The sequence below is a fragment of the Juglans regia genome, chromosome 14, assembly GCF_001411555.2.
Source record: "Juglans regia cultivar Chandler chromosome 14, Walnut 2.0, whole genome shotgun sequence".
Taxonomy (NCBI): domain Eukaryota; kingdom Viridiplantae; phylum Streptophyta; class Magnoliopsida; order Fagales; family Juglandaceae; genus Juglans; species Juglans regia.
In genome coordinates, this window is record NC_049914.1 from 5,776,598 (window position 1) to 5,837,545 (window position 60,948).

General features: G+C 36.9%; 5 protein-coding genes across 8 annotated transcripts in view; 3 read left to right on the forward strand and 2 right to left on the reverse strand.

The window, feature by feature from the left end:
• The window catches only part of LOC108996972 (B3 domain-containing transcription repressor VAL1), a 7,786-nt gene extending 1,941 nt beyond the window's left edge, over window positions 1-5,845 (forward strand). For all 4 annotated transcript variants that reach the window (XM_018973037.2, XM_035685396.1, XM_035685397.1 and 1 more), the window contains 9 exons: window positions 531-1,135; window positions 1,241-1,337; window positions 1,414-1,588; window positions 2,472-2,548; window positions 2,672-3,097; window positions 3,233-3,282; window positions 4,175-4,288; window positions 4,400-4,467; window positions 4,885-5,845. In XM_018973037.2, the coding sequence (XP_018828582.1) occupies window positions 531-1,135; window positions 1,241-1,337; window positions 1,414-1,588; window positions 2,472-2,548; window positions 2,672-3,097; window positions 3,233-3,282; window positions 4,175-4,288; window positions 4,400-4,467; window positions 4,885-5,591 (2,319 nt within the window). In that variant the 3' untranslated portion in view covers window positions 5,592-5,845. The remainder of the gene's footprint in view (window positions 1-530; window positions 1,136-1,240; window positions 1,338-1,413; window positions 1,589-2,471; window positions 2,549-2,671; window positions 3,098-3,232; window positions 3,283-4,174; window positions 4,289-4,399; window positions 4,468-4,884) is intronic.
• A 10,441-nt stretch (window positions 5,846-16,286) lies between these two features.
• On the forward strand, window positions 16,287-20,097 carry LOC108996864 (transcription factor RF2b-like). The gene is made up of 4 exons (XM_018972902.2): window positions 16,287-16,964; window positions 18,801-18,933; window positions 19,148-19,232; window positions 19,367-20,097. The coding sequence occupies exons 1-4, from the start codon at window positions 16,366-16,368 to the stop codon at window positions 19,729-19,731; spliced, it is 1,182 nt and encodes a 393-aa protein (XP_018828447.1). The 5' UTR covers window positions 16,287-16,365; the 3' UTR covers window positions 19,732-20,097.
• Window positions 20,098-21,218: 1,121 nt separating this feature from the next.
• Window positions 21,219-22,003, reverse strand: LOC108996957 (non-specific lipid-transfer protein 1-like). Its single transcript, XM_018973020.2, has 2 exons — window positions 21,572-22,003; window positions 21,219-21,472 (listed from the first exon to the last, which is right to left on the reverse strand). The coding sequence occupies exons 1-2, from the start codon at window positions 21,916-21,918 to the stop codon at window positions 21,463-21,465; spliced, it is 357 nt and encodes a 118-aa protein (XP_018828565.1). The 5' UTR covers window positions 21,919-22,003; the 3' UTR covers window positions 21,219-21,462.
• Window positions 22,004-22,746: 743 nt separating this feature from the next.
• LOC108996956 lies at window positions 22,747-27,980 on the reverse strand. The gene is made up of 5 exons (XM_018973018.2): window positions 26,556-27,980; window positions 24,224-24,678; window positions 23,442-23,629; window positions 23,244-23,310; window positions 22,747-23,138 (listed from the first exon to the last, which is right to left on the reverse strand). The coding sequence occupies exons 1-5, from the start codon at window positions 27,823-27,825 to the stop codon at window positions 23,097-23,099; spliced, it is 2,022 nt and encodes a 673-aa protein (XP_018828563.1). The 5' UTR covers window positions 27,826-27,980; the 3' UTR covers window positions 22,747-23,096.
• Window positions 27,981-34,653: 6,673 nt separating this feature from the next.
• LOC108996935 (nardilysin-like) lies at window positions 34,654-58,508 on the forward strand. The gene is made up of 19 exons (XM_018972982.1): window positions 34,654-35,245; window positions 35,764-35,839; window positions 36,517-36,563; window positions 37,077-37,189; window positions 48,199-48,272; window positions 48,417-48,512; window positions 48,649-48,768; window positions 49,835-50,068; window positions 51,476-51,624; window positions 51,907-52,063; window positions 52,227-52,376; window positions 52,648-53,027; window positions 53,920-54,069; window positions 54,192-54,374; window positions 54,577-54,780; window positions 54,903-55,009; window positions 55,570-55,723; window positions 56,925-57,046; window positions 57,905-58,508. The coding sequence occupies exons 1-19, from the start codon at window positions 34,682-34,684 to the stop codon at window positions 58,146-58,148; spliced, it is 3,324 nt and encodes a 1,107-aa protein (XP_018828527.1). The 5' UTR covers window positions 34,654-34,681; the 3' UTR covers window positions 58,149-58,508.
• The last annotated feature ends 2,440 nt before the right edge of the window (window positions 58,509-60,948 follow it).

A 60,948-nucleotide genomic window follows, 5' to 3' on the forward strand; every position in this document is an offset into this window, starting at 1 on the left:
GTTGCATTTTATCTCAATTACTGATGGTCTTGCTTTTGGCTTTTGTTGTGTCGATATGGCTATAGCTGCAAATATGATGATTTTTGTATATATAGTAGTACTGGTAATTATTGCTCTTTCTTTAGAATTCATTCAAATTGACAGCGGGTTAAATATTTGATTGGCATACTATTCTTCTTTCTTGCCTCCATCTCTCTTCACCTTCCCCTTTGTAGAAATGTAAGAGGAACTGTTGCTCATCAGTCATTCATGTTTAGGGTCATGGATGTGGTTAAAATGGTCATGGGAAGGACCTTTTTCTCCCTTTTGAATTTATTTCAAACTTGATGTTTTGCTAATTGTCTGACTTGCTTACATGTTGCTGATAGCCTGATAATATCATTTGTTGAGGATGCTAACCAGCCATGCCATTTGACTCACATTTTGTCATGTATAGGGTGTAAAAGGCATTTCAGAGTGCTAATAGACTAGTTGGTTATAAGACTGTCAGACTATAACTTTTACAGAGTTTGATTGTTGTTTTTATGCAGATCTGGAGGGGTGACCTTTCTAATGGATTTGGTTTATTAGCGGTAAATAATGCTGGCGATTCACTCTCCAGTCCTTTTGAGAAAAGATTGGTCAGTGACGATGAGGGAAGACTTATGCAGTTGTGCAAAATCATGGAAGCTGATGAACCAAACCTCTTGCCTCAATCTGAGAGAGGTGAAGTAAATGCATCTCAAGTTGACCTAGGCTTTTCGAATGTGACTCAGCCATCCATTGGATCAGACCCATTTACCAAACCAGACAATAGTAGACAAATATTGGAGGGCAAAGATATGCATGAGTCACTAGCTAAGCCATCTTTGAATATGACCTTGGGAACTCCAAATTTTGTGCTTCCCTTTTCTGGTGGAGTTGTAGATGGAAGGGAACAGAGCAAAACACCTTCTCCCATCCAAAAAGGGCAAAGATCTCGCCCAATACTGCCCAAACCCACAAAAACTAGCCTCACTGTAAGTTCAGAGACAAATAAAAGCGTGGCACAGATGCGAATCGCTAGGCCTCCTGCTGAAGGACGGGGAAAAAACCAGTTACTTCCCCGTTACTGGCCAAGAATTACTGACCAAGAGCTGGAGCAATTATCCGGAGAGTATCCATGATCTTTTCATCCTTTTCTCTCTGTTTATGATATGTATTTTATTGTTTAGCCATTGATTCAAGTGTAGTGTTTCCCTTAAACTTATTATTTTTTAAGTTTGAATTCCACTATTGTGCCATTGTTCGAGAAAGTGCTCAGTGCCAGTGATGCTGGTCGGATTGGTCGTTTGGTTCTCCCAAAAGCATGTGCTGAAGTAAGTTTAGAAGTTCGCTTCCTTTACTTCTCCTTTCTTTTTCCTGGCCATGTATATAAACTGAAAGTCAACGCAGGCGTATTTTCCTCCTATTTCTCAATCAGAAGGCCTGCCTTTAAGGATTCAAGATGTGAAGGGGAATGAGTGGACATTTCAGTTCAGATTCTGGCCCAATAACAACAGCAGGATGTATGTTTTAGAGGGTGTTACCCCTTGCATACAGTCTATGCAATTACGAGCGGGTGACACGGGTATGCTTCAAAATATTCTGGCAGAGAGGACTATGTTTAGTCAATGGATTTTCTATATATCTCATGTGATTATTTTATTCTTTCTGATTGTACACTAAGCTAATTGTGAGACGCTTGTACATCATTGTATTGGGATTCACTTTTGAACTTGGTTGGCATGAAGAGGAAAGTTTTTCAGCCACACCAAATTTTTTTTCATAAAAATTAATTTTTTCAATCCTTACTTGCATAGATGGCTGAAAGAAAGCACTTAAGGAACTAATTTGCTGTAGTGAGACATCCCAAAATTCAAGAAATAGTTATTTTTTCTTTTCTTTTTTTTTTTTTTGTGGGGTGGTGACAGTGGGATGGGGGAGCCATCCTAGAAATTTTGAACTGTTGACCTTTTTCTAAGGCAGGGAATGATTTAAAATTTTATGAAGGGCTATGGCCAGCTTAACCTATCTTTGTCCTTGGTAATTACTTGTTTTGTGGAAGGATGTGTAGTGTAGATTTTTTTCATAGTTGTACGTTTAAATTCCTTGGCAATGTAATTTAACCATATCTACTATGTAGCCTTCTTTCACTGGTACATGGCGTTCTGCAATAGGATATGGTTCACGAGATATACAAATTGGTTTAGGCACAAGTTTGTTTTAACATTCATGTTTAAATTTTCGTCTCAGCAATCAAGAGGTGTATTTGTCGAAGTTCTTATTTTAGTTCCATCTCAACCTGACATTTTTTGGCCTATCTTAGGGAACTTTGAGAAACTGGTTCATTTTATTTAAATTTGTAAACTTTAGTCTATTGTAAAATAGAAAAGTATGTGTTATAGTTTGTTTCATTATTCTACTTAAAAAAAAAACAGTTTGTTTCACTATTTTTCTCCATTTCTGCACAGTAACATTTAGTCGGATTGATCCTGGAGGCAAACTTGTCATGGGGTTTCGAAAGGCATCCAACACTGCAGATTCACAGGTCTAGCTTTGTAGCCGTATTATACTTCCCCAACTACATCCTCTTACTTTCAGATAACATCTTAATTCTTTAATGCATCTTGGAAACTGACATATTATCTATACGTGATTATTAAATTGACAGGATGCCCAGATGTCTGCCCTTCCTAATGGCACGCCTTCTAGGGAAACTTCCTTTGCTGGTGTTATTGAGAGTCTGCCTTCAGGAAGTGGCTACTCTGGGCTTTTTCAAACAATGAAAGGAAGCAAGGAACCTCACTTAAATGCTCTCTGTGAAAATTTGCATTTAGGGGAGGGAGATATCGGGTTGAATAAATGTGATAACCATGGAGACAGGATAAATGAAGATTCACCACAGCAACCAATGCACATTCGAGAGAAGAAGAGGACTCGAAATATTGGCTTTAAAAGTAAAAGGCTGTTAATGCATAGTGAAGAGGCTCTGGAGCTAAGACTTACATGGGAAGAAGCACAAGACTTGCTTCGTCCACCGTCATGTGTGAAGCCAAGCATTGTTACAATTGAGGACCATGAGTTTGAAGAATATGATGTAAGTATATTGTGATCAGTCCTGTCGTTTGCTTATTGTTATGAGGTAGGTGAACTTATGAATGCTCAAATGGGTTTTATCATGGAATCTCTAGGTAATTGGTGTGATTATTGATTTGTTGTTCATGTAATTCAGGAACCACCGGTTTTTGGAAAGAGGACTATATTCACCGCCCTTCCTTCTAGGTAAGGATGTATGCAATATTAGTTAACAGTGCTCTATAGGTAAAATTAACACAGTTCTGAGTGGATCTTCGTAGTATTTTACTTGATATTCATTGCCTTCTATTTCAAGCTTGCTGGTAGTGCTTTATTCAATTTGTTAGAAATGTTGTTTGAACATTTGTTGTTCACTCTCCATACCACATTGTATGTCCACATCTCTATTTTGGGAAGTCCCAAAATATTTACTCGGGAAAGTCAATGGACATAATTTAATTAATTTTCTAATATGCCAATTTGTCTTCTTTGTTTTTTTAAAAAAAAAAAGAAAAGAAGAAGAAGTAAATACCAACTTCTATTTGCTTTATGTGAGTTTGGATTGGGAAGGATAGTTTTAGGGCCATTTTAAAATTTGAATGTAAAAGGTGTAACACGACGCAGTGGAAACTTTCTTTGCAGATTTTTGCCTTTTCCATTTTGGAATCCTCTCATTAATAAACTTCTACTTTACTGAGAAAACAAAAAAAACAAATAGGATTTCCAGCGGATGTGTGTCCATTGCTGGTTGAAAACTATTTCCAAACACACTCTTTGGCCTGGGTTTGGCCCAGGCTTTCGAGAATTTCGGAAAGGACTCCCTACAGCAGGGCAAATATGATTCGGCCTTCTCTCTCTCATATGTATACTTATATTTTGTGACGTTTCTTTAATTTTTTTTCCATTTCTAGTTGATTTGGAGCTCATGAGCACATGAAGAATAATATAGATCCTATAGGGGGCATGATATTCTGGACTTGAAGACCCAACCCCAATTCCTTTTCAGATCACTGTGTGCATGTTGAGAAACATGTGCACTTGATCTAGTAATGAATCATGATTTTGTTTTTCTTGCACTGAATATAAGACTTTCATCCAGGGGACCAGTGCAATGGGCTCAGTGTGACAATTGCTCCAAATGGCGAAGGTTGCCAGTGGATGTTCTTCTCCCTCCAAAGTGGACGTGTTCAGAAAATGTTTGGGATTCAAACAGGTCTAACGTTATTCCGTGATTCTGCTCCTCTTTTGAAGACCTTACTTGGATGAAAGTTGCTTCCTGTATAATTTATAGTTTATACCCTTAACGTTTGGAATGTGCTCACAGGTGCTTCTGCTCTGTTCCAGAGGAGATCAGTCTGAAGCAATTAGCTAATCTTCTGAGAGTAAGGAAAGGTATGACCCCCGGCCTCTATTTATCTTTTAATAATATAAGTTCTGTGGTCCACTACGTTTTGAGAATACATACATTTATTTTAAAAACTTGGTGAATGCATGTACAGTGTTTGGATGATTTTATCTGTGTCTTGGCTGTATATGGAGGCATGAAAAGGACCTGAACTTGTCTATGGGTTTTAGCTTATCTGTTTGTGCGCATATTATGACAATGATAAACAGATGGGCGGTATTCTTGTATGTTATACTGTGCAAACATAAGTTTGTTGCAAGTGATGAAGTCAGTCGTATGATGGATCCATGAAATAGTCATGGTGCCACTTTTTATACTGTTATTCAAAGTTTACAATCTTTATCCATAATAGAGTTCCAAAATGCTTCCTGAATCTATCAGCCCTATAAATATATCTTCCTCAGATTTCAAGAAGCGAAGAAGTGCAGAAAGCCATATGTCAGTCCAAGAACGTGAGCCAGCTTCTGGCTTGGATGCCTTGGCCTGTGCTGCAGTTCTGGGAGATAATGTGGGTGATTCGGGTGAACCCTCAGTTGGAGCCACCACCAAACATCCTCGACATCGCCCTGGCTGCACTTGTATTGTGTGCATCCAGCCCCCAAGTGGGAAGGGGAAGCACAAGCCCACATGTACTTGCAATGTGTGCATGACCGTAAAGCGCAGGTTTAAAACCCTAATGCTGCGCAAGAAGAAACGCCAATCAGAACTCGAAGCAGAGACTGGCCAGAAGGATGAAAACCACCTTAGAGATGAATCAAAAACGAATGGTCCATCAAGAGATGGACTGCTGCCTACGAATTTTCCCGGTAATGAAGAAAGCCACAGCAGAAATCAATTAGCTGAGTTGGCTGAGATCGGCAATGGACAAATAGACCTGAATTGTCATCCCAAACGTGAAGACATGCAACTGGATCTGGAGGTACCAGGAATGAGCCTGCAGAGCCTTGTTCAAGCGGCTAGCCTTCCATTGGAAGATTTTATGAAGCAAAGAAGGATTCCAACCTTGACATGTGAGCAACAGGGTAGTCTCGATTCCTGCATACACCCGCAATTAGTTACTGGAGAGAGTGAGAGACCCGGCCTCTCTGATGAAGGGCGCCCCTGCAGCTAAGGTTTTGGGAGCTTGAGAGTTGAGAGTATTAAAGGTGGTGGGAGTGTTTTCATGAGTTCTAGTCAGAGCACTGAAACCGTTCTTCCATGAAGATCATAGTTTCTTTAATTTTTTTTCTTTGGTCTTTTCTTTTTTCTCGAGGGTTAAAGAGACTGAAATCGGCCATCTGCAGCCATGAGGAAGAGTTTTTTTTTTTTTTTTTTGTTCTCTCTCTCACTTTCTCACTAAAAAGTATAGGTTTAATTTTCCCCTTCTTTTTTTAAAGAAAGTAATTTTGTTTGAGCATGATTTTTTTTTTTAATTTTATACTCATCATCTTAATTCTTGTCATCTTCAATCACATTCAGTGACTGGCGAATCGCATTTTAAATGGATTCTATCATTTAATTTAATTTTTTTTTAATTTTATACTCATCATCTTAATTTTTGCAATCCTCCATCACAAGCATTTTAAATGGATATGTCTATTATTTTAAATGGATTCTTCTATCATTTAAAATATGTCTCGACAACAATCTTGAGAAGTATATATTGGCAATTAGAGTCAGTAGCATTGGTGCAGATCATCTGAATGAATTGATGTAGCAATTGAGGGAGATATATTTTCTCCACAACCTTGGACAGGCAAGCTAGCATGAAATGCTTGATCAGAGGCGACGTCTAATTTTAATAAAAGAGATACGATCAACCTAGCTAGCTAGCAAAGTGAATATGAAGATTGCAGGTTAGAATATGAAAATACTTTTTGCTAGTGGTATAAGTACTATTTTTTTGCGTCACGTTTTATCTAGTATGGCCACCCATCTTCTTGCTATTTTAGACGTTCCCAAAGTAGTGATCCTAAGCTTAAATAAGCTTCTGAGCTCCTTCATTTGGGGTGAATCTAGAGGTAAAGATGGTAGGAAATGGATCTCCTAGAAGCATATTTGTACTCCCACGAATGAAGGTGGATTGGGTATTAGGGATTTTGAGAATGTTCAGAGCACTTTACACATGAAACTTGCCTAGAATATTATTAAATGCAACTCTCTTTGGGCGGAATTCTTCAGAGGTAAATATGTTAAAGGAAATCATTTATCCCTCCTAGAGCCTACAAAAAGGACCCGTTTCTGGAAGTCGATTATTTACAGTATCCTAGAGGTGATAAATAGATCTAAATGGGTTGTGAAATAGGGTAATATCTCCTTCTAGTATGACAATTAGGATAAGGGAGATCCTCTCAATAGTCAATTTCATGTGTATGCTCACTCTTTGATTAAGATCAATGAGTATCGCATTGAGAATGGGTGATATATCTCTCTTCTGAACAGCTTAGTGGGCCATCAGAAAGCCAATACTCTGTATGACTTTTTGGCTAGATGGAAGGTGGGTCAAGATGTGCTTGTTTGGTTGAAAGACAAGGAGAGCAATTTTACCACTAAGAGCGCCTAGGATTGTAGTAGGGTTCGGGCACCTCCTTTACCTTGGGCTCAGTGTATATGTCATACTAATCTTTCCAAGAAGATTACCATAATGATATGGAAGACTACTAATAATTGCCTCAATGTTGATGAGAATATTAAGATGGTGGGTATTCCAATGGTTTCCAAATGTAATTGTTGTCAAAATGGTCATAGTTAGGACTTGAATCATGTGCTCTGCACAGGGGATTTTGCTAGACAAATTTGGCACCTAGCGGCTACATAATTAGGGGTTCATATGACCTCTTTCTACACTTGGAAGGAACAAATTAATTTTTAGTTTCGACGTGCAAGTAGGTCTTCTTAGGTTAAAATCATTTTTGGCATTCTCCCTTTTATTATAACCTGGAAACTGTGGGAGAGGCACTGAAAATCCAGATATGAGGATAAGGTTCAGACGACAAAGTTGCTTTGGCACACTATTAAATTATGGCTTCGTCGCATCATGAACCAAATTATGAAAGTGCGTTCTGTTTGTACACAAGATATTGATATTCTAAACAGGTCGGATGTCTCGGTTTTGTTTCCGAAGCCTATGAGGGTTAGGGTGGTAAGATGGCATCAACCTCAACAGGGTTGGGTTAAACTCAATGCTGATGGTAGTAGTCTCAGGAACTCTGGCGCTTCTAGTGCTGGGAGTGTTATTCGGGATGATAATGGTAGGTTACTTCTACCTTACTTTGTTTCTCTGGGTCCAAATACTAATAATTTTGCTGAAATCAGTAGTTTATTGGAAGGTGTTCGAAGGTGTCACACTCTTGGGTTTTATCGTGTTCAAATAGAGACTGATTCTCAATTGGTGGTTAAGGAAATGTTATGGATAATTTTCTAGCTAAGTGTGGGGCTGAGGGTTTGAACTCCGACTAATCTGAAAATCATACGTTGCCTAGTCCGTTGAAGGGTCTTCTCCTCATGGATAAATTGGGTATGCCCTACTTGAGGATTTCGTAAGGTTTGTGCCTAGTAAGTTTCGCTTTATTTACTTTTTTTTCTTGTGTGCTTGTTTTTCTTTCAAGTTTCCTTACTCTTTGGTTTGTTCTGATCTAGGATAAGTGTCTTTCTTTGGGGTGTCAAATCGTGTTAACGGGTCGTGTTCGTGTCGTGTCAAGGCATATACATTACACTTAACGGGTCAACACGAACACGACCCGTTAAGGATTTCGTGTCGAAATTCCAAACCCGAACACGACACGGTAAGATAATGGGTTGACACGACACGACCCGTTATAACCCGTTAATGAATAATAAATAAATTGACACGATATGACACGACACGACCCGTTCCGTTTCAACCCATTTACGTTAATGGGTTGAATAGATACGATACGACACGACACGACTCGTTTGACTTAATTGATTTTATATAAATATTTAAATATAAATAATATCTATAAAAAATAAAAAACTAACTACAAGTCTAAAATTACAATCCAAACAAATATGATCCACACAATTTATAATAATATTTATTATCAAATATAATAAACAAAACATATAATGTTAATATATTAATATTACAATCCCAAATATAATAAAAAATTTAAAATACAGATCTAAACAAATTTAGAATTTGAAGAAGAAAGTGGAGCATCCTCCTTGCCCTTTAGGTCTAAGGGTATAAAGGTAAATTTAATTTTCTTAACGGGTCATAACGGGTTATAACGGGTCACAACGGGTTGACCCGTTAGTGACCCGTTAAGCAATCGTGTCATAACGGGTCAACTCGTTTTGACCCGAACCCGTTAAGGCTAAACCCGAACCTGCTTTTATCATGTCGTGTTCGTATTGGGTTAACGGGTCGTGTCACATATTGCCACCCCTAGTGTCGTGTTTGTAACTACGGTTTTCCTCCGCCACAAGTGAGGGCAATCAATAAAATTGGGATACCGTCCTCTTCTATTTAAAAAAAAAAAAACCTCTAATAATTAATGAGATTTTTTTAAAAAAATAATAATTAATGGAATTTAATATTGGTAGCGTAGAACGCGCTAATACGATATATAGCTAGCTAGCTTTCTTTAAGGTCAAAGGTGAAAGACAAGATGATATTTCTCATCTCATCATTATAAATTTTTTAAATTTTCACACAAAATATAATAAACAATTTAATTTTTTCAAATCTTAATTTAATTTTTTTAAATTCCAAAACAATAATAATATTTTAAACTTTCATCTAAAATAAAAAATTATCATCTCACTTCTTAAACCTACTATAAGAGTCTAATTAATATGGATGATCAATACAATTGTACGTACATACTACACACAAGCTATATATATAGAGAAATTCTATTTACAGTCTCTAAATAGAGACTGCATGTGCAAATTTTTCATTAAATAGAAAAAAGTATCATTTTGATAAGGATATTATTGTAATTTTAATAAAATTTAAAGATAAAATTGACTAAACTTGCCTATGTAGTCTCCAAATAGAGATTGTACGATTGCTCATATATATTCCCCTTATACTTAAAAGTGACTATAAACGGATGAACAATTTTGAACAGTGATGAACAGTGAATGTGTTTTACGCTTTTCTTCTTCCTCTTACGTTTCTCTCTACATCCTCACAGCAAAATCACTACAAATCACAAAATCACCAAACAAGTTTCTACAAAAATCACAAATCAACAGATCCCGTGAAGAGAGAGGGCATGAGAGTGGAGCTGGGGTGAGGAAGTGAAGGGGTCGTCGGCGAAGGACGAGGCTGTTGCTGGTGGTGCGGTGGCGTAGGGGTGGCTAATGGCAGCGCTACGAGGAGAAACCCGTGCATGTAGAGGGGCTGGGTGCGTGGGGCTAGGGAGGAGCTACAGGTGGTGGGTTCCATGGAAGTGGTCCACGGCGTGAGGGGAACTCGGTGGTGGTGTTTGGTGGAGTTGGGGCTGAGCCGCGGTCACGCAAGGGTGGAGAACCCATGCGTCAAGACCCATTTCGTGTTGCTCGCGTGCAACTGAGGGAGGAGCTGCCAAGGGGCTTCGACGATGGGGTTGGCTCGCCGGCTTGAGGGGAAGTTAGTAAAGTGATCGGTTACGCCGCAAGGTGGCACACGGCGGCGTTGGGCTACTTGAGGCAATAGATCGGGTGAGAGAGAGGGAAGACGTGCAGGGAAGGAGATATATGGATAAAGGACAAGTGAGGGGAAAAAGTTGGGTTTTAGGTTTTAAATCCCAACCCTTTATATTGAATCTCTAGATTAATCTAACGGTAGATATTTAAATGTTGATTTAAATTAACATAAAATAGATAATTAAAATATAAATATTATATCATACACTTAAAATCAACTTTAATTTATAAAATACTAATATTTCATTATTAAATAAATGATGAAATTTTGTTAAATATTTTTAAAAGAATAAAACTATCTAATAAATTTCATAATAAATTATAAATATAAATGAACAGTAATTTTATTCTTATGCATTAGATTATTTTTAATATTTAAAATTACAATTTATTTTTTGTAGATGAGCCAGTGCTAGTATATGTATATGAGAAATCCTGCAGACCGGTCGGGCTGTTTAGTTGTAGATAACAGCCCATCGATCAGGTGGTGACACGTAGGCGGTTATATGGATGAATTGAAGAGCTGAGTTGCATCAGATCCTGCGCGAGTTTGCATCTCCTCCTGAAATCCCTAAACATTTCAGCAAGCCCCTTTCCTCTTTTTCGTGAATATCATTACAGCAAGCCTCGACCACCATCTCACCTCTGTCGTCTCTGGAAGCAACCGAGTCGCATGCCCTCTCGCAACCGAGTCGCACGAGTCACACGCCCCTCTCACAGCCGAGTCGCACGAATCGCACGCCCCTCTCGCGAGACACTGTCGACTCCTTGACGTCCCACTTGAAGCTCTGTCTATCTCCAACCTCCCTTGACGCCCCTCGACGCCACGGCTCCTAGATTATTTTTTTCTCTGGTATGTCGTGCCCTAGGTCTCCTTGAATATATGATTTTGGTGTGTTTTTGTATTCTCTCCTGCTTTCTTGGTAAATTGTGGTTGTAATAACAATTCGTGTATAAAAAATATTAAAACCGGCACCTCTCTTCATTCATCTGGTATGCAAATGATGTTTTTACTTTGCACTTTACATGTTTGATAAAAGTTCATTGTACAAAATGTGAGTTGAAAACTTGAAAATGGCACAATATAACTGATTGCTAATATATATTGTCAACGTGAAACTAATGTCTGAAATAAATATCAAGAGGTGAAATTCATCTGTAAAGCTGAAATATATATATATATATATATATATATATATATATATATAGCCTCGATTTCATCCATCCCTGTCACCTAGCAGCCTAGCAACACTACGTACGTACGTACGTACACACACGTTTTCACAGCCAGACTAATAAAAGAGAAAAGAAATCATCTTTTACTAGCCACTAGTTTTTAAAAGATCCGGCCAAACATTTGTTTTCTTCTTCTTGCCCGCCAAGTTAACACATTAAAAAAAAAAAAAAAAAAAAGTCTCATTAATAAATAAAATATCTATAACCACATTTAACAGGTCAATGTAATATATGTGGGCATACTGCATGATGGATAATTAATTCATTATATTAATACTCGCAAAAATATATAAACCCGCTTGCATGAATGCGCAAATGAATTATGATCATACATATATGATATATTAATGCTGTTATAAAAAACAATTGCGCGCATGCAGATCGACTTCAATTTCACCCTTTTAATTTAATTTATAACATCTTAATTATTTTTTTGAACTGCCTAGCTAATTAAGTACGTCCTATATATATACTCATGATCATGATCATGATTCAAATCCGGAAAATCTCGTTGATCGGGTTTATATCAATCTGTTTCATTAATCTAGATTAAGTTTCATTTGAACTGAAAGATGAGATGAGATGAATTAAAATAATTTATAAATAATAGTAAAATTTATGAATAAGTAATGCTATACAAGAGATGTAGCCCGAGAATCTTTTAAGATGACAAAAAAAGTTTTTCTATTTTTTTATTTATTTTCATTCATATTTTTTATATACTTAAATACTGTTTTTTTTTTAAAAACTCACATTAAGTGAAAAAAAAAAAACCACACTGCTGGGGAAATGCTCATAACCCATTATCGGAATCCAAACCGGCTCTAATTAATGCCAAGTACGTATCCGTATTACTTAGTTTTTGCGTTGAGTTTGAATCTTTTAATTTATTTTAATTTATTATTATAATTTTTTTAAATTTTAATATAAAATATAATAAATTATTTAACTTTTTTATATTTTAAAATAATAATAATATTAAAAAATAATATTCTAATAATATTTTATCATTCTCAACTTAACTCAGTTCATTATCGTTGATTTCACCGATATCGAGAAATGGCGAGCCAGCCAGCCCTAATCATTAACAAACCACAATTAATGTAGAGATATTTCAGAACATCATGTTTTGCTTAATTAATTCCCAACATATAATATTTTTGATATATATGCAGATCATCATCATCCGGTTCTCTTAGATATTTTCGGAGATTTTATTTCTTGTTACTATGTGTTTAATTCCTTAATTAGTTGCAACGCGTCCAAATTCCACTGGTTCAATGTTTTGCCCATGAATAAGTAATATCGTTTTTTTCCTAGCTTGGAGTAGCGAGATGGTAATCGATCAGATTGTATTAATTTAGTTAATCTTGACATCTTCTTTGCTGTCTTGTGGGTAGAAAAGAATCTTGTACGTGCAATGTCCAAGACCGGCCTTGTAACATGGCTTTATTATCATCGTCTCGATCCATTTTCACTCTTAACCTAATAAAAACCCCTCGATCGCTGTCTTCTTTCAACAATTCATCTTCATCCAAATCTCTACCTCTCTGTTTCTCTGCTCATCAAACAGTACGTACGTACAGCGATATGGGGGATGTTGCAACGTTGGCAAAGGCGAGAATGGAGCTTGAGGAGTTGTATCTGGGAATCCCAGATGAGTCCGTCAACCTTACTTTCAAAGATCTCGCAGAAGTGTCCCAAAACTCAAAACCAATATCAGAAAAGAAAAAACCCATCACAAAGGAAGTCTTTCCCGAATCCAAGACCCCAAAGAAAGGAAGAGTTACTTCCCCAGCTCTGATAAGAACACCCAGCCTTGATTTCAACAAAGGCTTGCAAGCTTCCAACCACCTGCAGTACCCTGATCATGATCTTGATCATCACGTCAAGATCAGGGATAATACCGCTAACTTCCATGGATCACCGCGTCGGGATCATGATCTTCAGTACGGCCACTACGTCGGTGAAATTGGCCGTCATCAGGGCCATGCAATATTGCCAGGTCATCGTTTCCATGTTGCAAGCCCATTAAAGCTGGAGAAGTACTCAGGGTTCAGGCACGTCGAGGAAGGGGATGGACGCAGTAGTTTTGCGTATGATCAGGACGTGAGTGGCATCAGCATGGCTTCCGTGTACCAAGAGAGAGTTCGACGAAGGCGCCCTGGCATTCCTCACTCCAATATATGCACTGTCTGCAGCACCTATATTTATATCTTCCGCCATCGGTGCCTGGTACTAAAAAAAAGTTCACCTCCTTATAATCTTCGAAATTAATTACTCAGACGCTATAGTACTTTGCGATAAATTGCATTTTTTTTCTTGCATCTACGAAGATTGACTGCTTTATTATATATTAATAAATTTTCATTATTCTAACAAATTAAGTTATAAGGTACTAAAAATGATATATGATGATGAGAGACCATTTGAGTGCAGGTTTGTGGAAGAGCATACTGCAGGCAATGCTTAGGCATTGGCATGGGAGATATGACAGAAGGAAGAAAGTGCCTCGGATGTCTAGGGAAAAGATTCAGCCAAAGGTAAGTTATATATATATATATATATATTATAAAAAAATACTTCTCATCAGTCATTATTCACTCCATCCCACCCTACACTATATCAAAAACACCATTATATTTTATGAAAAAGTTATAAATATGGAATGTGAAAGTGAATAGTGACGTAAATCTCATATATTATTACAGTCTAATGATGGTGATCAAGAACTTTTGATTAATTATTTTTTCTAAGATTATAAAATCAACTTTATGAATTAATCGGATGATATAGTTCTCAACAATATTGAATGAAAAATAAATAAATAATTCATTAGCTATAGTGACGGCTAGCTAGCTGGTCGATGGTCTCTGAAAGACAGATCGAAACAGTTAATATTCTAGTGGTTGTTTATGTATGGAACATTAATTTTAGTAGTAGGCCGGCAATCAATCAGGCATGAAAAACCCATAACTTTTGGTGTGTTGGACTGACTTCATTTGCTGTCTTTTCTCCGTGGTAATTGCCAGTTGGGCAACTATAATTTATAGGATATCTATATATATATATATAATATATAATATAAATTGAGTCATTTTGAATTCATTACCGTCTAATCTGAATACAATAGTAATGTTTATCACATTTTATCATGCTTTACAATACATAAAGATTTTCATGATAAAATCTCATATCTTAAACTACTATATTAACAGATAAATGCTCGGTTTATATACGGGTCTTATAAAAATAAATTTACAAACTAATGTGATTTAATATAATATATTAATAAAATATTTTTATTATAAAATAAATGACATATAATATTATAATATTTTTGTTGTCTCGCCTTGGTTAGTTTCTGAATATGGGCTTGAAAATGTTGCTACAGGTACATACAAAGAGCAGGAAAGGTAGGGTGGTGTTGGGGGTACCCTAGCATGGTGAAGCCGGCAGAGCTCAAGTGGGCTGAAAAGGGGCCCAAAAGGAGTGATGAAAGAGCATATGATACTCATGGGCATGAGCGCAGTGGCAAGGTGATGTCCAGATCACCAAGAAGCCCAATTACCCCAAGGGCCCATGCTGGCACTAACTCTCCTTCTTTTGTGGCGGGCTCACCCTATACCGTTCATACTCCTACTACTCATCACCACCTTCCTTTCTAATTTCTGAAAATATATATTGATCTTCCTATCATTTGTTGTGGTGCTCAATTAAATTAATTCTGTTGTTTGTTTCCTTCATAAAAAAAAAAATTAATATTTATTATCGACTCTTGTTGTCTAATATTATATTCTTCAATCTTTTTCATAATTCTTTATATAATTATGTTTTAAATTAAGGAAAATTTTATAAATTAATTTATAAAAAGAATATCATTTTATAGACCCCACAGATCATTTTTCGTAATTATTTATACAATATTGTATGAGAAATATTTTTTATAAAATAATCAATTTAAAATATAATTGTATAACAAATTTTAGAAAGAGTTTAGTGTATTCTATTTTGTGCAGGAAAAGTAGCTTTTAGATGTTGCAGTACTGGAAGTGTAAAATGAAACATAATCATTCTGAGAAACCTGTAAAGTTGACTACATAATTTGACAGCCTTAATTATTTGATTGGGATTCATTAAACTAAACATCAACACACATGACTCTAACTCATGTTTGTCCCCCCCAAAGGGATTGGCTTCCTAAAAGTGATCTTTCCAGACAATGCAACCTCGTGCACTTCTGCCAGAAGTTCCTAATCAGCTTGCAATAGCCAAACTAGTTATAAAAGGAAAAGAAAAAAATGACATTTTATTAAATATGTCGAATGTGATAAATATTAGTGAATTTCTCACGTCAATTTAATATTTTATAATCGAGATTAAATTAGGACATTCTTTTTAAGAGTATGGCAATACTTTATCTAGTTGTAATTCTATTTATCATCCTTACACACTATACACCACACTGCTTTTAATTATTTTTTTCATTTTTTTATAACAAGTATTTGATATATAGATGATGAGTAAAATAATTTAATTAATTTAACAAAAAGAAAAATAATAAAAAATAATTTTAAAATATATAAAATATATGGTATAGGATGATGATTGATGAGTAACGTCCTTCTTCTTTAAATATATATTTTTAAAAATTTTTTAATAAATTATGTGGCACATCAATTGATAAAGTGAGTGGAATAAATTAATGAGTATAGTGGCATTAATTTAAATATAATAAATTAAAAACAAAAATGACTGTTTTTCAAAGTAAAACTTAGAATTTTTAATTAATTTTTTCACGCATTTACAAAATTGAAGGAGCATACTTTATTTTAAGTAAAATGCAAGAATGTGATGAAAAGGAAATTAAAAATACAGAGAAAAAAGAAAAGAATGGCTAACATAACTGATAACAACAGTCAGATGAGGTCCCTCCGTTTTCTTATATTATTCTCTTTCTTGCGAAGAGGAGAAGAGAACGAAAGGTGTTGTCTTTGACACGCACATTGTATATGGCTATGGCTATAGAGAAATTCTCAATGTCAATGTCCACACAAATGCAAGATCAACCCTCAAACCCTACCACGAATCCCATTTCCAATTCCACTTTCATTCCCAATCCCATGACTCCCCACAACAATGCCGCTCCTCCTCATCCGCAGACGACGTCTTCCATGTTTGAGAACATGAGGAGCGGGACCCACCACAGGAGAGCCCATTCGGATGTTAGCTTCCGGCTGCCTGAAGACATGGCGGATCTCTCGCCGTCCGATCCGTTCAACGGAGTCGGAGTCGGAGTCGGAGGCGGAGGAGGTGGGTCTTCCGCGGCTAGCCTGGAGGAGATGGGATCGGAGGATGACCTGTTCTCGACCTACATTGACGTCGAAAAACTCGGTACGGATCAGAGTGGCGGAGAAGGAAATGCGGGAGGAGGAGGAGGAGGAGAGAGGGGTGTCAATCGGGCTAGGCATAGGCATAGCAGCTCCGTCGATGGGTCCTCCACTACGACGTCGTCCACCAGCGTTTTTGGGGAGATTATGGATGCCAAAAAGGCCATGCCTCCGGATAAGCTCGCTGAGCTATGGACCCTCGATCCCAAGCGTGCCAAAAGGTTTCACTTTCTCTCTAATTATTATCTTAAAGTCCTCAATTTTCCTAGAAAGTGAAAACTGAAATGTGGGAGTTGAGAGTGATTTCTCGTGTCTAATCAAAGTGAAATCATTGTTTCGATCTAATAGCTGAGAATTCTAGAAAATCTGAACCCTTTTACTGGATTAGCCAATCGGTTTGGTGCAACTGCTCGGTTTCGTGTCCATTGAGCTTAGATCCCACTTCTGTTCTGAATTATGTATTTTGTGTGTGATTGTGGCTCAATATGGTCATATTTATGAACTTATAAAAAAAACGATGATCATATTTATGTATATTTTATTTGGAATTTAGTTAGTCGCATGTTTCATAGAGTAAAAGACAAACCAAATAGGGTTTTGGTTAGATCTCTATGTTCCTACGGAATGCCTTTGTTAAGTCAAATTTCTCTTTCTAAGCTACAGTAGATGCTCTTTTTTTCTTTTTGATCGGTGAACAAAGGACGGTAGATGTCTTTGATTGGGCTACAGTGGGCATTAATTTGCTGCTTTTTCTACTTATAAAAAAAAATTTGCTGCTTTTTCTTTAACCTTGCATAGTGTGGAATTTATCGTTTGGGATATATGCATAAATGTGTGCATTTAGCTATATGTATATTCGTCCAACTTTTCAAAACTTGACACTGACTTTTGTCACTTTAACTTCACTTCATGAGAGATCGCATTGATGACCATTTCTTCCTGTACCGATAAGGCTGAGAAGGGAGTCTCATTACTTGTAACTCACTACTTTGAAGGAACTCGTATATAATTTGTATACAATAATTGCGCTGATAGTTTTAAAATATACTCCATTGGCTCTTTTTTTTATAGGTAAAATTTGCTTCATTGATTCTCCTACTGCTTTTTTAAAGTATTCAAGTGTATATAACTTTGATTTCTTTTACAAAATCTCCCTGCTGTTTGATATGCCAATTAGTCATTTAGATTGCCAGCAATAGCATGTATGCATTGAGTCAAGAATACGAAAGGATTCTAGACGGCTAGAAGCTGCAACACTCCCTCAGAGTCGCATTTAAACTATAACTCATGACCGCAATCCCACCACGAAATTTAGGGCATGTTTAGTTACACAAAATCAAACTATCTCATTTCATCTCATCTCATATAATCATTATAACTTTCTTAAATTCTCACACAATATATAATAAGCAATTTAGCTTTTTCAAATCTTAAAATAAAAATAATATTAAAAAATAATATTATAACAATATTTTATTCAATTTTTAACAAAACATCTCATCTCATCTCATCTAAACTGCGTAACCAAACTAGGCTTTAGTTACCCAAAAACACACCTTCTTTCCAATGATATGGCCAATTTCTTTAAATCCCCCTCAACTGTTACATCACTGTATATGGGGTATGGTGATTGACAGAATAGAACTCTTACGGGTTATAAGAAGGGAGTTGACAAATAGTTTCTGAAGAGTAGGATTTTTCCGTGAAACTCCTCTTTGTATAAAACGTGGAGATTCTGGTTTGTTGGCCGAGGTTCTGGGGTTGGCTTCTTTTCAATATTGAAAAACATTTACCCAAACTTACTATCAAATCCTATGAGGAAATGCAACATTTTGGAATAAAAATTTCCATGCTCAAATGGACTTGTATAGTCTGAATTCTTGCAGTATTGTGAGTTATGCATGCAAAAAAGCTCAGAAACACTCGCTTTAAAGACACACACACACACCCCCAAAATATTAGGATACATATGTCTCTGTACATTTCTGCTCATTTTCAGTTATTTCTATTGTTGGTGTTTTGGGAGCTTTAGCTGACTTTGTAGTTGATATATGTAGGATATTGGCGAATCGCCAGTCTGCTGCCCGCTCAAAAGAGAGGAAAGCCCGCTATATACAAGAACTTGAGCGCAAGGTTCAGACCCTACAGACAGAAGCCACCACTCTTTCTGCCCAACTAACCCTATTTCAGGTTAGTCTTGTCAATTATTAACATGCCTAAGAGCTATTTTGACTGTGCGTTGTACAGTGGAACCTGATTAGTCTAATTATGATTTCATTAACTGGCATGCATATTTTTGCATGTTAGAAGAAAGCAAAACCGCACACCACACACACGCAAACAGACATACATACCGTTGCTTGGGCAAGGATTATGACTCTTGACATCTTTTCTTCTTACATAGAGGGACACAACTGGTTTGAGTTCCGAAAACACGGAGCTTAAGCTTCGGTTACAAGCTATGGAGCAACAGGCTCAGTTGCGTGACAGTAAGTGTGATATTTGAAAAAAAGTTTTAGTACTTTTCCTTAGTGATCTCTCTTCATCAAAATGCATTTACTTGAATGCTGTTTTTCTTTCTGGGCCAAAAGTTTGTATTAATTTTTCCCTTGATATTGTACAGCTCTGAATGATGCACTGAAGAAGGAAGTTGACAGGCTCAGAATTGCCACCGGCGAAATAATGAGCCCTTCTGAATCATTTAACTTGGGAATGCACCAGATGGCATACACCTTATCACAATTTTTTCCTCTTCCACAACACCCAGGACCTGCTGGCCACCAGAACATGCAGTTGCCATTCAATCATTCCCAATCTAGCATGTCAGCTCAACAACTGCACCAATCAAATTCTCATCCGCTCTCAGAAATGAGGCAGAATGACCCTCTTGGCCGAATGCAGGGGCTTGACATTAGTGGCAAAGGATCATCTCTTGTGAAGTCTGAAGGCCCCTCGCTTTCTGCCAGTGAAAGTAGCTCCACATTTTGACACAAGCTGGCTGCTAAGCTGCTGACCTGCTGACTTGTTTATGGCACGCCTTTCTAGTAGATTGTTTATAGACTTGACATCTAGTCATCTAGTCATCTAGAGAAGGTACTCTGTTATTCTATTATTTATTCCATTTGTGCGATGGATTGATTCTTAATTGTTTATTCTTAGGGTTATTCCCCAAAAAGGGGTAAGCTCCCTTAGGTTAGTTGCTATGTTCATGTAAAAAAAAAAGTTGCTATGTTCATGTCATTTATTCAGTATGGGATTGAAGGGTCAATCCCATTGGGGTTGGGATGCTAGCATCATGTCGTCCTATCCTTTGTATTTGGTTTGAATTTGATACCATGTGAACTTTGTCGCTAATTCTTCTTTCTCATTCACATGCATCGACTGAAACAAGATGGACTTTTTCCCCTTCAATTGATACCTATTGTTTCCCTTTTCGTGCTCCTTTTACCACTGTGCAGTGTGCGCGGTACTCTTTTCAGTATACGTTTCAAAATTTAGCATACAGGCCCATGGTTGATTGACTCTGGGTTGCCAAGTTTTTCATGTACGGGGCACTCCCTTCGCGCAGTTCGTCTGAAGCTGTCCGCTTATTCTCATTCATTTTAGGTGCGGGATGAAATGAGATGGTTTTAAATTAATTGAATAAAATATTATTTTTTTAATATTATTATTATTTTAAAATTTGAAAAAGTTAGATTGTTTATTATATTTTGTGTAAGAATTTTAAAAAAATTATAATGATAAGATGAAATGATTTAATTTTTGTATCCAAAAGAGCCCTTTTATATATTCTCAAGTGAAAACATCGTGTCCTGCAACTATCAGTCTAAAAGTGTTGCTTGTTGATCATCCATTGAACGGTTTGGCATAGATATGTTTAATAAAATATTGTTTTTGAAAGTAGTACTCATCGTTCTTTTAAAAATATCATTTATTATTGTGGTATTAAATAATTGACAATTTTTAGTTATCCGCTAATCTATTAATTGAGGCCATGTCAAGAAATAATGGTTAAAAGGCTGATGAATAATCTGTGATCATATGCTTTACGCCATTTGGTTTAATGCTCACAAACTAACAATCACAAAATATATTGATAAAAAAAAAAAAAAAACAATCACAAAATATAGCTGCTGAACCTATATGACCACCTCCTTTGTCCATGACCACTTAGAAAAGACCAATGGTTTTTCTCTTTCTTTCTCTCCTGTCTTTGCTCTGTCTTGATGTTTTATGGAACTTCATTTTCTAAGATTTTGAGAAATTTCTATCAACTAAACAAACAGAAATTAGGGATTTTTGTTTTTTGTTTTTTGGAATTGATTTTCTTTTCTAAACAAACGGAGTCTGCAGAAGCTCCCATGATAAGATGTTTGAAGTGTTAGTATGTACATGTTCATGTTAGTATGCACACTTATTAATTGAAAACTTGGTGAGACAGTGAATCGATCTTTCTGAGATGCGCATGTTTATAACTGCAAAAACTATCTTATCAAGGAGCAGTACAAGATCAGGTTAGTGCTTGCATATAAAAAGTTCAATAGATTGAACCGTACTCTGCAATCCTTATACAATATGACATTATATTTCTTTTATATAGTGTATACAACACATGATCAATGTGCTCAAAACACATGGACGCTCACACTAGCTTCCTTGGTCTTTATTTCCATCCTTATTTTATTAGAAAATGCACTAATATATAATTCAATAGGCAGCTTAGTCCACCCTGCAAGAAAACAAAATAAAATCCATAAAATTAGTACGTTCAATCATGTGATAATACAATATTAAGAAGAAGGGAAACAAATATAGATGATAGAATTACTTGGAACAGTCAGTAGTGGGTGTAATTTTGTAGGGACAAGTAGTGCCACAGGTCTCAGGAAGTGTCCCGACCAAGTCGTAGTTGATTCCTGGGATACCCGAAAGACCTTTCATGATGCAACTGCATGCGGCTCTGTCATCTGCTGTGCCGTTGGAAGCGGCATTGAGTGCTTTGATGCCATCACAACAAATTGTTGGCACTGTGCCTCCGAAAATGGCATACCCGATGCATGGACTCAGCAAGTTTGTTATCTCACCGCATGTTAACGTTGCGTCGACATGAGCAGCAACCACCAGCATCACGCACACCAGCATTGCTGTGCATGCCGCCATCTTCAAAGCTGCCATCTTAAGCGCCTACTTTTTCTATCTGAGTTCTCTCTCTCTTTGGGTCTGGGGATACACACATGAAACATGGGCTATGGCTATTGGGTATATATAGAGCAGCTTTCGGCCAACTTCCAGGAATGCCGTAAACACTAAAAACAGTACAAGTAACTTTGTCATGTATAGAAGATAGAGATCGAATAAGGCATACTTTTCTTCATGGGCATATTTCTCAGGAATCCCCCATCCCCAAACCAGGGCTGCTTAATGATAAGAATGCTGTCACCTTCTAGCATGCATACTTTTCAACATTGATCATAACCCTTTCTTCTAGCATGCATTCTACTCACGTAAGATCTTTTTTGTTTTTTTTTTCCAATGATAAGTGTGGCAATTTGGATTTTATTGCCAATAAATATTAAGGATCACATCAAACTCCTTTTTTTCCACATGAAAATCCAATATCAGGGATTAGTAAAGACTTTTTTTCTCTCCCACATTTCCACAAACAACTTATCCTCAATTTGATTTGGAGGATAGCCCGCCCGCCAATCATGTCCTGTCAAAATTTGTACTCCATTGCAAATGTACTCCATCAGCTCCATAAAAAATATGTGAAATAAAGGTACAAAAGAATAATTAATGGAGTTGAAGAATAATTATGATCAAATTCAAAACATAATGAACAAAAAAATTACATATCTAGCTGTGTATTACATATTAAAATCAATGAAAATTAAAAATATGGAGCCGTTGGTAAGAAGTTAAGAATCAAAATAAAGGATTGAAATTCATCTTTTTCATACAAAAAAATAATAATGATGGAAGTACTCCATTTGAGTACATAAATTACATCAAACTAAATACATTTTTCATTCATATGAACAAGACATACATATTATTTAACAAATCTTAGCACTGCATACTTCAAAGTTTCAACTACATCCCTAGTGTTGTATAAGCTAGCTAAATAAGGAGAATTAAGGAGAGGTAATGGATGAAGAGACGACAGAGTTATTATACTTCTGCTAACCAAAAAGGCAACCAATAACATGGTGAATGGGGCTTAAACCTGATGTTTTACAACCCATGATGAAGTACAAGACACAGGATTATGGGATGAATCCAAAGACCACTGACTGCTAGATTATATACCAACTTTAGACAAAATGTAAAAAGTTGCAAACTGTATTGATGTGTCAGGATCGTGTCATGTTTCTCCACTTGTCCTTTAGATCGACCTGAAAAAATCAACCTCCTACTTAATATACTTCATATACAAATATCCCAAAAATATCCCAAAAATAATTAAGACATTGCAAATGAGTACAACAGAAATTTTTTACCTCAGTCCTCTCTTCAAAGGTATCTCGGTAGCAATTCAGAATGAGCTTCCAGTTTCCTTTACCATACCTTCATTAGGAAGCAAGACAATGAGTACTTGAAAATCTAAATAATTCTTTAAACTTCAATCCATTAGAAGTTCTACGAGATTTAAAAAGAAATTCTAGTGATGTCTTCTCTGGATCAGAACAAGCACATACTTCTGCACACCAGTCCTTAAAGTTTCTTCCTCCAACAAAGTCCATCTCTTTACTTTTCTCCTTCTAGCAAAATTTGCAGTCTCATACTTCTTCAAAGGTGAAATGCTCTTTCTCTTAGGGCTAGGTAATCGAAGTCTGATTGCATGATTGGTCATTCCTTCAGGTGAGTCATCTATTGAATCATCCCACTGCAAAGACATAGTAATGATCCCAATATGCAGTAATAGCATATGTCAACTCATCAACAAAATTAAGACTGAATTCAGATTAAAAGAAAAAGTATTCAAATGAAAAGGCAATTAAGCACTATCACACATGAATATCAATCCATGCTCTTGGCATGATGTTCAAGAGGGACCTGACCACTACTCAACTTAGATTAAAAGAATTAAACTATAATGATCAAAATAAATAGAATAATCGTGACTAAAATAATTATAAAAATAAGAATGAAGATATGATATAACAAAATAATTACAACCTTTGATTTCTAATGAATTTTGATTAAAAAAAATGATATAATAACCCCATTTACCTAGCTATCCACACAACTTGAAACAAACAGTAGATTGGAGCAACAAAACATGAACACAAGTATGATATAATAACTCCATTTACCACATGAATACATGATATATACACACAGATGAACAGTGCAGGGACAGTGCAAAAAAAAAGAAGAAGAAGCACCGTTCCCGTGCATTCCCCGAGCACAAAACATTTCCTTTACCACACCGAAAACAAACTGGTAGATTAGTGCAGCAAAATATGATCAGAGGTACCTCAAAAGTATGAGCAGTGCTATTCCGCTCCATTAAGCTTGGTCGAGGAGCATTGTTCTGATCACTACAGGACTGATGTTCATGAGTACGGTCATCAATTTCTGTGGGTTCAATGCTCTTGTTAACAGATGGATTGGGTGCATCTCTGCCTCTCACACTCTGGTTTTCTACAGAAGTTTCATGCTTTTTATCTCTTGTCACCCTGTCATTCATTACATTTTCAGCCAACCGTAATGCATCAGGAAGAGGGTCCTTCACCACTGCTTGTAACTCCAAAGAACTGGATTTAAGTGCTGCTCGTACTTTATTTACTTCAGGGGTAGGCAGAGAATTGTATTTGTTACACGTTACGTCTGTGTCCAGTTCCTCGGCATCGGCAATCTTAACTCCTGCTTTAGAGCGTTTATGCCACACAACATGCTTGCGTCTGTGTGGCACATTCCCTTGCTGTGTCTCTAAGCAAAATAATTGGGGAAAAGGCAAAGTATCAAAAGGAGAAAAGAAACCTTTTTTTTACAAGTAAAAAGGGGAGAAAAGAAACCTTATATATTATAAGTGTAAAGCTCAGAAAATATTATATTCAGGCCCAAGCAATAAATATGGTGATCACGGGGCAGGCACATAGAAGGATGACCATAATTATCAATACATTTACATTATCCTAAATTACAAAACTTTGACAAATTTGAAAGCAAATGAATGAATTTACACATATAATCACGAGAATAGGTATGTAAGTCCGGACATGCACACATACATTATATAAATTTATAGATATAATATATAGAGTGGCCATCATATAAAAATGAGAACAAAAACTTTCATTTACCTAAGCTAACTACCGAAGATCTAAATGAAAAGGTGAGATGAAAAATAAATTAATAGTCCTTGGGGGAATTGTACTTTTCACCTAGAAACTAGCACGCATTTTTCTCTTTGCACCTCAAAGTATCTAAAGATCCAATTTTCCCCTACACACTATGTATTTTTAAATTTTCATATTGGTTAACATCTTTAGAGCATCCTCAACAGAATAGGCATATTTAAAAAAAATGCCTATTCACTCCTATATACTCAAAATGCACCCCACAACGGAATAGGCAAAGGACTTGAATAACTAATTTTTGCTACGGTGAATGTAAAAAATATCTATCTTTGATCTACACTATTCATCAACCAAATCTTATTTTAATCATATTCTTCTACACTCTCTTCTCTCGACATTTCCGTTTGTTCCCTCTCAAATTAAAAGCTCAGTCCTATCTCTGCAGTCATCTTCCACCGTGAAGCCTCGAGGGAGAAGAAGGCACAAACAGACACTCACACCCCACCACCGCACCACCAACCCAAGTCTCATCTCTTTGGCCTGCGTGAAAATTTGTTTTGGCTGGGAAATGATATTTTCCAATCTTCTGAACTACTTCTTCGCTCAAATTGAGTGTGGTTGGGGATGGCGCTTGAGCTTGGGGGGTGCCATGGTCCCTGCTTTAATTATCATTATAGGTTCATTTTGTCTTCCCGACACTCCAAACTCTCTGATAGAGCAAACGAATTACGAAAGTTAGACAACTTTGACAAATTTGAGAGCGAACGAATGAATTTACACATAATCACAAGCATAGGTATGTAAGTACTTACATACACACATACATAGTATATATTTATAGATATAATATATAGAGTGACCATCATATAAAAATGAGAACAAAACTTTCATTTACCTAAGCTAACTGCTGAAGATCTAAATGAAAAAGAGAGATGAAAATTAAATTAATTTAGTCCTAGGGGGAATTGTACTTTTCACCTAGAAACTAGCACGCATTTTTCTCTTTGCACCTCAAAGTATCTAAAGATCCAATTTTCCCCTACACACTATATATTTTTAAATTTGCACACTAGGTTAACATCTAAGCGTTATCATGCCCAGTGGTCAATTTTCTGTTCAAGGTCAAATCTTATCTAACGGTGCATAAATTGAAAATATAGGTCTTTTACAGGTAAAATGAATTGAATTAATATTAATAAAAAGAAATAAGCGTAGCCCAGGTAAATATATGGGTAATTTAGAGTATAAATTCAAAATTTTAGTAGATTGAGGTGACAAAGTATAAAATGGAGGGTAATTCATGGGTGAAAAATGTCATTTCCTATCCTCGCCCATCAACCAAACGGACAGTAGTGTGGTTTTCCAAGTGTAATTATGTGCGATGACTCGTATGGACACAAGAGAGCACCATCTCAAGAAGTATCAAGTATATCGATTCTCGTGTTTAACGAACATCCATTCACGCATTAAACCCCCAAAAAAAAAGTATAGCAATGAGAAATTTACCGTTCACTCTCCCAGCAGCGGCTCTATCCCTGACAATCGTATCCCAACTTCCACTGGGCAAAGCTACCGATCTTCTTGCCTCTCTATCGCACAACTCAGGCCTATCATTGTCGCGAAAATCCTGATCGGCGCCCTGCAAATTTGCTGCCAGCTCTTCAAACTGATCCACCCTGTTCGCAGCCAATTGAGCAACGTTTAGTGTGTTCGTCATCACTTGATTTGTTGTCTTTGCAGCCGATTCACCCACACCCTGGTCCGCGTTAAGTGTATTCACCACCAGCTCTTTCTCCGCCTGGTTTGCCGTATTCACCGCCAAATCACTGACATTAGGCATATTCGCCGCCACTTCTTCAAACTGGTTCAACGTCTTCGCAGCCAATTCACCCACGTCCTGCCTAGCATTAGGCACATTCCCTGCCGCCATCTCTCCTTCAACACGGTTCACCAGCTTCGCGGTAAAATCACCCTCATTAGGCGTAACCGTAGCCACCTCTTCAACTTGGTTCACCGTCTTTGCAGCCAACTCACCCACATTAGGCAAAATCAGCGCCTCTTCTTGCTTCCCAGCCGATTCGCCCGCATACTGAACAGCATTAGGCTTATTCTTCGCCGCCAGTTTTCCATTAATTTGGTTCAAACTCTTCACACCCACCCCACCCGCATTACCACTAGGCCTCTGGATGCCCGAGGGCTCGGTCGCAGTCGCAGCGGACTCAAGAAACGGAGGACCCAGGAGCGCCCATGCCTCCTTCAAGTAAACTTTAACCGCTTCCAAAGCTTCATTCCTCGTATTCATCTTCATCAGCTTCTTCGCTCCCTTATCGTCCCAAATGGCCGCCTCCAACTCGTCCCCCATGCACCTCAACTCACCCGTAACCAACTCGCTCTTCCCGAACCTCTCCAAATCACGGATTCTGTCCCTGAAAATCCTCTTCACCGCCTCGAAGTACTTACTGTGGCCGTCGCGGCTCCCCGCCAGGTACTTCACCGCGCACTCTACCGCCACTGTGCAATAGGCCACCTTCAACGAGTCCGAAATCTCGACCCCGTCACCCCGGTCCAACTGCTCGATCATTTCTAGCTTATCGAGGGTAGTTTCGGTCAGCGAAGCGTCCGCAATATCGGCCTGGATTGTACGTAGGAGCACAGTCTTCTTGAAGCGCGAGTCGGCCGAGACCGGAAGGACTTGGAGAAGCTTCTTGATTACATGGTCTTGCACAGGGTTTCGCAGCAAGAATTCAGATATCCATCGGCATATGTCCGCGTCCATTAACGCAAAGACGAATGAATCAAAACCATATAGATTTTGATTTGGGGGAATTTCAGGTCTTTTGAGTGATTTTGGAGGGAAACGAAAAGTTAGGGTTTGCCACGGAACGTGTAATTTGAAAAAGTGTGGGTCGTCGATTTTGGGGATAACCGGTGACGTTGGACAAGGACAGTTATTACCCTCGTTAGCCGCTTTTGGTTTATAAAATGCCCGAAGTTATTTGCCACGTTTCATGAAAGTCGCGTGGTTGTCACCTGACTCATCTAGTGATATTTATAATTTTAAAATCAATAAATATCATGTATTTTTTTAAAAAAATAAGTAAATTTATGATTTATATAAAAAAATTATTTTTAATAATTGATCTTATTTAAAAAAAAAATGAATACAAAACTTACACATATTTAAATTGTATCTAGCATCATTTTGAGTTATTTGGTTATTTCTTTTTTTTTTTGTCAATATAATTTTATTATTAAATAAAATTTATATATAAGAATGGGGTGAAAACCAATAAATGCCCTTATATAATATATACAACAGAAAAGATAAATCTTATAACCTTTGGATATTAAGAATATCTCACTATATCTATTAATAGTAATGAAGTTATTTGAATTAATATATTTTATTGAATTCTGGAAAATGAGAGACTAAATTGAATAAAAATATTATAAAGTTAAAAAATTATTTAAAAATTATTTTTATTTTGTAATTTGAAAAAATAATATTATTTTTTATATTTTATTTGAGAGTTTTGAAAGTTTTAATGATTAGATTAAAAAATTAAAAATTAAAAATTAAAAATTAAAAAATATTTTATATTTAAGTGATATTTATAAATGAAATATCTTAAAATATTTAAAAATACTTGATAACAATTGTATTACCTAACGAATCCTTAATCAATAAGTGAGATTAAATAATTAGTACGATCTTGTAGCTAACCAGGGGTGTAACCGGTCCGGTCCGGTCCGGTTTTAGATAAAATCTAGGACCGAACCGGTATGTACCGGTTTTATATTTTTCAAAATCGATTACGCACCGATTACCCTCCTAAACCGGTACTTCCGGTTTTACCGGTTACCGGTCCGGTCCGGTCCGGTCCGGTTTTTCGGTTTTTTAAAAATATAAATTTCACAATTTGTCATTAAAAATTTGTTTATAAAAAAAAAAAAAATTTGATTTAAAAAAAACTGTTTTATACTTTTATTAATATATTAGAATATATAATAGTATTAATATTAGACTATTGGTATAGTTATAAGTTATATATTAGTATTAGTTATAAACTTTTAGTGATTTAGTATTAACATTTTATGTAATAATTTATAAATTATAATAAGAAATTATTTCATATATGAATATATATGTTATATATAAAATTTCACATAAAAATTTATAATTATACATTATATATAAAACTTATATATATTAATATTTAATATATATAAAATATTTTGTATAAAACTTATATATAAAAATATTATTTTTTATTTTTTTTAATCAACCGGTCCGGTCCGGTTCGGTCCGGTCCAAAAAATTCCGGAACCGGCCGGTTTTTACGTTTTAAAAACCGGTTCCGGACCGGACCGGTTCAAAACCGGTAAAACCGGTCCGGTTCGGTCCGGTCCGGTCCGGTTTTCCGGTTTTCCGGTTTAAGTTTACACCCCTATTGCTAACCATGGTGAAGATAATTGTATAAATAATCCATTTTGCAGATTGCTTCAACAATTTATTACTAGAATATCTTACAGTAAAAAGGTGTAAGATATATTGAGGGCCCGTTTGGCGTTTGGATACTAAAAGTATTGACATTGGCTTAATCAAAAGTCCAGCCAAATACAAATTTTGCATATATATCCTTGAAAGCATCTGCATTGGAGTGGTAATAACTCTTCAACTCAATATTTGAGCTACATTAAATCTAATTCATTCTTTAAATTTGAAGTGATACTGTTCACAGGCCAAATGAATTTTTTATTCCAAAATGAGGAATAATAACTCTCGGGCCACGGACTTTTTTGTCTGGTCATTGAAATCTTGATGCGCTACTTTCAAGAAGAGAAAGCTGCAATTCGTAGCTTGTAGACATTGTTTGGCAGCATAATTGTTAACTACATGATTGTAATATTCACTAGGGGATGAGCTTGAAGGTAATTAAAAAGTATTAATTGATATATTATTAGTGTAATTGTAAAATATCAAATTATATTATTAATTAGTATAAGATTAGTGTAATTATAAAATATAAAAATAATAAATTAAAAATATTATTATGAAAAAAATAATATTATATTATTATTTTGATGAATCCAATGTGGTGTTATGGCTCAAGAGATTTTAAACTTATGAAAAATATATATTTTTTATCAAATTTTGAAAATGACTTTGATAAAGTCAATGTTAATGCTCTTAAAGGATTAATATTGGTTTCTCTATATGCATATGCAAAATCATATCTTTTGAAGATTAATTTTGCATGTAAAAAAAAAAAAAAAAAAACTCAGACATTGGATTATGCATATTTAAGCCAAATAATAATTTTTTTTTGTTCCTAAAATTATTATTTTTATATATTTTGCAATTAGCACCCATTACAAATTCTATCATTTAACCTGTGCTCAAACAAATCAATTATACGTATCTAAATATTACCAATTTCATATATCAAAATAACCAATTTTATCAACAAATATTAAAATGTGCACAATAATACTTTGTATCGTCAACTTAATACAAATTTGATGTATCAAAATAATACAAATTTCACAAAGTTAATTTTAATACAAATTCATACACTAAGTTGATTTTAATACAAATTTCAAAAGTGATATAAATCAGAAAGTAACAAACTATCTACAAAACCAGCAACGATGCCGTTCCAAGATACAACTAATTCAAATCTATATTCTTCAACCTTAATTTCCACACATGGCTATCAGATTGTTGGCAAGGAACACATTATTCAAAACCTTGTTTTTTCTATTGAATCATAATGAAATCTTCTTCCATTATTGAGAGTTTGAACTTTCCTACATTGGTGCAAAGCTATTACAATGTGGTTCGAATCCATGGTTCCCTAGTGGCACAAAGCTATTGAAATAGACTTTTTGTATCCATTTATAAGCACTTAAAAAATTTATGTGTTTAAGATCAACCACCACAAAATAACAATAATAATACTCCATACAAGGAAATAAACAGTTATCCTCATTCAGAATAACAATCAAAACACGACGTAAATGCTTCAACACTGCATATAAATAAAATATTGGATTAACATTATTGCATAATTTAATTTGCCAACCAAAATCAATAGACCATCAAATTGCATACAACCACACAACTTTACATATTTCCTAACACTAAAAATTCTCAGAAGTGCAAGTTATAGGTGTAGAGAGTAAGCCATACCAACCAATTACATTCACTATTTTGAGACTCGAGATAAAACTTTAATAGCTGACTAAAGGGTGAAATCGATAAGCCAAATCTCTGAACCCAAATATTACCAATTTTATATGTCAAAATGACTAATTTCATCAACAAATATTAACATGTGCTAAAAAATAATTTGTATAATAAATTTAATACAAATTTCATGTTTCATAATCAACTTAATACAAATTCCACAAAATTTATTATAATACAAATTTATATACAGAGTTTATTTTAATACAAATTTCAAAAGTGATACAAATCAGTAAATAGCAAATTATCTTCCTAGCAAGTAGCAAATCAGCAAAAATGATGTACCTCCCACCACCAGTAGCTCCCGACAGTTTTCATGTCGTTGATAGTAATCAGCAATATAAAAAAATGATGAAATTGGAGTGCAACCAATAGTACAACAAAACCCAAAATATGTTACCACACAGTAAAAACAATTACAAAATACCCAAAACCAAGCATACGACTATGTACAATATATGGTCTTATTCCTTTGTTTCTCAAGTATTTCCATTTGAAAATTATGGAAATACTTTTTCTGCACAAAATTCATAGAATCAATATCCAATTTTATAATTTTCTTATATTTTTTTCTCTTATTGAGAGCTATTAATTCAAATCTATATTTTTTAGCCTTAATTTTCATATCAAATTTTTTCTTCTTAAGAAGTAGTAACTTAGATATTTCATTACCATACTTCATCAATGATTCTCTTATCTCCATCATACAAGTCCTCATATCATTTGTCATTTGGCTTAATGTCTCATTAAATTCATTATTTTGTCTTTCCTTACATTTTCTTTATTGATCTCTTTAATTTTCAGTCTTATTGCTTAGAGATTTCTCACAATCCACGAGCACATTTTTCATGTCTTCCCTTAAAGATATTGAGTTTTGAGTAATATCTAAACACGGCACATTGTCTTTTTTTTCTTATAAGTTTCATGTGTGCTTGCAATTTCGGTTGGTGGCTCAAAAGATTCAAATAATGATCCATGTTAAAATTGGTTTTTTGGGTCTCTCAGTATACAATTTTTGCCTTGTCAATCTATAAAATAGTGAAATAATTAGTACTAATGTCATTGCAAATACTTAATAATTAGAACAACAATACATTGAAAAAATCATTATACCTTGTCTAGCTCGAATGCACCGCTTGAATGCATTTCTTTAACTTGGACTATGTAATCGCAAAATTTATTGAAATATTTTTTAATGGTTGACCACCGATTGGTGAAAGAAGGTACAAACGATATTGACTATTAAGTTTTTTTATAAGTGAAGTAGTAATCATAAATTTTACTCTACAATTGTGTGAATGATTGGTCAGTTCCCTGTATGAAGCTTATACTAATGTTAAGTCAAGCTGAAATGAGGAGAGTATCTTCCTCTGCAGTAAATGACACACTCCACTGGAAATTTTGTTTATGTGCCTTTATTTTCTGTTGGGGTTGTGTCGCTTGGGCATCAACATTTGCACTATTTATAGGGATTGTTAATACCATCCTCACCACTTTCCAACATTGCGGTGAAGAAGGGATGCTCATCAATTAAACAATTCATCATTCAACAAAATATTAAAGGATAAAAAGTTACTAAAACAACACATTAAAACAGGCCAAACAATTTCCATACAGAAAATAATCAAACAAACAGAACATGCAATTAGCTCCATCACACAAAACAATTCCCATTAGGATGGCAAATAGTTTCCATTAGCATCACAAGAGGCATTACATAGGATATATACTCATATAGACCAACTTAACACATAGGAGCTAATGTTGTGGCTTATCTTTGTGGGGTATATCATATAGTAAATGGTACAATTTTTTTCTGTTATTAAAAATAGTCATCCAATCAAGTGTTGCACCCAATCAAACAACGACAACAACACAAACAATGTTGGTCACAATAAACAAGGTCCAAAAACAGAATTTCCACCCAACGGAGACCATGAAAATCAAGAGCACTGCTTTTGCAGATGACTTCACCTTCATGCTGATACAGTCAATGTGGTTTGGTATAAGATTAGCTTCACCAATATTTGGTAAGCTTGTTATATTTCTTTAATTTCAAATGGACTAAAAAAAAGAGGTCTTAAGACAATTGAATGAGGCAATTACTTTATGTTCACCATCAATATTTTGCTTGAACTGGTTTTATGGAACAAAACAAAATTGGATTAATTTGTGTGTAATCTAATTTGCTTTGTATACATCTGCATACCTCGCCTCCACTTTTCTATGAAGAAATGGACAATGCGAGGACAACATCCTCATAGGGATGATAATAAAAATGATCCAAACACAAACTAAATTTGGAGTAGTATAGAAAACAGGTAAATATATGACAGTTCTTTTCTATGATAAAATTGCTTGGTCGACACAAACATCTTACAGAAGTAAACTTCCATAAGAAAACAAAGACTTGTGACTCTTGAAGAAATTCAATAACAATTTAATCACAACGATTGCAAACATGTCCCACAAAAAAATCAATTGTACTAGATTTGAATCCCCATACAAACAAATTTTGTTAAAAAATCATAAAATGAACCCATTAAAAACAGTAAAAAAAAAAAAAGGTTATAATCAACATCCATTAAAAACACCTCTATACTAAAAATCAACTCTTCTATACTAATAAAAACTTTAGAAAGATATAGAGAGAATTCGAATTTACCCTATATTTGACATTGAAGAGATGTAACGGTGATGAAGTGTTGCACCGATAGAGGATGTGCAGTGACAGTAAGGACGGTGAAATTGAAGAAAGAGAACACTTATTGGTGTTGTTGATGAGTAGTCGTTGGTGTTGGTATCGAGGGCAAAATTTGTTCTTTCAGATTTTAGTCTATGTTGGTGTCGAGAGAGAGAATGAGAGAGTAAGGAGAAATAAAAGTTTTGAAAGATGATTTGTTTTCGTTGGTGCGGAGAGAGAGAGAGGGGGAGGAGAGAGAAAAAAATAGAAAAATAAGATTTGAAGAATAAACATGCATATTTAAATTTGTAGAAATATTATTCATAACTATGCAGATTTTTGAATATGCATAATCCAATATAGTCTAATTTAAAGTTATATCATGCAAATATGTAAATGTATATGCAGATGCACAATCCATTGCTAGTTCCAATGGGTTGTTTTTGACCATTAAAAAAATGTTATAAAAATAAAATTTATAGATTAATGTGATTTATTGCATATAAGTAAAAAAAAAAAAAAATTAATGTATTTTCTTACTATATATAACCACCCCAATTTATAATTTATATATATATTTTAATTTATTGGTGTATCAAAAGATAAACGACACCTATTAAAAAAAAAAGAAAAAATAAAAATGACACAGCCCGTGGTGGGGGACAAACGAACCATGGAACCTCTTTTCATTGGGGGGATATGTTGCTGCAATTCGCCCACCAGGTGCATCCTCCTGGTGGTCAATCGTTGCGGTCTCTATATCTCGAACCTTATTATTCTCCAAAACCCTTGTACACGCTGCCTTTCAGTTTTGGCATAAACATCTTCTTCCGAGTCCTGAGAAGGAGAGGGATACTTGGCACACCCTGCACATTTCGCCCCATCCCTCTTCCTCCTCCATCGAAGAAAGAAACCATGGGTACTTTTGGTCACTGCACTTTGCGCTCGGACGACATCGTCATCAAATCTCCGAACGATAGGCGGCTATACAGGCTCATTGAGCTCGAGAATGGGCTCCGGGCCCTTCTGGTTCACGACCCTGAGATTTACCCAGATGGGCCTCCTATAACCCTCGAGGACAAGGAAGGAATAGAGGAGTGCGATGAGGATGGTGATGAAAGCGAAGGAGAGGACGAGGACGATGACAGTGAAGAGGAGGAAGAAGAAGAAGAGGAAGAAGAAGAAGAGGAGGAGGAAGGTGATGAGGAGGACCATGAAGTTAAAGGGCAAGGAAAGAAAGGTGCTTCTTCTCAGACTAAGAAGGTTAGTCTTTGTTTTCTCACATTCGAATTCGCAATACCCAGTTGACATTGGGAGCAGCTGTTCGCATTTGGTTGCTAAAAAGGATAGGAAAGGGTAAAGAACTAGGGAGCTTCAAACCTTCAATGCTAGCTTTATATTGTCGTTTATCTGAACATCCAGTGGTTTCCACAGAAAATGCTGTGAAGGAGCCGAAAATAATTTGTCAATCACAAATCTAAGATTGGTGGGACTGCTGTGTGCTTCCAAGTTTATCATCTTTTTTGTTAGATTTATTGTGAATAAAATAACTCGGACGTTTCGGAAAATTTTTATTGTTAAGAAACAGTTGCATAAGCTCGTGTGATCGTGTTGTTAATTGGTACTCCTTGCATCTATATGGCTTCATGATCTGACGGAGTTTCGTAGTGTGCTTTGATCTTGTTGTTAGGACTGCGTTTTTAAACCCGATCTTTTAATTACTCACATCAAACTACTGGGATTGGACTTGATTTGTTAATTGAATTTTGTCTTTGTTGCAGGCAGCAGCAGCAATGTGTGTAGGAATGGGTAGCTTCTCTGATCCTTTCGAGGCACAGGGGCTTGCGCATTTTCTAGGTTTGATTATTTATCATTTATAAAGTTACTTTAAATAATATATAAAAACAAATGTGTTATTTTTCTCTCAAACCCCTCCTTTGCACCAAAAAAAGCGAGGATGATCAATTGGATAGAAAACCAAACCCACGGGAATGATTATGTTAGATTGATTGCATCTTTGATATCAAACGTTATAAATCATCATGAGACCGATTGCTCCTAAGCACCTTCAAGAATTGGTGGGAAGAGGAGAGAAGATCGAGGATTGTTGTGGAGAGGGATTGACTAGCTGCGCATGTATCTTGGATGCTTACTTAGACAGGATTTAAAGCTTAATAGTAGGTATGCAGTACTGGGTCATACTTTTGAATGTTTCATGTTAAGAACGGAAGAACTGTGTGCTGAAAATATTTTCACAATGCCTTTATGCTATTAAGCTGAGCTTGTACTCTAAAAAACGCCCAGTATGGAAGTGGTTAAACCAAGATTTAGTATCCTGTCTTTGTTGGACCAGTTCTATTTGCAGTCTTCTTCCAATTGCCACCACTTTTCTTCATGAGAAGACATCATCTTTTGATTATTGTTCTTATTAGTAATTTTTATTGCCCGAGAGATGACTCCTTTTTTTTTTTCTTCCACTTCAATTTTGCATTGGCAATTCTAAATTTGATGCATAAATATTACATGTTTTACAGAACACATGCTTTTCATGGGGAGTGCTGAATTTCCAGATGAAAATGAGGTCTGTTTGTTAATTTTGTATCTTTAGAACACTTCTTTCAAAAGAGAAGGAAATCATGAGGAGGAAATTCTTGCTATACTTACTTGAAAATCATATATATATATTTTTGTTATGCTTTTGATATCATGTGGAATAAATCTGCTTGCCATGGGGTATGATAATTATGGATGATTTGTGTTTTACATTTTCTGAATGCACAACCTGCATATGATGGGCATAAGGCCCTTGGAGTGACAATTTTTATTTTTTATTGATACTTATGGACAGTTTCACCTTGATTCCCTTTTTTTTTTTTTTAAAAAAGTTTCACCTGATCTCAATGCATTGGTTTCTTTTACTTGGTCAAAATTCTTATGCATGTTTTAGATATTGTTGCTTATTTTCAAGTAAAACCAGAGATTTCTTACTCCCTGCAAAAAAATTAAGAGTAATACAAAGCTAAAAACATAGATTGATTGTGTGTGCTAAAGTCATGTCGTTTGGCCAACTGGTTTGACTCTTTTCTTTTGTTAGTATGATAGTTACTTGTCCAAGCATGGAGGCTGTTCAAATGCATACACAGAAACTGAGCATACCTGCTACCATTTTGAAGTGAAAAGAGAGTTTCTCAAGGGTGCCTTGACAAGGTAGATGCTGATTTATCTATTGACAAGTGTACTGATTTTCTCTTTTGGTCGATCACGCTAGTTTGTGGTTTCCTCTATGCTTTTTACTTAAGATACTGTTCCTGTCTTGATGATTTTTATCAGCATCTTAAACTTCGAAATATCAATCTGCATACTTATGGCATGAATGGAGGAACGAAAGTCCTTTTTTTATTCAAGAAAAATTTCTTTGTTTAAGATGCTTATATTACTCTTTTGTAACAGATTCACAATGTTAGAGGATGTTTGAACTGAAGGCTATAAGGTCAATGAATGGAACAGTCTGATAATGCCCTACAAGTCAATTATATTATTTGTTTATCAGTAAATGAGAGGTTTATTAAAAATAGGCATAACCAAGTACACGGGGCATATGATTATATTATTATTCAATTAATGTGTTACTTACCAATAATATATATGCGCTACTTGATGTATGGTGGTTGATTGTTGCTATTGCAATATAGATTTCCAATAGCTTGCTATTTGGTTTTGTGGTGGTTGAAATTCTAGTTGTGTTGGCCAAGTTTTTTGTTTTTACAATTATTTGTTAGGGTATGTTTGGGGTTGCGGCAGAGTCTTAAAAAATGCTTAAATAGCCTTAAAATCTCTTTAATAGAAAAATTAGGTTGTTTGGTTTTTACATATATATATTTTTACAAGTAATAAGAAATTTTATTGATGTAATGATAGGTGTAAGCCAGGTAAATTGGAAGTATACATGAAAACCACTGCTTTAAGAACTAAAAATTGTTACAAGGAAATCATGGAAGCTGAGACCATTAAAATCTAAAGCAATAGCCCATATAAGTAAAGTCTTCCATAAAAAACTCCTAAACTCTTCAACAGAGTGTTCGTGATCCCCAAAATTTCTATAATTTCTTTCACTCCAGATATACCAAAAAATACAAATGCGAACCATCTTCCACAAAAGCTCCGATCTGTGCTGTCCTTGAGATCCCTCTCCAACTTGCAAGTAATTCAACAACCCTTCTCGGCATTGTCCATGCTAGCCCTACCCTGCTAAAAAAATGATTTCATGTATCTCAGGCGAACTCACAATGTAGGAGTAAATGGTCCACTGATTCCTCACTTTTTTTGCACATACAACACCAATCCATAATTACAAGACCATGTCTTTTTAAGTTATCAATAGTTAGAATCTTCCCAAGAGCTGCTGTCCAAACAAAGAATGCAACCTTAGAATGTGCTTTCCTCCTCCATATGCTCTTCCAAGGAAAGTTGGGCGAATGTTGGACTGTAAGCATCTTATAGAAAGAACCTACCGAGAATTTCCCTTTCTTAGAAGGTCTCCAAACCAACTTATCTTCATCTGCAACTGCAGGAGGAACATTATGGAGCAGATTAAAAAATTCCATCAGTGCACTCACCTCCCAGTCATGTGCCTCCCTAGTGAAATTGATGTTCCACTCTTGAAGTGTAGATCCCCTCAAGTCTGCCACCATCGCTTCTTTCTCTTGTGCTATTCTAAAAATGGTGGGTAAAGTAATTTTAAGAGCCGTGTCACCCACCCAAACATCATGCCAAAAACTTATCCTCTGGCCATTCCCCATACACAACCTGGTATTGCTAGAAAGAAGCCCCCATCCATTCCTAATATGCTTCCATAACCCCACACCATATGCCCCTCTCCCCTCATTAGAGCACCAATCCCCCCTTGCACAACCATACTTCGCATTGATCACCCCTTTCCATAAGGCTTCCCTTTCAAAGTTATAGCGCCACAACCATTTCCATAATAAGGCCTTATTAAAAACCCTCACATTGCAAACCCCCAAACCACCATCTCTCAATGGTGTACACACCTTATCCCACCCAACTAGATGAAATTTAAACTCATCCCCTAGACCACTCCACAAAAAATCACGATGAAGTTTCTCAATCTTAAAAGCAATGCTAGTTGAAAAGGGAAATAGAGACAAGAAATATGTGGGAAGGTTAGATAAAGTACTCTTAATAAGTGTGATTCGCCCCCCTTGGATAAATACAACTTTTTCCACCCAGCTAGCCTACGTTCTAATTTTTCCACCACCTCCGTCCAAATTGTCTTAGCTTTAATAGCGTTTTCTCTTGTGTATCGAGTCTAGCATTTTCTCTCCGTACACTTTGCGAAAACTCCTCAGTTGATCCTGACGATGATTCTGCTAAGTTGATGGTGCAGTAGTGTTGCGTTGAGTCTGATGGGCTTCACAAGAGAGTTTGTGATAGATTCAAAATTATTCATACTTGTGAAGGAAGGAGGTCTGCTACGTATTATAGAGAGAGGGTGAAAGAAAGAGCATGAGCTACTGGTGGAATCAAGCACAATGTTGTGGCTTGGGAAAGCGCTGGAGGAATGCTTGAGAGGGGAGAAGAGGGAGTTTTATAGCACCACCAGAGAAGGCTATCGTAGCTTTATAGCACAGAGGTGCTCGAATAGCCATGGCGTTACATGGTAGTTGCAGAATATTGTGAGGGGGGAAGAAGAAGCTTTATTTTCTTACTTGAAGGGGAGGGGGGGAGGGGGGGAGGGGATGGAGTAGGCTGAGGGAGGCTTTGTGGGAGTGGATGTAGGTAGGGAGAAACAGGGGAGGCTCTCTCGGAGGAGCCCAGTTGAGGCCGCAGAAGGAGGTGGAGAGGCCGTATGTGCGGTCCTATCATGCCGGCGATGGACCACCATGATTAGAGTGGGGGTGACGGTGTTGGTTGGTTCACTAACAGAAACATGCATCGAGCCTCTCTTGGTGTACGAAATGTGGGCTCTGGCAGGGAGGCTATCAGGCAGGCTGAGTGGGACATGTGCAGGGTGTTGATGGACATGCAGGGCCAATTACAGAAATTGCAGTTGGAGGTGGCAGAAATCCTCTGCTATGTTGGGCGTAAAAAGGAAGAATATAGGGTTAAGGAGTTTAAAGGAAAGGGGTCGGGCTTAGAGCAAAGGCCCATTCAGGCCCTTCCTGTGCATTATCGTAAGTCTAGGGGTGAGGGATCAAAGGGTGGGCTTAGCAAAGGGAATGGGCTTCAAGGAAGGTAAAAGGAATGAAGGCAGATTGCTCGGGTTGTTTGGTTGGGCCTCAACCCACGGGTGAAATGGGAAGGAATGTTGGCAAGCAACCCAAGGATGATAGGCTTCAGCCCAAGGCCCAACGAAAGTGGAAAGAATGCCCTTGGGCTTCTTCTAGCGGTGGCTCTAATGTGCATCCACCAAAGACCACGCCGTGACGCTCGCGGAAGTGTTAGGGACCCCGGTCTTGTCCCTAACACTAAGGACCACGAGCTTGCTTTGGTAAGGATGATGACCAAGTGACCTTGTCAACTTGCTTGGCCTTCAAAAGGGATGGTGTTTGAGTGATGAAATGATGGAGATGATGATGAACTCTGGTAGGCAAGTGTTGATTATGAGTGTTTGATGCAATGTGGGCGGCTTGAAGGGTGCCCTTGATGTTTGGGCCACTTGGATGGTGATTAGGGTTGGTATGATGAAGTGTAGTTAGGATTTTGTGAGGTGGCTAGGGTGAATTTCGAGATTTGGAAGAGTTGGCTTAGGGTTGGAGTTTATGATGATGCTAGAGTTTGGGAATGAGGTGGAAGAGTGAGATTAGGGTTTGGTGGTTGAATGAGTCTAGGGTTGCTCCTTGACTTTAGGGATTGATTAAAGATAAGATGAGGAATATATGATTTGGATAAGGTAAGTGGATGAAGATGGATGGTGTTTGAAGGAGTCTAAAGTTGTTCCTAGAGTTTAGGGATTGACTAGGATAAAATTAAGGAAAGATTCCTAAGTGGTAGGAATCTCTTTAGGTAAGTGTTGGATTTGGTATTGGCTAAGGTGGACGGATTGGGGTTGACTTGATCTTTGAAAGATTGGTTAGATTTGGTTGGTTTAGGAATGGATATTGAAAGTTTGTAAGATGGAGGGAATCTTTGAGGGAAGAGGGGAATTTGAATTTGAACTAAGATGGCAAGTCAATAGTTGACTAAAGAGATTGTAGGAAAAGTGATTTAAGAAATTGAATGTGATTGTCAATTCTTTAAATTAAGGGATTTGAAATGGGAGGAAGTCAAGACTCCTAAAAGGAAACAATTACCTTATAAGGACTTGAGGTGGATGGTTAGGGTTTTATGGAGGGAAGGATTTATGATGTGGCCGAATATGGTTACTGTTTGTATGGAAAGATGGAAGGTAATTAGGGATTCAGCTAGGTCAAAGTATGTGATGGATGAAGGGCAATTATGGTAAGGGTTCACTTATGGAAAGTAGGGCAATACTAGGGTTGGTCGAGTGGTGTATATGGAAAGATAAAGATGGATGGATGGATGGATGGGTGGATGGATAGAGGGTAAATATGGGATATGGACAACTAAGGCAAACACTATAATGGTTGAATTATAGTGTATGGATGGATTGAATTGGGCAATGGAAATATATGGATGTACACGCATGAACAAGATGGATGAACAATATGGGTTAACAAGATGGATGAACAATATGGATGAACAATATGGATGAACAAGATGGAAGAGTATGATCAAATGATGAATAGACTCAACAAAAGAATATGAAGGCTCACTTTTTGGTTTATATGGATATTTTGATATGCAAGAAAGTGTATATGAACAAGATGGAAAATAAGAACAATGAAGATAATGGATGAACAAGATAGCACTTCAACTATTGATTCACGGATTGCACAATAGTTGAAATAAACTTCATAGATTGATAAACTTGAAAATAACAAAGATAACACAACTTGAATTCACAAATTGTACTAAGTTGCAAGAACAAGATAAGTTGAATCACACCTATTCATGAATTTCAAGGTGATGATTTTCTACTAGGGATTCACGAATTGCACCCAAGTAGCCCAAGTGCCTAGCATCGAAAGGGTGATCTCAAGAACAAGTCTGCCCACTTAGGGAATTTGCCAAAGGTTTAAAAGATGTAAATGCAAAGACTAAGGATCCTATTTATAAGGATTATAACTTGGAAACCCCCAATAGATCATTTGAAAAATAAATAATTAAAATAAAATAAATAATAAGCAATAACATAGTTGGCATGGAAGTTGACCCATGGCATGCATGAGCCCATGAGTGGGCTAGGCTGGCCCATGGGCATGGGCCATGGGCATGGTTGACATTGCTAGTATGGCTGGTGGTCTGGCCATGGGCCACAAAGCATGGGGTTCTACCACGGAGGTGGAACTGTCGGTGAGCACACAGAAAACGTCGACGACGACGGTGGAACACTTCGATGATGGCCCGCACGTGGTGGGTGCACGTAAATCGATAGTAGAACACGTGACAGGCTCTTCAACACCTCTGGATGGGGTTTCTCTGTCATATGGTGGCCAGACAGTGTCGATGAGGTGCGAGGGTGCAAGTGTGACTCTGACGAACCTTCCAGTTCAGTTCCTTGAGGACTCTGAGCCGAGTGTGAAGGATGGGGTGAGTTCAGAGGATCTTTCACACTCTGATAGTGAGGAACTGTTGACCCTTGATGAAGACAAATCCAATCAAGCTCTTATGGGTAAATGGTTGTGGAGATACCAACTTGAAAGGGAGGTCCTATGGAAGTTGGTCATAGAGTCTAAATTTGGAGAGGCTTGGGAGGTTGGTGCTCGAATGAGGTACGAGACACACAGAGTGGGGTTATGGAAATTTATAAGGGGACATTGGGAGACCTTTCGAGGGCATGAACATATTGTGGTGAGTGATGATTCTTGCGTCAGATTTTGGTATGATAAATAGTGTGGTGACCATAGCTTTAAAGACGCATTTCCTGCTATTTTCGAGCTCGCAAGGGAAAAGGATGCAGCAATTGCCAATCTTTTGGTCCTTTCCAATGGCCAACCTCAATGGAATATTGACCTCATTCGGGCAACCCAAGATTGGGAGGTGGAGATTATTTTAGAGTTTTTTGCGACATTGTATTCAATAAATATGCTAGGGGATAAGATGCACTGGAGTCATTCTAAGAAAGACAACTTCACTGTTAGATTTATTTACCAAGCTTTAACAAGTCTTGAACTGACCAAGTTCCTGTGGAAGAGTATATGGCAGACAAAAGCTCATTCAAAAGCAGTTTTTTTTGTTTGGACAACATCATTGGACAAGATTCTAACTACAGATAATTTGAGGAAGAACTGGGTAATTGTGCTGGATTGGTGTTATATGCGTAAGAAACATGGAGAATCAGTAGATCATTTGTTTCTACATTGTGAGGTGGCCAGGGGCATGTGGGATGATTTTTTTATGAGAGTCGGTTTGTTATGGGTCATGCCTCTTAGTTTGGTGGACATCCTTGCAAGTTGGCGAGGCATTCAGCGTAACTCACAAGTGGCGGCCATTTGGTGTATGATCCTATTTGTATGTGTTGGTGTATCTGAAGGGAAAGAAATGCAAGAAGCTTTGAAGATTGTGAGAGAACAACAAAGGAACTAAAACTCTTCTTCTTTAAGTTATTGCTTTTATGGGCGGGAACAGTTGTTTGTAGCGGTCTAAATGAAGTTCTCCTATTGATTGTAATTGTAAACCTTAGTTATGTGTTTCTCTTGTATACTATCTGTGTACCTGGGCTTTGCCTTTTTCTATTTATAAAATTCTTATGATTACATATAAAAAAAAAGGAAATGCAAAAATGTGTGGGGTTGGAGTGTGAAGGCTTTGAGGAACAGTTTATGGCTTTGCTTACAACCATTGAAGTGGGGCACCAACAACAAAGAGAAGCTGGATAAAAAAATAGTGTGAGCTTAAAAGGTTGACGTGGTTGATGCATTTTGAGGGTAGTTCCAGTAGGTTCAGGTCAAAGGGAAGGGGCTGACCATCCCCCAGTGAAACCCAAAATAGTGTTGTGGAATGTTTGTGGGCTCAATGAAACCAATAAATGTCTTTAGATAAGAAATTTGCTTCGTGAGTGGAAAGCGGACATTGTTTGTTTACAGGAGATTAAGATGAAACTGATTAATAGGAGAATTGTGCGAAGTTTATGGAGTTGTGTACATGTGGATTTGGTGTATATGACTTCTAATGGGATGTTGGGAGGGGTAGTGGTGATGTGGGATAGACAGGTGGTGGAGAAAATAGAGGAATTCATCGGGATGTACTCGGTTGCATGCTCTTTCAAGAGTGTGTTCGATAACTTTTTGTGGGCTTTTGCAGGTGTTTATGGCCCAAACTTAGACAACAACAGAGTATTATTGTGGGAAGAATTAGCGGGGGTTCATAGCTGGTCGGACCTCTTTTGGTGTATTGGGGGAGACTTTAATGTCACAAGATTTCCAAGTGAGTCTTCCAAAAATAGAAGAGTGCGGCCATCAATGGTAGAGTTCTTGGAATGTATCTTTGATTTGAACTTGGTGGATTTGCCACTAGCTGGGGGATTTGCCACGTGGTCTAACAATCAGACATGGTCTCAGTTGGACCGATTCTTAATATCTCCAGCATGGGAAAGGCACTTTTCGGATGTTTGGCAAAAACGAATGCCTTGTCTTTGTTTGGACCATTGGCCTATCATGCTGAATTATGGTGATCTCCGAAGAGGTCGACGGTATTTCAAATTTGAAAATATGTGGCTGAAATCTGAATGTTTTGTGGAAAGGGTTATACAGTGGGGGTCCTCATATTAGATATAGGGTACCCCTAGCTTCATCTTTGCAGGTAAACTGAAAGCTCTAAAAAAAGATTTGAAGCTTTGGAATATGCAATCTTTCGGAGATATAGGGGAGAACAAGAAAAGCAAGATGAGGGAGATTCAGGAGTTAGAGAGGCTCCAAGAGGCTCGGTCACTTACTCAGGAAGAACTAGCGTAGAAGACAATGTTGGGTGCGGATCTTGAGAGGATTATCTTATTAGAAGAGATGTATTGATGGCAAAAATCAAGAGTTTTGTGGTTAAGGGAAGGAGATTGAAGCACTAGGTTCTTTCATAGAATTGCAAATTCCCATAGGAGAAACAACAACATAGAGGTGCTGAAAATTGACGGTGTCGAATGTAGGGAAGAGCAGGTAATTCACGACCATGTAGTTGGTTTCTATGAGCAGCTACTAACTGAGCCGATGGGGTGGTGGCCTTCCTTAATGGTCTTGTGCTTGATTCCATTGGGCCGAGTGATGTGTCTCGGATGGAGAGGGCCTTTAAGGAGGTAGAGGTTTTTGAAGTAGTGAGGAAAATGGTCAAAGACAAGACATTGGGGCTTGACGGTTTCTCTATGGGCTTCTTTCAAGAATGTTGGGATGTCTTAAAGGAAGATCTTATGCAGGTGTTTTAGGAGCTTTTCTTGGCTGGGAAATTTGAGAAAAGCTTTAACACCACTTTTCTTACATTGATACCCAAGAAGGTGGGGGCTACGGAGGTTAAGGAGTTTCGGCCCATTAGCTTAGTGAATGATGTATACAAGATAATATCCAAAGTGCTTGCGAACCGTTTTAAGTGAGGTAGTGGGGAAAATCATTACAAAATCCCAAAATGCTTTTGTAAAAGGTAGGCAAATTCTTGATGTAGTTCTTATTGCTAATAAATATCTTGACAGTAGATTGAAGGTTGGCACATCAGGGATCATTTGCAAGCTAGACATGGAGAAGTTGTACGATCATGTTAACTGAGACTTTCTTTTTTACATTCTTGGGAGGTGCAGTTTTGGAGAGAGGTGGCGGTCATGGATCTGTTGGTGCATATCAACAGTGAAATTCTCCGTATTGATAAATGGTAGTGCAGATGATTTCTTCTATAGCTCACGAGGCCTAAGATAAGGAAATCCATTGTTGCCATTGCTGTTTGTTATTGTTATGGAGGTGATAAGCAAGATGATCTCGGTCTTGGTTATTAATGGCTTCGTGGATGGATTTTCAATTGGAACCCGGATGGAGAATCATTAATATTTCTCATTTGTTGTTTGCAGATGACACTTATTTTTTGTGAGTCCGATCAAAATCAGGTTCGAGCACTGAAGGCTCTGCTTCTTTGTTTTGAAGTTGCATTCGGGTTAAAAGTGAACTTCAACAAATCAGAGATGGTACTAGTTGGAGATGTTCCTAATATACAACAACTGGCTAGCACGTTGAGGGTGCAAGATAGCCTCCCTTCCTTTGACTTACCTGGGACTTCCGTTGGGGGTAGCCGCGAATGTGTCCTCTTTATGGGATACAGTGTTGGGAAAGTATAGCGGAGACTGGCGGGATGGAAGAGAATATACTTGTCGAAAGGTGGTAGGATTACCTTGATTAAGAGTACATTATCTAACCTACCAACATATTTTTTATCCCCCGTCCCTATACCTGCAAGTGTGGCATTTCGAATTGAGAAACTCTAACATGACTTCTTGTGGGGCGAAAGGGGGGGGGGGGAGTTCAAATTCCATCTAGTCAAGTGGGAGACGGTATGTCGTCCTATCTCTAACGGTGGTTTGAGTATTAGAAATATGAGGACTTTTAATCTAGCGTTACTTGGAAAATAGTTGTGGAGATATAAAAAGGAACCAGAAGGCTTGTGGAAGTTGGTGATTGAGTGCAAATATGGAGGCTTATGGGGGGGGATGGTGTTCTAAAGAAGTTGGAGGAGCCTATGGAGTGGGGTTGTGGAAACACATAAGAAGAGGATAGGGGGTCTTTACTCGACATACTCGACTTCTTTTGGGTGAGGGTTCCAGGATTAAATTTTGGAAAGAGATTTGGTGTGGTGACAATACCCTACAAGATTTATTTCCTTCACTATTCCAAATTGCAAGTGCCAAAGATGTTTCAGTGGCGGAAGTCATGGGGATTTCGGGTGGGCAAATCCATTGGATTATCAATTTTAGTCGGGCGGCACGAGATTGGGAAATGAGCAGCTTTGCTATTTTTATAGCCTTTTGTACTCCATAAAACCAAGCAATCAACAAGAAGATGGGTTGTGGTGGATACCTGCAGGGAAAGGTGTATTCTTGGTTCGCTCTTTTTTTAAGGCTCTCTCATAAGAGCCCAATAGTCAGTTTCCTTGGAGATGGCTTTGGAGACATAAGGTGCCCCCCAAAGCTGCATTTTTCGTGTGGACAACATCGTTGGGTAAGATCCTCACAACCGACAACTTGAGGAAACAGAGGGTAATCATAGTAGATTGGTGTTGCATGTGTAGAGGAGGGGACGAGTCGGTGGACCATCTCCTACTACATTGTGAGGCAACAAGGGTATTATGGAATGAGGTGTTTAGTAGATTAGAGATGGACTGGGTTATGCTGGAGATAGTGGTGGCAACACTGGCCAGCTAGACAAATATAAGAGGCATGCAACAGATTAAAGCGGTTTGGAAGATGATCCCTATATGTATCATGTGGTGTTTGTGGCAGGAGGGCAATGAGCAGACGTTTGAAGACAAGGAAAGATCTTTGGAGGAGCTTAAAGCTTTATTTTATAGAACTCTATGTACTTGGGCCATTGTTGTTGACTTCAATGGCATGGACCTACATGATTTTCTTGTCTCTATTGCGCCTTCTTAGTTAGGGCATACAGTTGTTTTCTTCTTATGTATTGTGCTGGGCTATGCCCATTCATTGATCAATAAAATTTGTTTACTTATAAAAGAAAACATATTAAAGCACTTCTAATCTCAAATAAGTTAAAAAGTACATTTGAGGAAAAGCAAACGTGATTTTCCAGATAATACGGAACGTAATTCGAATTTTGAAAAGACTGTCAATGGATGAAAATACCTATACAATTTTTAGATAATTACAACTTTCAAACTTTCGAGAATATAGTCATAATTTTTAAAAATTTAAATAATCGTCGTTTTTATCTCAGAAATCACTTCTTTAATTTGTTTCCAAACAAACGTAACGTGTTTGATATTGCTTTAAACATATGGTTATCAAACAGTAAATAAACTTTTAATAGTAGAACTTATTACTTAAGTTATAAGCCCTAAAGCTATAAATTATATTTCCCACCACAAACCCAAACATGCATTTATAAATACATGAGTGGTTAGCAATTATGTTTGTCTCTTTGTTTAATCAGATTTTCTCAGTTCTTTGTTTCACCTCTTGTGAAAATTGAAGCCATGGAAAGAGAGGTACTTGCTGTAGATTCAGGTACATGCCAGTCTTGTCTGGGTACAATGTTTTTCAACTGTTCCTTTTAAAAGAGCTTGATTTTTTCAAACTTAAATGGTGCTGCTATCATATATTTCTTATTGCTGATGGTGTGTACTTTAATTTATTATAAATGGGGCCTAGAATTCAACCAGGTCCAGCAAAATGATGCTTGCCGTCGTCAACAACTTCAATGTCATACATCAGCACCTGGTCACCCTTTTAATAGATTTTTTTGGGGTGAGCTTAAATCCATTATGTTTCCCTTTTCAGTTGGGAATTTGTCAGTTTATATGAATTTCACCTCCATGCATGCACGCACGTGCACACATACTCAGATATATTGTTCTTTATCATTTTCTTTGCTTGGTTGCAGGCAATAAGAAGAGCCTGGTTGATGCCATGGAAAAAGGGATCAATTTGCGGGAACAAATATTGAAATTGTACAGAGATCACTACCATGGTGGATTAATGAAGCTTGTTGTCATTGGTGGAGGTGGATTTTCTCTTCTAATTCTCCAGAAATGATGCACAATTTTTTTGATAAGTGACATGATACGTATAATTTACCATTTAGGACCTTTTTTTTAAATGATTATATTGGATTACACGGAAGTGGCAGATGTAGGTGATCTGGTGGTGGAGTAGCAGTAATGGTGGTGTTGTGGAGATAATGTTGTATTTCTATGGTGGAGATGATGATAGCAGTGTTGATACACTATTTGGCAGCACTTGGGTGATGCCAATGTTGATAGGTCCTGAATGTGGCATTGCCAATTCACAATTTTTTTGTATTTGTAGGGATAGAATTCTTGGTGGAGATAGTGTTTGTTGTTGGGAGTATAGTTGGATTCATGAGGTTGGTGGTTGTGTGATTAAAACCTATGCTTAATAGAGAAAATCCACCCTCCAATTAGCTAGTGTAATGATTCAGTTACCACTTCCACGCTTTTTTATCAGTAGTCAAAGGCCCACTTTTGATTCCAGCAGCAACATCTATTCATCTAGACGCATGCTCTTAGGGCATAGAGGTTTTGTATGCGGTTCAAATGCTTGACAACATGAAGCCCTTAGAAAAGGGAACTAGGTTCCTTGACTTAAAATTTTTTTTTGACAAGTAAAAAATTATATATATAAAAAAGGAGTAACCAAGTACAGTGAATGTATGTAAGAAAATACCTTGCCCATATTAGAAGCCCCTAATGACCCAAAAAACCCGTGAAAAAACAACCCAAATACAGCAAGCCCAAGCCCGACCCCCACCCTTAGCGTCGTAGTTGATTGCCCAATGAAGACGCTGTAACTCCCTGCTTTTCTTGAAACTTGATTTGGTTCCTTGACTTTAAAATTGAGGTACATAAATTTATTGTCCTTGTTTTACTATGTGGTTTCTCTAATTTTTACATTGTTGGTCATTTTACTAATACAGATAGCTAATTCCCGTGATGCATGTGAAAATAAAATTGAAAAAACCCAGAGGGAATTGATGAGAAAATTTACTTCAATTTGTTTGTGTGCTTATATATAATATTGCTAATACATGTTACATTGTAATGCTGCAGAGTCACTGGATGTCCTTGAGAGTTGGGTTAAGGAATTGTTTGTTAATGTCAGAAAAGGTTCTCAAGCAAATCTGGAGTTTAAGGCAGAAGGTCCTATCTGGAAAGCTGGTAAACTTTATAGGTTAGAGGCTGTCAAAGATGTCCATATCCTGGACTTAACATGGACACTGCCATGTCTTCATCGAGAGTATTTGAAGAAACTGGAAGATTATCTAGCACATCTCCTGGGGCATGGTAAGATACATCAGGCATATCTTAGATGATCACATTTGAACAAATTGTATACATGCGCTTGTACACATAAGCACATGCATGGATAGAAATGTACAAATACATGTTAATAGTGTGCCTCTGTATGTAAATTATTATTTCAGCGAGAGGGGAATGCTTATTCTGAAATTATTATTTCAGCGAGAGGGGAATGCTTATTCTGCTTGATGCTTGGTATGAGTATTGTAAAAATGATATACAAATGGTGAGAATGATTCACAAATACAAATAAAAATGAAACAAATACATCCAATTTTGCCCTTTACAAGGGTTTTTTAATATGTGCTAATGGCCCAAAAAAATAATTGTCGCATATGCAAGTGATAAACGTAGGAGGCAACATTGATGTGGAGAGCGAGGATCACATGACATAGTGTGGAGGCTGCAATCCATATCATCAGTGTTTTGATTGTTGATTGGCGTTGGGGATTGTCAAAAGTTGGTGGGCAGTAATTCTACCAAGGAGTTGGTTGAGAAGGGATGTGTTCAAGGTAGGCTTGATCATCAAGGAAAGGCTAGATGGGATCAAGGTAAGCTTGGTTGTCATGGGTGTGCCTTTAATAGCCCAAATAGCTGAGTACCATGCCATGAGGGAGGAGATGGGAATAAAATATATGATACAATATGAGTGACACCAATAGGTCTGGTGTGTGAGGAGTCGGGACCATGCACGTGTGCAACAGTGTGTGGCCAAGGTCAGTTGATCAGAAAAAATGGTGGTGGAGGTTGATTAGAGTATGGGGATGGTGCATATAGGGTATGTGGCTCTAAAGGTCGGAAAAGAGCAGATCAATAAAAGGGGAAGAAGTAAGGGGAAAAAAAGGGAGGGGAAGGGGGATGGTGGGGGAATGGGGGCCAGGAGGACACCTTCTTGGAGTACCAAAAAGTGGAATAATTCATGGATTCATGAGTAGGGAGAGGGAGAAGGGAAACTGGCATATGCCGAGTCTTACAGGGAGTAGCTTGAGGGGGTGCTGGGGAGGGGAGAGATCATGCTTCTCCCCCTCCCTGGAGCAGCAAGAAGCTGAGATGAGGTGCACAGACAGGATAAAACCAGAGGAGAACTAGGAAGCAAATTTTGATTGAACTTTGTTGAGGTTAGCTTTATAAAAGAAAATGAGAACGACAAAATTTTTATTGAATGGGACTAGCTTTAATGACTTCTATGCTGATTTTCACAGCGCTTAGCTTGTAATTAGGTTCACCTCTTGTATGCTTCCTACGTACCAGGGCTATGCCTAATTAGAGAAATTCTGAGTTTATGCAGTGACATAGAACGACAAATTGATGCTATTAAAATGAAAAATATTGGCCAGCAACATGTTTTTTACCTTCAGTTTTAATTCTGAGTTCATATTTTGACCTTTTCAGAGGGCAGGGGAAGCTTGCATTTCTTTCTAAAGGCTAGAGGATGGGCAACATCTCTATCCGCAGGTGTTGGGGATGAAGGAATGCACCGATCATCTATAGCTTATATCTTTGCCATGTCCATACACCTCACTGATTCTGGCTTGGAAAAGGTATTGCTTTATCTTCTGATTCCTTTTTGTAGACGAATAACATTATTTTTCCCCCTTGTTAGTTTTCTTATTGAGTGAGATGGTTCTTGTGATCTTTCAAAGACGATTTCTATTTTTGGATGTGCTTTGCTAGAGGCATTTTAGAAATGTGATGAATCAATAACTACTGAAATTTGGTGCACTTGCAAGGTTTCTGAAGTCATCATTTAGTGCTAATATTAACTCGTGAACCAAAAGTTGCTTCATTGCCTTTACTTCTATTTTGTTATGCATATTTTGCAGATTTTCGAGATCATTGGCTTTGTCTATCAGTACCTTAAGTTGTTACGTCAAGTTGCTCCACAAGAGTGGATATTTAAGGAACTCCAGGATATTGGGAACATGGAATTTAAATTTGTAGAGGAGCAACCTCAGGATGATTATGCTGCAGAGCTTGCAGGTGTTTGTGCTGTTACTTTTACTAGAATCTAGTTCTTTATGGCTGATTGGATCTTAAATAATATGTGGCTAGTTTCTTTTATCAGTCTCATTGCTTTATGCTGGTCTGCTTTTTCTCTTCAGAATTGAGGCATTTTTAATTTTTGCTCTTCCATAAAATGCAGAGAATTTACTCTTCTATCCAGCTGAGCATGTTATTTATGGGGACTACGTATACAAGATATGGGATGAGGAAATGATAAAATACGTTCTTGGTTTCTTGACACCAGAAAACATGAGGGTTGATGTAATATCAAAAGCCTTCAAGTTGCAAGGTAGCTTTAGGTCCACTTCTTGATATTAGTGATATTTATAGTATTGTGAACTTCAATTTTCCTTTAATGGGATATATAATTTTGTAAAGGATGATAAGAGTTTCATGTTAAATGTTTTTTGTTCTTCCCTTACTGTTGGACTTGTGGTTTTTGTTATAGTAAATTATTCCTTTTGTCCAAAAGCTGATGCTGGAATTATATTTCTATAAAAGTGATTGGGCTATGTAACATTCTCCCTCCCCCACCCCCTCTTTTTCTTTTACGTTTTCAGATTCACAGCATGAGCCTTGGTTTGGGTCACATTACACTGAGGAAGATATTTCTCCACCTTTGATGGATTTTTGGAGGGATCCTCCTGAAATTGATCTTTTATTGCATCTGCCCTCGAAGAATGAGTTCATTCCATGTGATTTTTCAATTCGTGCTAATAGTACATGTAATGGTCCTGCAAATGCATCTTCTCCAAGATGCATACTTGATGAACCGCTCATGAAGTTCTGGTACAAGCTTGATAATACTTTTAGAGTTCCTCGTGCAAATACGTACTTCCGCATAAATTTGAAGGGGGCATATGATAATGTGAATAACTGTCTCTTGACAGAATTATTTGTTCACCTTCTTAAAGATGAGTTGAATGAGATTATATATCAGGTTAGTAACTTCACTTATAATATATATATATATATATATATATATATATTATATCAGGTTAATAACTTATCTTTTAGAAATAATGATTCTGTGTGCTGATGGAGATTTTTCTGCTTTGGATTTGTTTCACGAAAAAACTCTACATTTTATTATGCGATGATCTGTCTATTTAAGACTTTGTATTTATCATTGAGCTGATTATCTAGTGGCTCGCAGCATGAACTAGAAAAGCAGTGGATAATTATCTGAAGATGATTTCTTCAGCTGATTGGAAGTTGCAGATTATACTTCTTTATTCATCGGTCGATTGTAATTGATTTCCATGGCATGTATTTTCATGAATTCCTTGTATCTCTAAACTAGCACGCATAGGCGTTGCTCTTGTATATGTCCCATATACTTGGGCATTTTGCCTTCTTTTGATCAATAAAAATTTGTTTACCGATAAAAAAAAAAAAAAAAAAAAAAGATTATACTTCTTATTATTTGGCAAGGGGGCTATATTTTTCTCTACGATATTTATTATTTTAGAGCCTCGAAGAAACTTCTGAACCTGTTACTTTAATACTTATTTATTCAATTATTGTGGGTATTACCTTCCAATTGTAGCATCACATTATTCCTTGTTTTAGTTTTCAGGCTATTAAATACTATATGTATTTTTCTGATTAAAAAAGGCCTTTGCTCGATGTCCATCATTGATTTAGTCAGATACAACTTTCTGTCATCAATAAAGGCCATTTTGTTCCCTTTCAGTTAATAACCTGATTTTTTTCTTTTGCCTTTATATTTTACTTATAAAAAAAACCTCATTTTTTGGTAGCACATTTATCTTCAAATGTATGGTATTTTAGTTCTGTATGTGACAGGGACCTTCATTCCACGTCTGCAGGCCAGTATTGCCAAGTTAGAAACTTCAGTTTCCTTTTTCAGCGATAAGCTGGAACTGAAGGTATATGGGTTCAACGAAAAGCTTCCAGTTCTCTTATCTAAAGTTTTGGTAATAGCCAAATCTTTTTTGCCAACCAATGATCGTTTTAAGGTACATATATATGTATCCTTTCATTTCCTTTCAGCTGCATGTCTGGTTTTAGTCGGATTTTGTGTTTAGTTGGGATTGGTTGCTTGTTTATCTCATTTGTGACCCAATGACACGACTTTCAGGTTATCAAAGAAGATATGGAGAGAACTTTAAGAAATACCAACATGAAGCCTCTTAGTCATTCATCGTACTCGAGATTGCAAGTGCTGTGCAAGAGTTTCTATGATGTAAATGAGAAGCTACGCGTTCTAAATGACTTGTCTCTTGCTCAGTTGAAGGAATTTATCCCTGAGCTGCGTTCCCAGGTCCACAAAATCTATAATCTATTCGATAATACAGTATAATGCTGTAGGTTCTTGATTACCCTCCTACTAGTAATAAATTCTGACCGATGGAAATACATCAAATAAGGAGTTTAATTCAGTGGTTTCTTATTAATCTACTTTTGCTCTATGAATGACACTTATTCTGGCTTTATTCATTTTGATCTACATGTCTTACCTACAGCTATACATTGAGGGACTTTGCCATGGCAATTTGTTAGAAGAAGAAGCAATCAGCATATCAAACATATTTAGCGCAAACTTCTCTGTGCCACCCCTACCAGTTGAAATGAGGTATCAGGAACATGTTATTGATCTTCCCTACGGTGCCAACCTCATTAGGGATGTTAGTGTGAAGAATAAGTTGGAAAGAAACTCTGTAGTTGAGGTAACTGAAACCAGATGCTGTGGTTTTCGGTCTATCTATCCTTCAAAAACTTTTCTCTTTTAATGATCTCCTCTGACTTCTTTGTACCCTCTCTTTCTTCTCGGTTTGGTTTTGCCTTGCAGCTTTATTTTCAAATTGAGCATGATGTTGGGATGGAATCGATCAAATTGAAAGCTTTGATAGACCTTTTTGATGAAATTGTGGAAGAACCACTTTTCAATCAGCTGAGGTGATTTTACTTGATGCTGAAAGTAGGAGTATTTTTTTCTTTTCTGGTTTTGAGGGATGAAGCTTTACATATTTGGTTTTTGAATTCTAGCTCCAAAAACGAGCTGAACAGCAGGCAGTAGCCAAAATATTGCGACTTTTTAGCCTCTTCTTTTTTGGGTTTTTGTTGGGGGCAGTGAAGGGTGTTTGGCATTTACGAAGGTCCATATTTTTTTTTGTGTGTACATGGGCTTTGCCTATTTCCTCTATGAATAGGAATTTTATCACTTGCAAAAAAAAAGGCCAACATTTTTTTGTTCCTGATGGTTGTGTTTGTCCATAGATATCGCTACTCGTCTAAGGAATCTCTTTGATTGGGTCATGGTATATACTGGTATACAACAATGTGTTAAGGTGCTGCTAGTGTGAATGATGTATATGATTGACACGCCTCCCTTTTCCATGCTATGGACTTACCTGTTATGGGAAGACAATTTTAAACAAATGGAAATGAGTTTCTTCATGGATTTATATTGGTTTTTGTGTACATTCTTAAAATTCTTTTACTGTACTTAAATATAGGACAAAGGAGCAGCTTGGGTATGTTGTTCAATGTAGCCCACGAGTGACATACCGCATTTTTGGGTTTTGTTTCATTGTTCAATCTTCTGAGTACAACCCTGTCTATTTGCAAGGGAGAATTGACAATTTCATAAACAACTTGGAAGAATTACTGGTAAGCAATTCAAGTTCATTCCTTCTACATGCTACTTAGCATATTTACTAGTGTACTAAGTATATGTTCCAACATGTCTGCTGAGAAGTTGCGTCATATATCTGGCTGTCCACAGCGTTTTGGTGGCCTCTAGTGACAGATGGTGTATACTGATATTCTTTTCTTTCTTCTATTTTTTTTGTCAATGTCTTTCTTTTAATGGTTAATGTATGCCAATGGACTTGCTAAAAATAAGAATCTCTACTTGTTGTAACAATCTTCCGGAGACTGACTTGACTGGATATTTTCAGAGCTTGCCTTTCAGACGTAGTTCATGTACTCTCAGTTTTGTCGCTGCCACACTTGTGTGTTTGACAAGGCTATTCTTTTCGCTTATTTGTCAAGACAGTGCCTCAAAATACTGAATATTTAAAAAAAAACTCTGCTGCGTGGGTTGCGCCGCTCAGGTCATGCGATCTAGGCTGCCGCACCTAGGTTGCTGCGGTGTGGCCTGGGTCGCGCCCTTGCAGCGATGGGGACTATTTTAGTAATTCTTTATTTTATATGGTTGCCTTACTTACTGTTAGTAGTCTCAACTGTTTGGATTATTGTAGCCCCTTTTCTTAATGATTTCCTAAATGCTTAATTTTTGTTGCATAATATCTTCTGAATGTAAAAACCCACTGAGTTCAAATAGAATGGCACCTTCTCCTCCTTGAAGAACAAGTTGGAGGCCAAGGGTGTGTGCTATGTAATGACCTAATGAAAGCCCAAGCCATATCTAAGTTTATATTCCAAAAGGACCAATCAACGGTACAATTGATAGGCAAGAAGTTCAATTATGGGATCTCATTTACCACCTTTCTATTCAATTTGGATTATTATGATATTCCCCTACAAATCCCTGATGTTCTGTTGAGGCCATTTTATCACAGGTGGCACGGCTCATGGCTCACACATTTGATTGGGATTAGCTTTGATAACATTTTTAACAATGTAGTAAGTCCGAGCCACACCTAGGCTTATACGTCAACAGGACAAGCCAGTATTACCTTTTTTTTTAAACCAAGAGGATGGGACCCCAATTTGCAATACTACAATTGAAGCCCCTTAGAGTACACAATCCATGTGCTTGGGTTATGCGTACTGTTATCAATAAAATTTACATTTTTTATATAAGTAAAATTTTCATTTATTTATTTTTCTCTATCCTTCATTGCAGGATAAGCTTGATGATAATTCCTTTGAGAATTACAGAAGTGGCCTTATGGCAAAGCTGCTGGAGAAAGACCCATCTCTCATATACGAAAGCAGTCGGTTCTGGAATCAAATTATTGATAAAAGGTACTAACATAGACTTTCAGGATCTGTCTAGGTGCGTGTTAGTAATTATTAGCATCTGATAGAAAATTTAAAAGAGAATATATGGAAATTGTCACCACGTCAAGTACCCACATGAAATTTTGTTAGGTGTCCTTAATTATCGGATTATCACAACCATCATGTACATAACTTTCTTGAACAGTTGTCATTTTCGAGATCAGTTGTGGTTGACCAGATTGCGATTCATATAATCTGTTGGTTTTCCAACATAAGAGATTTATTTCTTGATTGATCAAAAAATTGCAGGTTGATGATGCGTGTGAATAGAATATGGTATAGCATATCATAGTTCTCATCTAATGATTTTCAGATCCACTAGTTAGAGTGCCATAAAAAATCAGGTTTTCAGACCCGTAAACTTTTGTTCAGGGTAAACTAGTCCAGTTTTTATTTTTTTTGAAGCAACCTTATGCGTACTCTCAAATAAGCTAGAATGCTACAACAAATGGATATGATGTGGTATAGCTTATAGCAATAGTGTTAGAGAAACTAGAGGTGCCTTTCATTTGCTTTTTTTTTTTTTCCCCTTTTTGCTCTCTCTTCGACTGGTTGGTTGCTTTTTTACTTGTTTACCATTTTTCGTTTCTTTCTTTCCAACCTGGTTGGTTTCTCTGTTCCCAATGTGTTTGATGCAATTGAGATTTGAGGGTGTTGGGAAGCCTTGTTTAAATGAGGGGAAGTTTGAAATCATGTGGACAATATCCTTGTGCAAAGATAGATGCTGTTAGATGATCATGACTTTCAATATATATAATTTATCTTTGTCCCTTTTTGCTTCACCCATACTCGATAATAAATGTTGACGTTATTGATACACAGGTATATGTTTGACTTGTCAAAGAAGGAAGCAGAGGAGCTCAATAGCATTCATAAGACTGACGTTATCAACTGGTACAAAATGTATTTGCAACAATCATCTCCAAAGTGTCGTAGACTTGCAGTTCGGGTTTGGGGTTGCAACACCGATATGAAAGAGGCTGAAATGCAACACAAGTCTGTACAGGTCATCAAAGACGTTACAGCCTTTAAGATGTCATCCAAGTTCTATCCAAGCATTTGTTGAATATTGAACATAAGATGATAACGGAGTGAACTGTCAGAACGATTGGAGTCAAGTTTTGACCACAGGTTTTAGCTGGGGTCAGTATCATCCCTTCCTAGTAAAGAAGTCAAAATTATTTGCCAAAAAAGAGGAATTATAGATATACTCGTGGGCAAAAATTTATCTTGAATACCCATCACTCATTAATAAGATTATTGTAATTGGCACCAATTACCTATTACTATAGTGCTACTAGTTTGCACTTCTTTCTTTTTAGTGATGATAATTCTAGACATTCTTTGGAGGTGCCACAGACAGTTCTTCCCTTAGAAACATGTCCTTTTGTTTTTCCTATTCTTTCAATGAATTTCTTGTTAAGCATCTCGGTCTGCAATATTGAAAATTATTTAATTTTATTGGTACAGTTTGCAAGTGTGCAGTCTTGCACAATTTTATTCACGTGTGGTGGAGTACATCATGCTAATGCTTTTCATTCATGATCGTTTTGTTCTGGGCACCACTTCATGGGAGGATTTATGTCTTAGGCGATGCCTCAGTAATGCCCCCATTGCTGATGGGGGGGGGGGGGGGGGGGGAGATGGGGTGGCAGAGACCAGAGAGAATGTTACAGGTTAGGTGCAGAATGAAAGAGTAGCGTTAGATTCTTTGAAATTGTAGTTCAAAGAGATTTGAAATTGTAGTTCAAAGAGATTCTTGCTTAATATTTACATTTGGACTTATTGTTCTGGCTCAACTAATCAGATGGGAGTCATTAACTCATTCACGGATAAACAAACAGGATTTATTATATAAAAAGCATAGAAGGCCTCAGCCTGGTTTTGGAAAAGTAGTGCCGATCACTCATTATCCACATGATAATGGATGTAAGGGAGTTTTTTAATCCCAATGTGTGTCTATAATTTCTCTGCTATAAGGATGTAAGATGAGATTTGATGTTCTGGTCCTATCTGATTTCATTCATATGAAGAATTTACTGTCTTATTTTTATTTGGTTCTCTTTTCTTTATTTTTTGGCTTGAATTTCTTGTCACTGTTGCTGCTGCCGCTGCTCTGTTTTATATTGATGAGGGTTAGTTCAATAAGTGCTTCAGATATTGATTAGATTTTCCCATTTTACATGTAGTCATGGTTAGTTGTTGCAAAGCAACTGAGCTTAGAGCAGTCACAATACTCCAGCATGTGGATCTGCATTTATGGCTTGAGCACAACTCCTTGGAAGCTCCTCAAGTGGGGGGGACCTTTTGTGGTTTAGATTTGTGGCCATGTTCTTGCTAGCCCTGATAAGAAGACAGGAACCCAACATCTGGTTGGGAAGTTTTGTTGTCATGCCAATAGGACTGATGGACAATACCTTGTGAAGGGCACATTCCTTGATCCCTAATCAACAACAAAAACTAGACATAATCCTTCCCACCTTGTGGATACAATTCAGTATGCAGTTTTCCTAGACAATGACTTGTCGTGCCCTCTTGATTATAGGTCCATTTCCTACCCTACAACACATTTCTTTCTTCACAACTGATATGAAGAAATAGGAAGTATCTGTTAATTATGGCTCAAATTGTTCCTACCTCTGCATTCCTTCTGTTGTGGGACATGAGCAGGCAAAGGTAAAGGCATTTATTTCCTCTTTTGGCCGGAGGGTGGGGCTTTTGCTATATAAAATTGCCTTATGGTAAATAAATTAGGAATATCACATATTAGGAGATAGAGTTAGTGTACAAAATAATAGGGCAGCCTACCTCACCAAACCATATGGCCATTTTAGATACAATTGGTTGCAATGCAAAATTAATTCTGACCATCCATGAAAAGAAATTAGAAAGCACATAGTAAACATGGCAGACAATTTTTTATTATTACTTTAATTGAAAATAGAAAAAAGAAAAAACAATGGCAAATTTTAAAAGCTCCATATGTAATCTGTCTTTGTTTAGAACAAAATTGATGATGATGTACACATGATGATAAATCGATTTGCTAATAATTTCTCCGATATTGTGCATTAGGGTCATGAGAGGCACACAAAAATAAAGAAAAATAGTTATATTTCGTGATGGTTGTCAAATATGGATTATCAAATGGGATGCTAAGAATAATTTTCCTTGTGCATTAAGTAGCCTTGTGGTTTAAAGAAAATTATTCTAGGGATTTACTATGCATCAACCACTATTCACTCTCACACTCCACACCTATAGCTTTTTTATAAGGTGCGGGGGTATTTTTCATAGGATATGAGGGTGTTTTTCACAGAGTGTGGGGTGTGCGGTGGTGATTAGTGGCTGATGAAAATAAGTTTTTATTATTCTATAAGTAAGAAACGAGCTAGACAACATAAAATCTGAAATGCTCAACTTTAGACGGACCATATATCCAGAATCATGATCCTAAGACAAATCTTGAAATGATTAATGCAATCTACATTGGGAGATTCTTCAATCTTCACCCTCTCACACATCCAGAAGGGGAGCAAGAGAAACCTCTTTCAGGAGCAGACGCAGCCAAAGAGAAATAATATTCTATTCTGCTAAAAATATTTGGGTAGGAGGAGCTAAGGAAGATGCTTAGTTCTGAAGTTCAATATCTATATGTTAGTTAAAACGGCATCCTCTTATTTGTCTTGTTTTCCTCAGTTTCATGTAGATATCTTTTTTTAATATCAAATATATTCATATAAAATAGTTTGATGACTGCATCCAAAATTGATTACCAAATGGTACATGAATATTCAGAGCCAGAAGCCGGACTTTGCATGTGCCCTTAACATGGTAGGACCGACATGATGGTGTAGCCACCAGTA

Coding starts and splice junctions, on each gene's coding strand:
- LOC108996864 (XM_018972902.2), top strand. CDS start 16,366: ATGGCTATGGCTATAGAGAAATTCTCAATGTCAATGTCCACACAAATG. Junction 16,965..18,800: donor GATCCCAAGCGTGCCAAAAG/GTTTCACTTTCT, acceptor TGATATATGTAG/GATATTGGCGAATCGCCAGT. Junction 18,934..19,147: donor CCCAACTAACCCTATTTCAG/GTTAGTCTTGTC, acceptor CTTCTTACATAG/AGGGACACAACTGGTTTGAG.
- LOC108996957 (XM_018973020.2), bottom strand. CDS start 21,918: ATGGCAGCTTTGAAGATGGCGGCATGCACAGCAATGCTGGTGTGCGTG.
- LOC108996956 (XM_018973018.2), bottom strand. CDS start 27,825: ATGGACGCGGACATATGCCGATGGATATCTGAATTCTTGCTGCGAAAC. Junction 23,630..24,223: donor GCACTGCTCATACTTTTGAG/GTACCTCTGATC, acceptor ATGTCTTTGCAG/TGGGATGATTCAATAGATGA. Junction 23,139..23,243: donor CCTTTGAAGAGAGGACTGAG/GTAAAAAATTTC, acceptor TGATTTTTTCAG/GTCGATCTAAAGGACAAGTG.
- LOC108996935 (XM_018972982.1), top strand. CDS start 34,682: ATGTTGCTGCAATTCGCCCACCAGGTGCATCCTCCTGGTGGTCAATCG. Junction 37,190..48,198: donor CTCAAGGGTGCCTTGACAAG/GTAGATGCTGAT, acceptor TTGTTTAATCAG/ATTTTCTCAGTTCTTTGTTT. Junction 51,625..51,906: donor CTGATTCTGGCTTGGAAAAG/GTATTGCTTTAT, acceptor CATATTTTGCAG/ATTTTCGAGATCATTGGCTT.